At 40.6% G+C, this 72089-nt stretch overlaps 1 protein-coding gene and 1 long non-coding RNA gene across 2 annotated transcripts; both read left to right on the forward strand.

Annotated features, from left to right (window-relative positions):
- Window positions 1-846: 846 nt before the first annotated feature.
- Window positions 847-16634, forward strand: LOC149311245 (uncharacterized). Its single transcript, XR_016281612.1, has 3 exons — window positions 847-1086; window positions 6629-6803; window positions 16593-16634. It is a non-coding gene; the product is annotated as an uncharacterized LOC149311245 (long non-coding RNA).
- A 4246-nt stretch (window positions 16635-20880) lies between these two features.
- Window positions 20881-27734, forward strand: CD24 (CD24 molecule). Its single transcript, XM_089530646.1, has 2 exons — window positions 20881-21025; window positions 26213-27734. Exons 1-2 carry the CDS (start codon window positions 20951-20953, stop codon window positions 26378-26380), a joined length of 243 nt encoding a protein of 80 aa, XP_089386772.1. The 5' UTR covers window positions 20881-20950; the 3' UTR covers window positions 26381-27734.
- Window positions 27735-72089: the final 44355 nt, after the last annotated feature.

A 72089-nucleotide genomic window follows, 5' to 3' on the forward strand; every position in this document is an offset into this window, starting at 1 on the left:
CAAACTGTTTTTTCCAGCATGACAAACGGCATACTTTTATTACCATTTCCCCCAGGAAGTGAACGACATACGGACAGGTAAGCAGAAAGCTGCTTCCCTCTTGCTGTGACTTGGCATACTTTTGACATACAGTGCGCCCGCGCCATACGCGGGCGCGCCATACGTGGCCTTGAGCATATGCGCTTAAGCCGCAGCGCGCACGCGGGGCGGAAGGGGCGGCGCGTCCCATTCAATTGAATGGGCGTGCACGCCCGTTTCGCCCCACGCGCAGCCGCTCACCTGCGCCGCCGTGCACGAGCCCCATTGTTTCCAATGGGGCTCGAGCATAGGCGGAATTCGGAACGGATCCCCCGCGTAAGGCGAGGACACACTGTACAGTAAAGCTCCAAGTCATTTGTAAACATGTTGAAAAATGTTGAATGGACATAAGATATAACCCTGTGGCACCCTGCAAGTCACTTCTCCCCAGGATAAAGAGGAGCCATTGATGAGCCCCTTTTGGGTTTGGCCGGTCAACTAATTACAAATCCACCTAGAGCTGTAGCATTTTCTAGCCCACATTTTATTAGCTTGTTTGAAAGAATAATTAGCTTGGTTGCAATAATAATTTTATTTATACCTTGCCTTTCCCACAAAACCGAGACTCAGAAGAACTTACATTTTCCAGCGATGGAGGTGGAAACATCCTATAGCATTGGTTGATTCCATCTCTTGCTCCGAAATAGGCAGGAAAAACAGACTTGAAGGAGTCAATGCCACCAGAGGGAGCAGCCCTCTGTCCTGGACCACATGTGCTCCGCTGCAGTCTCCAACCCCGGGAAAGGGTCTGCGCAGTGAGATGGACATCACGAAAGGAATTGGCGCGGTGGAGGAGGGAATATTCCCTGTCCTTAACCAGAAGGCGCCACACCGCAGTCACCAGCCCCAGAAAGGGTTTGGGCGGTGAGATGGACAACCTGAGAGGCCTTGGCATGGCCAGAGGAGAGAACCACCTGTCCTTGGCCAGATTGCACCCACTGCAGACATCAAACCCAGCAACAGGTTTGGGTAGTGAGAGAGAGAGAGAGAGGAGGCAGACTTCAAGAGGTGAGTGATGATCCTACTTCTAATCCTAGGTTTGTGGGTTAAGATTTACCCCAGACGTTTGTTACTGCCTTGCATTGCCAGTTTTCAAAGAGATTTCTTTTACCTCAATAGTGTGATTAGAGAGTTTGTTTCTGACTTACATTGCCAATTTTCAAAGAGATTTCAGTTACCTCACAAGTATGATTGGAGAGTTTGTTTCTGGCTTGCATTGCCAGTTTTAAAAGAGTTTCTGGCTTGCATTGCCAGTTTAAAAGAGACCTCAGTTGCACAGAAGTGCAAATGGAGAGTTTCCCTCCAAAACCAACTGCCTCCTCCTCCTCCTCCTCTTCTTCCTCCATGATCCACTCGATCTGAAGGGATCAGAGAGGATTAACAAAAAGATTTGCCAGGTGCATCATCCCCTAGTTGGATGTTTTCAGTCACTCCTTTGGGAGAATTTGTCTATACAATTTATTTATTGTGCTTCCCTTTTTAAAAGAAGAGACAAAGCTGCAACTTAAGGTGCAGTAGCCATTTTGATTAAGGACACTTAGGGTTGCCATTAGTCAGGACCTCCAAACCGGGACAAATGTAGGACAAAATTTTCAAATGAAGGACCTTTTGGGGTCCTACATTTTAAAAAGAGCCTTGCTGAGGGGAGGATTCCTTCTGTGCTTGGGCTCCGTTCACGAAGCCCAAGCGGAGAAGGAATCCACCCCCAGGGAGGCATTCTTTTCCCCTTGGGCTCCGTTTTTGCCAATGGAGCCCAAGGGGGAAAGAATCCCTCCGCTCAGCGAGGATTCCTTCTCCGCTTGGGCTCCGTTCACAGAGCCCAAGCGGAGAAGGAATCCGCTCCCTTTCCTGGCCTCTGTGGAGGCTTGGCCTTCACAGAGACCGGGAAAGAGGGAGGAGAGCACCCGCGATCACGGCGATCGCGGCGATCGCGGGCGGCCCCCCTCCCTTTCCCGGCCTCTGTGGAGGCTTGGCCTTCACAGACAGTGTTGCCAACAAGCCTCGAAGATAATTCCCGAAAATGTTTGTCCAAAACACGCAGAATCCCCCCACATCACACGGAATATTCAGTCACAATTCCCGGAAAATTCCCATAATGTTAAAATGGCGGATGTTTTGCAAATAAACGTAAACATAATTGAATAAAAATAAATGTAACTTATTTCAACCCTCAAAATCACCATTGAACCAAACAAAGCATCTTTCAGTCTTTTTAAGATATTTATTTTGACATGAAGGGGGTCCAGGAAGCTTTGTGCCAAATAGAAATGTGTTAGGCTGCAACCGCACTGCAGAAATAAATCCAGTTTGACACCCTTTTAATTGCCATGGCTCAGTGCTATGGAATCCTGGGAATTCTAGTTTTCGGAGACATTTAACCTTCTCTCTCAGCAAACTCTGGTGTGACAACAAACTACAATTCCCAGGATTTCATAGCACTGGGCCATGGCAGTAAAAACGGTATGAAACTGGATTGTCTCTGGAGTCTGGAGTGAAGATGCAGCCTGAGTTGGGTATAATCCAGTTTGAGACTGCTTTAACTGCCCTGGCTCAGTGCTAGGGAACCCTGGGAAGTGTAGTTTTGTGAGACATTGAGCCTTCTTTATCAAAAAGAGCTGTGGTGCCACAACAAACTACAATTCCCAGGATTCCCTAGCACTGAGCCAGGAGAGTTAAAGCGGTCACAAACTGGATTATTTCTGCAGTGTTTTGGACCTTCATTATTAAAAATGCTCAAGGTCCAATCCATACTGCAGAAATAATCCAGTTTGAGACCGCTTTAACTGCCCTGGCTCAGTGCTAGGGAACCCTGGGAATTGTAATTTTGTGAGAAAGAGCTCTGGTACCACAATGAACTACAGTTCCCATGCATCTGAGGAAATACGCTTAAGTCTAGGAAAGCTCATGCTGCCAACTTTTCTTTCAGTGAGACTCAAAGGTGCTACAAGATCAGTCTCTCTATCATCATCATCACCATTATTATTATCATGATTAAATCCAAATGCAGCTGAAGAAGTGGACTTAAATTGGCAACACTGATATGCTGTAGACTCTCTCTCTGGGGCTGTGATCTGGAAGCATGGAGGCAATTCCCTTGTCAAACCAGGGAATCCTGGGAATTGTAGTTTGTTGTGACATGTTGAGACTCTGCTTTTACCGGCAGTCAGGGCTCCATGCATGAAATTCTGGGCTTGGTGGTTTGTTGTGCCCAGAATCCCATCATCGCAGGGAGCCTTGCAGTTAGAAGCAGTGCCAAACTGGATTATTTCTGCAGTATGGATGGCAATGGAAAAGAGAACGAAAAAGAGATCCACAAAACAAAATTCTTGGAAGACAGGGCAGGGATGCCAACTTACTAGGTGCTCTGCCCATGCTCAGAGGCATATTTAATCACTAACACATACACACACTCTCAGGGACATCACATTCACATGATCACACAGCAGCCACTTTGCTTTCCCCATGAGCCTGAGAATGCCTGGGGGGGGGGGGGCAATCACTGTCCTCTCTCTGATTGGCTGCAAACTGTTAGTGTGATTCCTCCAAACAGTTGGTTGGTTGGTTGGTTTGCTCTTGCTCCATCCTTGCTCTCTCAGAGGGAGTCATTGAGAGAGAGAGAGAGAGAGAGAGAGAGAGAGAGAGAGAGAGAGAGTTTTTTCTCCAGCCCTCTCTCTGATTGGCTGAAAACTGTTACACTCCAAAGGGTTGGTTGCTCTGCAGCCGTCTCAGGCTGGAGCTGAAATGGGCCAAAGTCACGGAAAATGCACTGAAATAGAGCCAGGCACGAAAATCACACGAAAAGCTCTGAAAAGTCGTGAAATTGGCAACACTGTTCACAGAGGCCAGGAAAGAGGGAGCAGAGCCAGGCCGCCTCCCTTGGCGAAGGAGGCCAAGCAGGGAACGGGCCTAGCTCATGCGAGGCTCCTTTCCCTGCCTGGCGTCCATCGCAGGGGGGGTGTCCCGGGGGCGGGGCCAAACCAGGGCGGGACCGTGCGGATCCACCCCAAACCGGGAAAGTCCCGCCCCCAGGCGGGATATGGCATCCCTAAAGACACTAAGTCAAAAGAAGAAAGACCTGCTGCTTCTGCTGCAGTCTGCCTCTCTTAAAACAAAACAAAATATTAAACGGAGTTCATTCCTCAGAAGAGGAATGTGATCTGAATATATATATATATATATATATATATATATATATATACACACACACACACACACACACACACATATATAAAAATGAGGGTCTTTCAGTGGCTCCTGAAAGCTCCTGAACTCTCTTAGACTTTTGGGGTCTGATGATCTTTTATTATTACTGTATTTGTTTTTACGGTATTATTGTATAAGACAATTAATATATTGGAGTTTAATGACACCTCGGTGCAGTTAAAGCTGGAGGATCCTGATCTTCCTCAAGGGAAGGATTTTCCTCCCCCTCCAAACCTGGCCCTTCAGCACCAAATACTCCATTTTCATACAGATTTTATGAAGGTCATAAGGCCTCCATAGCTTGTCATTGTGAGACCAAATCCAATAGCTCTGTGTGTGTGTATAGTTACAGCTCACCTCAATTTGTTATGGGAATCAACAGATCCCACTTGTGGTTGCCATAGTTTATGCTCAATGAAAGTTGTTTCTCCTGTTTTCATTTTTTCTAGAGCTGTGTGTGTCCTACAGCGCTTGTTAAAAACAAACAAACAAAAAACACTTGAGGTCAAAATAAAGTTCTGTCAGAACATTAAGAAATGGTTTAAGATAGTGGCTATTTCAGGAGACCCTAGCCTAAATGTGATTTGATACAATCCAAGACCACAACTGGTTTAGTTCCAGTACAACAGATTTGATCAAAGAAATTGACACATAGATGTCCATTACAAACAAAATCTGTCATTTGCACCTCTTACTGGGGACAAATTGTTTAGAATAAAGTCTCTTGGCTGAGACTAAGGACAACAAAAAACCTTACCATCTTTTATTTAAAAAAATTAAAATATTTTTTTTAAAACAAGTACAATAAAGTTAAAATTATACAAAGTATATAAAGGTCAACATTAAAATGGAATCAAGCTTTTCACAATATTAAAACAATTTGAAACATATACTTTTAAAAAGTTAAAATCAGTTTAAAACAGTTCAATAAAAGCAATACAAAATATTCTTTAAAACTCTCTCTTTACAAACCTTAGGTCATCTGTGAAAATTTCACCCCTTTTACTGGGCCAAGGATCTCATGTTTAGATGTCAAAACAAAAGCTTATCAACTAGCCCAGGCTTCCAGGCAATTCCCTGATTTTGGCATGAGATTTGGTGAATATCTGAGAGCCAATAAAGGAGGGATATTAGGTCTCCTCAGTAGCACCAACCAATGACATTTTACTGATAAGGTAAAGGATAATCTCTCCCGCATCCCAATCCCAAGACATTGTGTGCACAGAAGCCAACTCAACAGGTAACTGAATCTCACTTTAACACCAGTGATTGGTCATTAATCTCCACTACACTGGAAGCACAACACATGTCAAATGGACATTCTGTCCTCCAGTATCTTGTCCCTGTTCTGCACAGACCTGTAGCTATCTCACTCTGCCTAATGGTAAGAATGACCATGCTCCTCAGAATTTGTCGTTTCCCCTATTGCAACATGTAGAAGGGCTAGTGGCTTCATAAACCCATGTAGGGGAGGGAACTATTTTAGAGAAAATTTGGTGCAGAAACTTTGCAAAATTTCTTAACAACCAGTCTGGCAACAGTCACTTATTTTCCATGCATGTCTGTTTTGATAAATAAAAATCTCAGAAACACATTTTGGCCACCAGATAGCAGCACCTTCCCATGAACAGTTAGAATGATAATTAGAAGAGGCCTAAATACCCTAAAGGGATCTTGGAAGCCAAGCAGGGTCAACTCTGGTTAATTGGTTCCTCCTAATTTGAAGGAATTGGCAAAATCACCTCAGGTACTCCTTGATTAGAAGGCTCTATGCAATATGGTGATAGGTGAGTTGAAGGTTGTTTGTGTGGCCAATGACTAGCAGGTGCTATGGGCTATATTTCAGAGGAAGAAATTGGCATATCCACCTCTTAATATTCTCTGCCTTAGAAAACCCACTGAAAATCATGGAGTTGTCTTAAATTGACAGGTGACTTGGAGGCACATATACACGTACATATAACATGCATTAACAGTTCTCCATTGACTCTTGATCAAGCAAATGCCAGCAAAATTTCAGACAGATTTCTGCCTGAGCAGCTGGATCAATATTCTAGAATTCTCAGATCAGTTATTTTTATTTCAATGTTCCCTGTTGTTCCCTGTTGTTAAATGCCTCTGCCATGGGAAGGGCTGTAATACTGTGGCAGAGTTTATGCTTCCCATGCAAAAGGTCCCAGATTCAGTATTTAAAATCTCCAACTAGAGCTAGACATGTCCCTTCTCTCAGACCCTGGCAATCTACTCTCAGGAAGCATAGACAACACAGGTGAAGTTGATGTGACATAATAACCAATAATTAATTATGACTATTGCATTCATTATCATCCTTATTTCTTTATTTCAGCTCATACCAAAGGCTTCTGAGCTGTTGTTGTTGTTTTAAGGATTTATAGCCTGCCTTTCTCCCACAATGAGTTATGGAATGTTGTTGATGTAGTTGAACTATCCTGCAAAGAAATATGGAAAAAGACCATGCCAGCTTGTGGATAATGTCAGGAAGAACTGAAACAGCTATACTAGTAAGTGTGTAAATTATATAGGTAAGGGGCTCTACAGACTGTCCCTAAGAGGCGGCAGGACACCGCCCCTTTCCTGGCTGGATCGGGGCCGTGGCAACCTTATGCCACGGCCCTGATCTGGCCTTTGGATGGTGCAAAAATGAGCTGCAAAAAGCAGTTTCTTTTTGTGCCCTCTAAAGGGTCCCATAGCTGCAGCAGTGCAGCTGTATGGTGCCCCTTCAGCACTGTGTCATTTGGATACCGTGCCAGAGGCATGGCATGATGCCATGTGCCATCTGGAGCGGCACATGGCATCATGGTGCCCTGGGGGTGGATTCAGGGTGTTTATCATCAGGATGCTGCACCCTGACTCCACCCACAGGCTGGCCTTATGGGCCAGTCTGTATAAGACCTAAGTTACTATAATGAGTAAATGTGAGTTTGGCCTTAATGATTTCAAATTCTACTTATTTTTGAATTGTAGCTACATTGATCTGAACACAACATCATAAAAAGAATTCTGTTTGGTGCTGCTGTTCTAGAAATGATGCTTTCCTAGAAATGATTTTGTTCTAGCTACAGTATTTGGTAGTGGAACATACTCTCTTGGACTGTGACGGAGTTTCCTTCTTTGGAGGTTTTTAAACAGGGGCTGGATGGCCATCTGTCAGTGAAACATTGATTGTGTATTCCTGCATGGCAGGGGGTTGGACTGGATGGCCTTGGAGTCTTTTCCAGCTCCATGTTTCTATGATTCTAAGAACTTGCTTCAGAGGCTGCTGTTGAACATCATTGCTCTGAGCTCAAAGAAGGAGACTCCCTGTTATATATTAGGCACAATTCAGAAAAGTTAGCAGCAACCACAACCATGCTATTGAATCCTCCCCCCCCCCCCAAAAAAAATTAGTTCTGCTGTTTTAAGTGAAACTCATAATTCTACTTATATTTGCTGGTCAAGCATTCATAGAATGAGAATAGCAGAGTGCTTGCTCCTGCTCAACAGTGGCTGCAATCTTAAATGCACTTACTGGGGAGTAAGCCACATTGAATCCTGTGTGTACAGTTCAGACTACACATGAGGAAATCACATATTTATGTTTCCCATATTGAAAAGAGAAATCTAACATTGCAAGGGGAAAGCAACTTAAGAGGAGAACCACCGCCAGAATTGTATTCAAAGACTTCAGAGAAACAGTGTGCTATTTAAAGTGACAGAAAAATAGCAGTAAAAGAATCATAATTAAATCATGTTGGTTGTCAACAGTCCAGTCTAAAAATGGGATATGGACAGTCAAAAATGGCCCTCTGTACTGAGAGAAAATACAGCTTTGAGGTGATGGATCTAGCCACACACTGCAGAATGCGGCATATGCTCCACATCAACTAAATTACAGCTCTTTGGTTTTACTAAGGTGGCTTGAAGATGTGCCAGTTCACAGCCATGTTCAAGATTCTGAATCTCTATTCAGGAAATCATTTCTGTAAGCTGCTTTCTTAACTGAAATCAGGGTATTGTAGAAATCTGCAGTGGAGAACAGGAAGCACTAATAAAAAAAGGGCACTCCTTGATCACACTGATGCTCCTGAACCAGGAAGCCTATCTCCCTAAATAATTCAGATGAAAGAGAACCTCCTTGACCATAGGAATGTCAAAGGGAGAATGCAACACAAAACTCTTCAAATATATTTCATCAAGAAGTTCAGTTCTATCACCTGCAGCTTGAACTGGGCTAAACTGTTTTCCTTTTTCTCATGTTACTTGTATTAAATAGACTGTTGGTGCTACAATATCTCCAATGATCACTTTGTGAGTGGCCACTGTTAATAATGTAGGCATGGTACAGACTGCCCAAATGCGCCATGTTTCCAGTGATACTAGGGTTAGGGAATGTGCACCAGCTGCACATTCCCTAACCCTAGTACATGTGGGGGGTGCCATGATTGTGCAGCCCCGCCTACACATCGCACGTGTCAGCGACATTGCAGCTGCTTCACATCCCAATGGCACTGCATAGTTGCAATGTAACTGTGCCATTCTACTGCCCTTTGCTGCATCACAGCTGCGCAGCAAACATAAGTTTCTAAGCGCTTCTTTTTTGCTATGCAGAGGTACTGCGCCATTTGGTTGCTGCGGTAATGCTGCGCAGCAAAGAGAGATGGCTCCAGCCCACCTTTTGCAGTGTGTACCGGCCCGTAGTTATCACTGTCTGGTCCTTCTAGATTATACAGGATTTAAAAAATAAAATAAAAGAACTGTCTAAACTAAAGTTGTTATAGGATAGTCAAACATCTTATAATTCACTTCAAAATTGAGCAGTTGTTGACTATCAGCCACTCCAGGGCTCCACACTGTTAGAATGAACAACTAGATATCTGAGTCCATAAAATGAAAGTTTAACAAAGCAAATGTTCCTTTTTAAAATAAAAGATTGGGGAATGCTAGACAAAACTGATCTTCTTATATAGTAGAAGCCCAGGTTCATTTTTTAAACTTTTTCTCTCCATCCCGCTGCTAAGCAACTTTCACTATCCTTCAATTAAACTTGCATGCACCCAAAAGAGTAAATTACCTCTGCACCCCATGTTACTCTGCAATTTCACCTACTGGGTACTTTAAATTTCTCCAAGGACAAATTAATGCTTAGGCTGATCCTATTCCTTTGGGAATGATCCCCTATTACCACTGTTCCCAAAACATTTGGGCAAATGCTGGGATATTGCATTTGCCTAGATATGGAAATTGTGTGTGTGTGTGTGTGTGTGTGTGTGTGTGAGAGAGAGAGAGAGAGAGAGAGGGGCTATCATAGTCATGTCATCTGAATGTTGTTTTGAGACAGTATGGAGATAAGGGTTGGCAGACTGTCAGAGTATCAGGCCCACCCCAGATAATCCTGAGCTCACTGGGAAGAACAAACACAGTAAATGAAGTGTACAATGCAATTTGGTTCTCCATTTGAAAATGCAAACTGTATGCTCTTCACAGGGTATACAGTTAAGTTATATAATTTCCTGTGGTACTATGTCTAGTAGCTTAATTGAAAAAGAGTGGTTAGACAAGTTCACAGAGAATGCATGTTTCAGGCACTATTAAATATGGTAAGTTAAAGAAACCAGGTTACAGGCTGTGCAAATCAGAATTTGGAAAAGTAGGCTTTTGGACTACAACTTTTATAATCCCCAGACAGCATGGTCAGTAGGGATTATAGTCCAAAAATATTACTTTTTCAAACGCTTGAGTTTCAGATGCTGGGGACATCCATTGGCAATGGTGCAATTAAGTAATTTTAGACTATACAGTGGTACCCCGGGATACGAATGCGCCGCCTTACGAAATTTCCGGGTTACGAAAAAAATCTACTTAAAAAAACTGTTCCGCGTTACGAATGTTTTTTCGGGTTACGAAAATACTTTTGGTGCTTTTCGGCGCTATTTCGCACCAAATAGTGGCTTTTCCCCATTAGCGCCTATGGCTTTTCGGCTTGCGAAAGCCTTTCGGGTTACGAAAGCGGCGGCGGAACAAATTATTTTCGTAACCCGGGGTACCACTGTAGACCTAATGGTCTTTCAAGGGAGTGTCTCCAAATGACAATGTGTATTTTATGAGAAGACATGATTCAGTAGAAAAGATTATAATGCTGGAGAAAGTTGAAGGCAGTAGGAAAACAAGAGGAGTGTATTACAGATGGATTGACTCAATCAAGGAAGCTGCAGACGTGAGTTTGCAAGATCTGTGAGGGCTGCTGATAAAAGGGCCACTTGGAGGCCTCCCATTTATAGGGTCAACAATAATTTCTTAATTTACACATCAGTACATGGTAAGCATTTGAGGTCCTTGGGCTCGTTCTCTTGACATGTACCCCAAAGTCCTGTTCTAATGGTATGTTTGATGGAACTTTAATATATACATGTTAGCTGTTAAAGTAGGGCTGAGAATCTTTGGCCTTCCAAGTGGTTTGGATCCCAACTCTCAGAAGTCTCAGTCAGCACAGACAGTGATAAGGAACTGTGGGAGCAGGAGTGTCACTAGGGAGGTTGCTGGAAGAAACACTTGAAAGGTGTTAAGCATTATTTTGGATACAATCCTAATATTTACCTCAGAGTAAGTTTCATGGAACTCAGTGAGACTTGCTTCTGACTGGAGAGGCAGCATTGTCAGCTTGATATCAGAACTGGAAAAGTCTGGAAGAAAGAACAAGAAAGAGAAGAAAGGTGCTGTTAGATTCTATTACCCCACCACGGTCGTGGTGGATCAACATGGAGCAGCCTCCTGGAGCATTATGGCAGGAGCCATGGGGTTTTATTCTACTATTGTAGTGCAGGGTTTGAAAGTAATTTCTTAGCACTGAAAATGGTTAGATTAGCTTTATTGACAATAAGTTTATCAATATTTCTTACTGAACCACAGTTGAAATCCTATGTTCATTAATCTGGAAGAAAAGCCCATGTAATTCAACATATTTTACTTCTACATTGTCAGGCACAGGACTGCAGAATAAATTAGGTTGCTGAAAGATTATGTGAACATTACAGTTAGACTAAACTCTTTATCACATGCAACTTGTCCTTAAGGTCGAGACTGGTATTTTCTCATATGTCTCTTGTTTTCTCTCTATTTCATGGAGAGAGAATAGTCTGTTTGCAAAACTACAAACAGGTAGCAATAGCAAGCCACAACTGCTAAAATTTCATCTTTTACACAACCATGAAAGGTTCAGGAGACCACTCTGATTTTAACTGTGGCAATGTACCCAGTCTGCAGTGGCTACATTGTCCTGGCTGTTGTTTGTCAAGGGTTGGCATTATGTGGCCTTCCAGATGTTTTTGGGACTGTAACTCTCAGCATTCTTTAGCATTGCTTCTGTTAGCTAGAGCTGTTGGGAGTTGCAGTCCAATAGCATTTGGAGAACAGTGTGATTCCCTTCTCTGATTTTGGTGAATTTAAATTGTGCCCTATCACCAAGCCTAGTAAGAGGGTGGAATAACTACATACTGTGCTATAAAGCACTGGGTAAAACAGCCTTCCTCCGAAGAAGGCATATCAAAGCAACAGGAGTTATGTCAGACTATATTCTGATTCTTTATATTAGTTTGTTGTTGTACACCTTCAAGTAGCTCTGACTTATGGCGACCCTAAGGCAAATCTATTCTTCCTTGGCAAGATTTCTTCAGAGGACGATTGCTTTTGCCTCCCTCTGAGGCTGAGAGACTGTGACTTGCCCAAAATCACCCAGTGGGTATCCATGGTCAAGTGGGGATTCAAACCCTTGATTCCCAGAGTCCTAGTCCAACACTCAAACCACTAGACCACACTACACCAAGCAACATCACAGTGTGGTCAATAAGACAAAAGTTAATGAGGACAAACATGCAAGATGGGAGAGATGGCATTTGCATTTGCCTGAGCCTTCTGTGCAGGGCAAGATTTAGCCATCGTCTTTTGTTTCCTGAGCCTGAGTTAATTGGGTGAAACAATTTTTGTACTTGAAATTTATTTGCAGCAATTGAAGAAAACAGAGGATTAAGGGGGCAGGTGGGAGAGGAGATGGATATCCCAGCCTTTGGTATCTGCTGTGGTTTGGTTCCAGGACCCAGTATGGATACCCACATCTGTGGAAGCTGAAGTCCCATTATATACAATGGTGTAGGAAAAAGACATCCCTTATATTAAATTTCAAAATCAAAGTTTACTTTTCAGAGTTTTTTATTTGAATTTTTTTCAAACTGTGTTTAGTTGAATCTGTGGACGCCAAATCCATGGATACAGAGGTCCGACTGTACTAGGACATTTTAAAATCAGCTGGAAAATATGGGACAGCAGAGGATTAATTGGAAACCTTTCCTGCCAAATCAGGACAGTTGGAGGGTATGGGATTAGGCTGCATGGGTGAAATGTTATATGTTAAATGATCTTCCAAAATAGGTTCTTTTGGCAAATAAATATTTAAACAAACAAACAAACAAATTATAATGTCAGGAGAATGGGAGAGATGGGAGGTGTGTTGACTTGTCTAATGATCTTGGATAGATACAATGGAAGTTAATTTAGAGATTTTTTCAATTGAATTTTCTTTCTGTGGGGAATTCTGGGATAATCTGTCAAGAGCCACATGTTGGTACGGGACATGCCCCAAACCAGTGGTAGGTATAGAGAAAAAAGAGGCCACCCCCCTTGCCCCTTCTCCCCTTTCTTTTTTTTTTCCCCCTGTTGGTGTGACATTCCCTTCTTTCCTTCCTTGCCCAGTGGCATGGTGTAACTACTCTTTCCAGAGGTCTGACCTGATCACACTCAGAGGATTTTTGAAAGGCTGCCAATTCTGATGTACTTCCTCAGCCTCCCCATAGTTGATACTCTACCGATGTGCTGAACTACTAACAGAACATTTGGGTTGGGGGACAGGTAGTTTAACACATCTGGAGAGCACCAGTTAGGTAAAGCTCTATAAAAAGCTGCATAAAATGAGAAGCTTGAAGGCGGGTAGGCCTGAATACAATAAAATAACAGAATCACAGAATCTTAGAGTTTGAAGTGGCTGCAAAGGCCATCTACAACTCCCTGCCATTCAGGAATACACAACTAAAGCACTCCAGAAAGATTCCCATCCAGCTTGTTAAAAGACCTCCAAAGATGGAGAGTTCACCACCCTGTCCAAATGTCAAAACATTCTTAACAGCTAAAAAAAAGTTCTTCCTAATGTTTAGGTGAAATCTCTTTTCTTGTGGTCTGAATCTATTGGTCTGTTCCATCTTCTACATTGACCTTCCTTTTCTGGGAGAAAAGCATCATATAAATGAAACAAACAAACAAACAAGTATTTAAAGATAGCTATTATGTCACCACTCAGTCTTTTTCTGCTCCAGGCTAAACATATCCAGCTCCCTAAATTGTTCCACATATAGCTTGGTTTCCAAACCTTGATAATCTTGGGCTGCTTCCGCACTGTATAAATAATCTAATTTGACACCACTTTAACTGCCATGGCTCAGTGCTATGGAATTCTGGGCACTATAGTTTGTTGTGGCACGACAGCAAAGTGGTGCCAAACCGGATTATTTCTGCAGTATGGAGGCAGCTGGTCACCCTTCTCTGGTCACATTCCACATAGTCAATATCCTTCTTGAACTGAGGTGCCCAGTTCAGGAAGAGAGCCAGACACTTGCAGTCTATGTAGAAGATGGAGTAGACCAATGGATTCAGACTACAAGAAAAGAGACTTCACCTAAACATTAGGAAGAACTTTTTTTTTTTTGCAGAATGCCCTTTGTGTGTGTGTGTGTGGTGTCCTGTAGGGGAAGAGGGAACAAAAATGAAAACAGGATCCTTGTCTGTAAAGGGATTAGAAAGGGCCAGGTAGAAATAGAGATGGGGCTAATTAGGTAGCTGGGAATGGAGGAAAACTGAATTGGATTTTCGGGAGCTGAATGTGGAAGGAGTTTGGGGAGAAGTGTTATTTTGCTTTAAAGTGAGATATTACCATAAACTGTTTATGAAAATAGCCTAAGGTAGGAGTTTATTTTATTTGTTACACAGAACAAATCTGTTTTTAATGTTATAATTAAGAGTGTTATAATAGTCAAATACAACTTTTGACAACTTGGCTAATAATGAGATCCTTCAAGATGGTCACAGTATGTTCCTTGTTCCTGCTGTATTCTGGGAGGGTAAATGTAAACCTATATTCGAACATTTGCCTTGGCTGTGTGGATTTTTTTTTTTTTTTGACAGATGTTGGCCCTGGGAATAGGACTGGAACCTCTAAACTGTCACTGATTTTATGTACAAGCCAGTAAATATTTTTGCAGCCACAACATTTAAATGCACCCACTACCTTGATTATAAGATGCCCTCATCCCACTATGCATATGATCATAATATAATTTCTTTAGTCTTCTGTTTTGTAGCTAATCAAAAACAGCTAAGTCATAAGGTGAAATTGATTAGAAAATTATCCCATAATTTAGGTTTCCACATTGGCTACTCCCATTAAAATGGAAAGTATTGTCAGGAAGTATTGTCAAGTGATTACATGTTCCAGTCAGTCAAGCAACTGCATCCCAAGCACAATTATTAATGTGATTTACTTTACCTTGTTTTACTGGATGAGTTTCTTATTGGATGAAATTTGTGACCAAGAGCAGGGGTGGAGACATGCATCCTCCCAGTTAGTGTTTCTCCCTATTAGCTAGGCTGGTGAGAGCCAGTGTGGTGTAGTGGATTGAGTGCTGGACTACAGCTCTGGAGACCAGGGTTTGATTCCCTGCTTGGCCATGAAAACCCACTGGGTGATCATGGGCAAGTCATATGCTCTTAGAGGATGGTAATGACAAACCTCCTCTGAACAAATCTTGCCATGAAAACTTCATGATAGGTTTGTCTTAGTGTCATCATAAGTCAGAAATGACTTGAAGGCACATAACAACAATGTGAACTGATGGGACTTGCAGTCCAACAGCAGCTGAAATGTTGCACAATACCTATTCTGTGACTAAGAGGCATTAAGCACAAGGAGGGAGGCCAGATGGAAAAGATAAACAGCTCCTGCACCTTTTATAGTTGCAAGCAACAGGGATGGATTAGTTGAGATCTATTGGTCTCTAGAATAACTGTAATAGACCAAGCTGAGAATCATGTATTGCCGGACAGCAACTCCTCATTATTGGTTATGCTGGCAAGGTCCCACCTCTACAGGAGAGCAATGCGAGTTTTTGGTGCATTCCTAACTCAAAGATGTGCCAATTTTTAGGGAGTTCAGATTAGACACAAGCCTCTTCAGAGAACAGAAATTTCCTTTTGCTGGCAGAGATGTGACCAAGCAACCTGCCAACAGGACACCAAAAAGGGCAGAAAAGGGATGGGGCTAAGGTGGATCCAAGTTATGCAAGATCCAAACCTCCAGCAATTCAGGAATGCAACCATAATGCTATGTTAAGACAGGGCAAGATTAGTCTGAAGTGATTTTCAATGTTCCTATGCTGGGAGTGATTTAGAATTAGTACATCATCAGCTGGCTGGCGAGTTAGGATGGAATTCTCTGATTCTCAGTAATTTAAAAACGGCAATTAGCTTAGGTTTGTTTGGTTTTTTAAAAAAAATTCTGCTGGCCTAGTAGTAGTTACTTGCCTCTTAGCTTTGGTGTTTCTCCCTTGTTAATTAATTAATCAATTAATCACTTGCCTCTGAACAGGTCTCTGTGTAAGTGTACTGGCAGGTTTGGGAGCTTTTGCTGGAAACCCTGAACTTTAGTGAGTCAGATGTAAATTTCTAATTATATAGTTCATGAGATATAACTCATATTTGAATTCAGTGCACATTTTTTGTCCCAACTCAGTTGCTCCTGACAGGGATTCGTGGCAATCTCAAACTTCTAGTGTTTTGAGCAGATCCTGCAAACTTGGAGTATTCCCCATTCTGCTATTCTCTTCTGCATATATCACCCTTTATAACATCTTTAATTGATTTTAATGGTATAGTGCAGTGATTTTCATAAGATCACAGGCTGGAAGGGATTACAACTGATATCTTGCCATGCAGGATTACATAGCTAAAGCACTTCTGACTGATGCCCATCCTTCAAAGACCTCCGAAGAAGGAGACTCCACCATCTTCCAGATGTTTAAGTGGAGGTTCTACTGTCTAAAGCAGTAGGGAAAAAAGCTCACTCCATTCTTTAAATGACACCTCTTCAGATATTTAAAGACTGCTATCATGTTGCCGCTCGGTCTTTTCTTCTCCATGCTAACTCCCCTAAGCAGTTCCTTACAGGTTTCCAGACCTTTTACCATCTTGGTTTTCCTCCCCTGGACATGCTCTAGCTTGCCAGTATCCTCCTTGAACTGTGGTGCCCAGAACTGGACAGAATATTCCAGGTGAGGTTTGACCAAAGCAGAAACAGAATTCTGTTTCCTTGTTTGAAACAGAAATACACTGTTGTTTATCTGGTAGCTTTTATAATTTTTATTTTATTTTATGATTATGTACTATGTGTATTTATATTCTATGAGTTTTATGGGCACTATCTTGGGAGGACCTTGTCATAAAACATGTCCTAAGATATTTAAATAATCTAAATCAATAAACATGAAATTTGCCACCATGGCAATGCTAAACACACTTACTTGACACACTGGGATAATTTTTTCATAGTGCTTTCAGATGTTTGAATAGGCCGGGGGAGGATACTGTGAAGGAATGTTCATTTTCTATTGCAGCTGGGGGGAAAATACCATAATTATTCACCTCTACAAGTGAGGACAAAATACAGTAGTCAAGGATTTACATCCTTACTCCAAATATATATGTTGAATGTGTGCATGTATATTTATATATCACATACAATATGTTGACATTAATTCAAAAGATGGTCTCTCAATGGCCCCAGTGGAAATTATTCCAAATGAAGTGTGCATAATTTTGCACCCTTAGAAATCTAAAGACTCATCTGCCCCATTTTGGTCAGGTCTAGAATAGTATAGAGAAAAGGAAATGGACACACCAAAGCCAGTACCTAGTTCTCACTCCTGTACTATACAGTACAGTTGGCCCTCTGAACTCACAGATTCTTTATCTATGGATTCAACCACCCATGGTAAAATATTCAAAATAAATCCCAAAAACCAAACCTTGATTTTTCCATTTTATATAAGAGACACCATTTTACTACAGCACTGTATTTAATGGGATTTAAGCATCCATGGTGTTCATGGGGGATCCCCAGTGGATACCAAAGGCCCACGGTATAAGGATGCAATACCAATTAGGAGTATAGTTCTCAAAACACACACACACACACACACACATATATATATGATGGTACCTTGTAGTCTAGAGCTAACCATACCTGCTCAGCAGTAAGTCCTGCTAAGCATAACAATGGCTTTGGGACAGGAGCATATCAAAGACAAATCAGTGCAACTAGGGCTGAATCTTGTATCCATTCAGTTGGGCATAAAGCACAATGAACTGTTGGACTTGCTTCCAAAGCATTCTTCTATGAAGTCCCCTTGAACAGTGTAGGGTATCTTTCTGCAAATACACTTAAGTTGTTTCATTGTCAAACATCAGGTGCCACTATTGGTGTTATGGCAGTGAAAGAATTTTATAGAATTATTTCCGCCAGTGCCTTTTCTTTCCACTTGCTCCTGCCCATGGCCCATGTTGGAATGAAGAATGCTCATTACAGCTGTAGCTTTTAACATATGCATGCGGAAGAGCACGACTAAACATGAACAGGAATGGGCAGCTGCCATATAGAATTTGGGCTGACATTGTCAAGGGAAATGTGTGTGCGTGTGTGTGTGTGTGTGTGTAAACCACATCTGCAGCAGCAGTTAGACAGTTTTGCAAATCTAGTCTACAGATACTTTTAAGCACCCACACTGAAGCCTACAGAACAGCTGGTCCGAAAAGCTGCTCCAAATTAGTAGCTACACATGCATAGTCGCTTTCCAAGAATGTAAATTAGGCAAAGTGGTTTAACTTTAATTGTAGTTCTTTCTGTTATTGGAGACTGAAGAAGCAGAAACTATTCATTGAGGAAACTTACAGCACAATATATATTTATACAGAAAGAAGTCCTTTTCAATTCTTTGGGGCTTATTTTCAGGTATAGGATTGCAGACTTAAATACTTCTGGACTACAACCAGAAGGTGTGGCCCACATTGTAAATTTTCATTGCTTTTCATTACAGATGATCAGTTGTCATATTTAATAGTCATTTACAGTAGAAATCTGTTCCTTGCATACTCAGAAGTATGAGTATCTTTCTTTCAGTTAGTCTCAAAGGTGCTACAAGATCCTTTTGCATACCAACCAAAATATTACATCCAATTAGTAGAGAATAAAAACACAGTTCCCCAATTAAGAGATGAAGAAGGACTGTGACACTGTCTCAAATAAGTGGGTTGGCAGTCTTTGTATAGCTACCTCATGCTGGACAGGGATGGAAACAGTGGTAAATTATAAACATAGGCTTCCCATATTCAGCCATTTTAGGAGGCAGCATAAGCACAGCAAGCACATTTTCCAGTCCTCTGAGTAACCAAAAAAACCACAAGAATTACAAGACACAGTCATACGACTACTGTCATCTCAAGGAGATGCTTTTCAGGAATGGGCATTAAGAGTATGGATCATCAAGAGAGAATGAGGATTTAGCTCTTATTACTTATGCTTTTTGCAGCTGTTGTGTTGTTGTGTGCCTACAAGTCATTTCTGACTTATGTCAACCCTATGATGGAGGGTTTCTTCATAGGAAGTTTACCATTGCCATCCTCTGAGGTTGAGAGAAAGAGTGAATTGCCAAGGTCACCCAGTGGGTTTCCATAGCCAAGTGGGGATTCAAACCCTGGTCTCAAGTCACAATCCAACACTCAAACCATCAGCAGTGCTTTAAAAATAACAAGAGGTGTCAGGGATTTAGCCTAAAAGCCTATTGTGTTGATACATAGTGAATGAGAGGCACTCTGCACATGATGGATGGGTGTGTGTGGGGGGTGGGGTGGGGGGGATATAAGTGAAATTTAAAAAAATATGACTAGGGCAATAATCAACACTGCCACTGGTGCGAGAGCAGGCCCAGCGTGTCCTGAACCCACCAAAACGTAGCCCCAGATCCTGCTTTAAAAATGCCATTCTCTTAGAAAACATGTCTCTGCAAAGAAAGAAGGACATATATGAGTATATGCAGAGTGCTTTCCTGGCTTCATGTTGTTGTTGTTGTTGTTGTTGTGTGCCTTCAAGTTGTTTCATACTTATGGCGACCCTAAGGCAAACCCATCACAGGGGTTTCTTGGCAAGTTTCTTCAGAGGGGTTTGTCTTTGCCTTCCTCTGAGGCTGAGAAAGTGTGACTTGCCTAAGGCCACACAGTGGAGTTACATGACCAAGCCAGGATTTGAACTCTGCTTTCCACAGTCAAAGTCCAACGCTGAAGCAACTACACCACCACGTCCCGGCTGACTGTCCAAATAATGACCAGCCATGCTGTCCACACAAATGGATTGGACTGAAGCTGCTAGACCAGAAAAGGTGGATCTTTTCCAGGCCATCTTGATCCCCAGCACTTAGTGAGCCCTGAGAAACTACAAGTCCCCCCTCCCTAACCAGGGTGACCAGATGTCCCCCTGATCAGGCCATGTCCTACATTTCAGCCTTTTGTCCAGAAGGAATTCCACAATGTCCTCCATTTTCCGCATGACCAAGAAGCACAATGCAAATGTTGAAAGGGTCTCCTCCCCTTAATTTCAGCACAGAAGACAAATGAAAGAATAATCCAAATGTAGATTCAGTCAAGTCTTTGCTGCTGGTAAAGTGCACTTTTAAGCATTTCTGTTGCTCAGAGTTCTGTAAGTATATTCCAAGCCAGCAAAGCATTTTGACAAAGATAAATTAATCAGAAGAATGCGGTTGAGTTCGTAATAAAATACAATACATGTCTTTGAGAGCCAGTGTGGTGTTGTGGTTTGAGCATTGGGCTACAGCTCTGGAGATCAGTGTTTGAACCTTGGCTTGGCCATTTGAACTCACTGGGTGACCCTGGACAAGTCACACTCTCTCAGCCTCTGAGGACGGCAATGGCAAATCCCCTCTCAAGAAAATTGCCAAGAAGCCCCGATGGAGTTTATCACATGGGGGGAATCCAGTGCAGAAATGGGGGTTCAAATCAGGAAGAAAATCCACACAAACAGGTTGATTTTCACACAGTGTTGTTGCTGAAGTGGTGTTAATCCGAACGGAAAGTAGACTGCAAAATGGTGCCATGGCATAAAGTGGCCAAATCATGTTTGTGTTTCAGAATATCGTTTGTATATGTTCAGTACTGTGAATAGTGGTGTCCCTTGTACAAAATGGGACCTCAGAATGTTTACACGTGCTTCATATTGTAAAGGGCAAAATGAAGGTTTGCTTTGTTGTTGTTGTTGTTGTTGTTGTTCTAAGTGTGTTCTTGTCTGGCTTCCTTCTCCAGAGGCTGGGCTGGGGCTGCCCAGCAGAGGCTCCAGCCCCCGAGCCATGCATGCTGCAAGCGCTGCAGGAGGCCTAGGAGGCGGAGGGAAAGCCAAGCAGCCGCCCCCGAGGCCCCGGGGGCGGAGGAGCCGAGGGAGGCACCCCATAAAAGCCCTCGCCCGCCTCTCCTCCTCCAGGCACCAGCAGCACCGGCACCGGCATCACTGGAGATGGGGAGGGCGCTGGACGGGCGGCTGGGCATGGGGCTGCTGCTGCTGCTGCTGGCACTCCTCTTGCCCGCCCAGGTGAGCCCAGCTGCCAGCCCCCTTCTGCCCAGAGGGACTCCTCCTCACTTGGGGCAGCAGGCTTTGGGGATTTCCAGGGGGCCATGGCTGAAAAGCATGCCTTGACTATTGCTAGCAGTCTTTGCAGCTCTTCTTCTTCTCCTTCTCTCCCGCCTTTCTCCCCAGACAGGCGCAGGTCCTCCTTTTTTCTCCAGTGTCCTCCATTTGGGGGCATGATGACTGAGAACCATGGCTTTAGATTTCTAGGAGTGTCTGGAGCTGTTGTATTGGGGCAGGTCCTCCCTTTTACTTCAACATCCTCCATTTTGGGGGCATGACTAAGAAGAACTTATTTGTGTTTCTAGGGGTGTTTGGAGCTTGTATGGGGCAGGCCCTCCCTTTCTCTCCAGGGTCCTCCATTTGGGGCCATGATTGAGAAGCGTGGATTTAATATTTCTGTGACTGGGTTTTTTTAATTTTCGTGGTTAATGTCCTCTCTTTTTCGTGACCGTCCTCCATCTGGGGCATGACTGAGAAGCAAGAGTTTACATTTCTGGGGCGGGGGGTGTTTAGTTTTTCGTGGGTCATGATCTCCCTTTTCCTTGGCTGCCCTCCTTTTTGTGGGGCCCTGTCCTCCTTTAGGGTTCTTCTTGTGCCCCCTTTTTTCCCTGGTGCCCCCTCCTTCCCTCCAGATGGGGCCTGCCTCTCCCTCTGCAATGGGGCCCCAAAGAGAGCTCTGTGTGGGGAGAAACAGATCAGGGGATCCTTTTAGGGGCTCCAGCACCCTCTAATGGGGTTTCCTTGGCAAGATTTGTTCAGAGGAGGTTTGCCATGGCCATTTTTCTGAGGCTGAGAAAGTGTGACTTAACTAAGGTCAACCAGTGGGTTTCCATGGCTGAGCTGAGATTCAGACCCTGGTCTCTCCAGAGCCCTAGACTAACACTATATATATAGGCTCTACTTTTAAGCTAAGGTTATAGAAGAAAGCCAAAGGAGGACCGAGGGTAATAGCTAAGGCTAAACCACAACACCAAACTGACTAAAAAAAATGGTGAGATCTTAGAGACCCAAAAATCATCTCTCCTGGTCCACTTTAGAGCCCGGATTCTGGATCTCTAGAACTCTGCAATTGCAAGCCTTGCATCATTTTTCCTACCTAGGAGGAGTTGGCTCCTCTTGTTTGCTTTAAAGAAAGCCAGCATGGTTTACGTGTTGGACTACTAGCACTCTGGAGACCAGAGTTTGAATCCCAGCTCAACCATGAAACCCACTGGGGTGGCCTTGGGCAAGTCACACTCAGCCATGGAGGATGTCCATGGCAAACTCCTCTGAAGGAACTGGCCAAGAAAAACCTATGATAGGCTTGCCTTAGGGTCACCATAAGCCAGAAATCGAGTGCCAGGATGGCATAGTGGTTTGAGTGTTGGACGACTACTCTGGAGACCGGGGGTTCAATTTTCCATTTAGTCTGGAAACCCACTGGGTGACCGTGGGTGAGTCACACTCTCTCAGCCTCAGAGGAAAGCAGTGGCAAACCTCCTCTGAACAAATCTTGCTAAAAACGCCATGATAGGGTCGCCATAAATCGGAAACGCCTTGAAGGCACACAACAACATTGCCACTTTCTTTAAAACCAGCATTAAAAGGCACCCCTTGGTCTTCTAGATACATGGCTGTGTTGGGACTGGGTAGGTCTATTGCACTCTGCCTTTCTTTGGTTTTGGTCTGAGATCTTAGCCTAAAAGGAGAGCCAACATATATAGTAAAAAATCACTATTACTTGGAGAATCTGTAAGTGTTCCAAGTTACACAAAGTTCCTTAGTAGCAAGCAAAGTGTTTACCCATAGCCTTTAAAGTAAATTTCCAGTGATACAGTCTCTAAAAAGCTTAGGATGGATAAAAGAGGAGGTAACATAATCTTCTTGTGAGTATGACCCCCCTCTTTTTAAGCTAGTAAAAAGAAAAAGGATAAGAAAGCCCTCCTTGAAAACTTAATGTTAGGGGGTGCTGGGTTCTTTGCTTTGTTTAACTGGAGGGACATCTATTTCCTTTCTGTAGTTGGCTGAAGACACTGTTCAAAGACTTGAGCTGCTGTCTGAATATTTATTCAGAAGCCCTGCTGCATTTAATGAGACTTGGTCGCACCATAATAAATGTTCATGATTAATTCTAGGTAGTCTGGGTTTTTTAAAAAATTCAATAATTGTCTGACCCTGCTTTTTTAAATCTTGTGTAAGCAGATGGAAGAAATAGAATTTAACCTGGTGGTTAAAATAAAATAAACCAAGTTTTTCTATTTAAAGAACCTTTCGAATACACAGTAAACTGTTTAAGGGCAGCCCATTTTAGATAAAAGGATAGTGAAACACAAACTTACTTCCTGAGGACTTTCAAAAAGTGCCTGAATTTGATTTTTTAAAATAAATAAATAAATAAATCACAAAGTAGTGTTCCCCATGAACCCCACCTTGATTTGCATTGACTGCCTCCTCTTGTGTGAGTCTGAAAGAATGGGCTCACCCTTAAATCAGTCAAAATTGTGTTGGGTTAATACTTCTTCACATCGCCAGCTTCAAAAAGCCGATGATGAGTCACGCTTCTGCCTGCCTAGTGGGCTTAAGAAACATAGCTGAAATGATAGGAGAAGGCTTGATAAAGGATTAGCAAATCAGGGAGAGAACTAAGATGAGGCAACAGAGATGGTAGCCAACTTGGGCTGACTCTGATCTGAGACAGGTATTTTGGGAGCAGGCATGAACAGATCAATGGTGGTGATTTGTGCACCATATTTGCGGGATTTTCTCTTTGAAGTCCCTTTTGGATAGCACACTCACCACTGCAAAAAAAAAGTGTTATACAAATTGTCACCATAACTCCCCTTGCTTTCTGAGCCCTTGGCAAGAAAAATATCCTATAGCTTGTTCTGATATGCCACAAACCTAAGTGGTCTCTTTGGAGTAAAATACTCTCCACATAAATTATATGTATTGAATCTGAAAACAACAGGCTAACATGAGTGTTAGCAATGTCCTATGTTCTTAATGGAATGATTGGCCATAACTTGAAACAGTACCGAACAGCTTTATAAGTTTATGCACTAATCCCAGAGAACTAAGGATCAAAGTGGCAGTCCTGCAAACAGGCTATTTGGTTTAGGAAGAATATTACGTACCAGTAGGGCTGCAACAGCTGTTACTGCTTATTGTAGCACAAACTGTTTGCTTTCCCAAATCTTGTAATTCAGAATGATCTTCCAGTTTTATTAGATATTCCAAATAGTCTTCATGCATCTGCTGAAGTCTTGGCATTTTGATTTGGACAAGATTTGTATATTTCTCTTGAGAAATGTATATTTCTTTGTCTGAACTCCTGTCCGCTGAAACCTCCAATACTGATATGTGCAATTACCTTGGCAGTGTTACCAGCAAATCATATCAAAATAATTGTGGAAAAACAAATTAGTTAGAAGGAAACGAAGGTTTTACTGTGTGGGTTTTTTGTCCCACTGAACGTGGCTTGTAAAACAAAAGCCCTTGATAAAAGTTTAGTCCTGTTAAATGGAAACAGAGGATGATCATGGTATCTGACATCTGATAGTTGATTTGGGAGGGGTGTATGTACTCGTCCCACTTGTGCTACAGGCAAAACAGGTTTTTGTGATGTAGGCAGAGCGTTCCTTGTATGTTTTTTTTAAAAAACTGTTGGACCAAGCAGTGACCAACAATAATGGAATCTGTATGTCTTGGAAAGCAAAGCCCCTTTCAAACACTGGCAGCTTCATGAAAGTGCCTCATTCCTAGCCCTGCTTGGCATGCAAAAATGGAATTAAAATCTTAAGTTGGTGGTATGTTGTTGGACAGATAGGATCCTGTGGGGAAAAGATGGACCTTAAGCAGAGATGGTTAACTCTCCAGATGATGATGTACTGCATTTTCTATTATCCTTTAACATTGGATATATTGATTAGGCTGATGGGAGATGCAGTCCAACAACATCTGGGCAGCAACAAGTTATCCACCCAGTCCTCACCTGGTCCCAAACTGTTTAAGTGATTTTTAGGAACGATCAGCACTTTAGTCTAGGAATAGACTGGTAGTCAGTCAGCAAAGACTGGTTGCTATCAGAGTTTTTTAAAAAAATCTATTTTCTTGTTCTACCCTTAAGTATTTCTATTGATACTATATCAAGTAACAACATCTGTTTGTAGGGTGGCATATTTACTTCCACTGTGAGTATTGTAACCGCTGACTGTAAGATGGCATGATCCTGAGTAGGGATATAGTCAGCTTCTTTCCCATTTAGTATTAGTTCTAGCAGTTTATCACATAGGCTTTACCAGTAATTAAAATGCATTGGGGTTTTTTTTAAGCATTTGATTTGGGTGTAACTAAAGAAATTAGCACAGAAAAGATCTAGCACCAAAAAAGGTAGAACTTGCTTAATCAGAACTTGACTGATTAAAGAGGCTCTTTATTTAAATTATTTTCACTGAATATGTGTTTTGCTAATATCAGATATGTAATAAATATTTGAATTATTTGCAAATACCTTAAGTATCCATTGGTATCTAATAGCTCCTCCAGGTTTCATGGAGCCATTTCATGTGCAAGGCCATACTCATATCTGGTATGTCCCATAAAAAGGGTTATTTTATTCTGGTTTGCGTAGCTAACATTCTACTAGTCCTATACCTGCTTCCCTCAAATATAGCTTACTTGAATCATGCTATTAGGGATGTTATTGTGAAACAATAAGGAGTTGGTAGGGAAATGATCCTTTCTTCATGACTGAAGAAATAGAATAGAAATGTGTATGTTTCAGTCAGAAGTTTACCTTAAGGCACCAGATCCCTTCTGATATTGGAAGTTAATCAGGGTCAGCTCTGGTTAGTCCTTGGATAGGAGACCACCAAGGAATACCTGGTGCTGTATGCTATATTTCATAGAAAGGAAATGACAGAACCACCTCTGAGTATTCCTTGTCTGAGAAAACCTTATGAAATTCATAATGTTGTGATAAGTTGACTGGTGAATTGAAGGCACATGTACGTACACACATATGCACACGTCAGCCTGAAAAAGACAGAATATCATGCATTATTAGTTGTTTTAAGATGAAAGTTGCTTGTTTTAAGATGAGAGACATGGGAGAAAGAAAGATGGGATATTAACTGGTTGCTTTATAACCTTTCTTAATTGTATATTTAGACAGGTGGTGAAAATGGAACAACTGTATCCCCCCCAAACAGTACTTCAAGTGTGACTTCTGTGCCACTTAGCACGCTGAACATTACCACACCAGCGGGACATGGAAACTCCCTTCAATCAGCTACTGGCCTCTTCATTCTTGCCATCTTTCTTCTATATGTTTGTTAAGATATCCTGGCTGGGAAACAACCACTGTTCACTACCAAGTTCCCTGAACCATCTGAAATGGCTAGACTCCATATCCCAGCATGAAGGAAAACCACAGAATGTTTGCACCAAGCCAGTACAGTTTATGCAACTGTTCAGTTACTGGTACCAGTCTGACCAAGCCAACTTTCCCTGAAAATCAATTTGACCATGAAGAGCCAGGAGGCAATAACTGAGCTCCAGTAGTCAGTGGCTGGATCTGGATGAAAAATACAAATTGACTGGCCGTGGATAATGACTACCATGAATAATATAGGAGAGAGTTTATGAAGCTATGCAAAATAAGGACTTCTAATCTGAAAGAAAATGAAGCTTGGCCTCGAAGCTTCTAAAACCTCTAGAAAATGCAAAGGGTGCTGAAGTGGTTTCTTCTCTGTTCCATATAGGAGGATGTATCCAGCAGAAATAGTTCCATCCACAATTTCACTTTGGGATTTCCAACAAGCTTTAACTGAACAATTCCACCTTCTTTCATTTTAATGTGTGGCTGTTCTTAACTAAGCCTGTGTAGTTTAAACCCTATTGGAAATCTTACTTCTTCTGTGGTATTTCAGATTTTCTATTTTATTAAAACTACAAGTGAACCAGGCGTGCAAGCAACAACAACAACAAAAGTTTTTGGAAACCATTGTGATCAGTTTCAAATGGCCTATAATAAAACAGAACAAGGTCAGATGTTCGCCACTACACTTTTACTGTGATGCCTTCATATTCATGACAGCCTCTTCCTAAAATAAAGTCTCAGAAGTAATTTCCAAATGTTACTCTTGACCTGGTACAATTTCTAAGCTATTTTTCTTTTATTATTGAAGTAGATCACACTCAGCCAGGCTATGTTATCAAACAAAAATAATGAAGTGGTTAAGTCTTACATTTAAGAATCTTAAAAGTACATATCTCTTAGAGAATGAAAATGACATACTTGCACTCACAGTTCCTGTATAAAATGTTCTATATAATTTGGACTAAAACTGGCGCTATGATATAGATTCATTGATCTAAATGCTTGGATTTTCAGAAATATGGAGATGTTTGTTCATGGTATGATGTCCATAGAAAGTCTTGTCTGGTTACTATGTGACTGTAGCTTTAAACAAACCCCATCCTTTGACCTGATTGGGTACCAAAGATCTAACATCTGCATTGGATTGTCAAGTACTTGTATGGTGATGTCCATAAAATACCATGCTGGGGGTATGTGTGCATTCCTTCTTCTCTCTTTTGTATCAAGTACTCTGTTTGATTTTGTGACTATATGTGATTATTCTTTCATTTTAAATTGGGCAAAATGTAAATAAAAAAATCTGGTTTAAAATTTGTGTTTTCTGGCTTCTCATGTAATTAAAGACTTCAGAGTGTTCCACTGTAACTAAATTAGTGCAAACACATGACAGATGAGGAAGGACCTCTGTATGATACTTTTGAGATGGGTAAAGAAGAAAGTATGAGTAGCCTTTCCTGGCAATCTTGTCAGTCAGTAACATCCCATGTGAGAGAGGCTATCTGCTTCCTTTAAGATTTTCCAGAATAGATGACTCACAAAAGTTGTACTGTATAGGTTAATGATGCTGTGTATCCGTTAAGAGTAGTAATAATAATAATAATAATAAGAAGTTTCATCTTCTGGTTGATGGCTTCAAGACTATCAGCCAGTGGGGGCTCACGGAGTACAAGAGAGGCTCACACCAAAATATAGTTCCCCTTCAGTGCATGCTAACTTGGAAGTGGGATGCCCATGCTAACTTGGAAGAGGGAGATTAATCTAGTTTGGAATGGGCAAAGTTTGGCCTGCCAAATATTTTTGTACTGCATCTGACAGCAGCCAATGTAGAAAAATGCAGGAAGTGCTAGTCCCAACATCTGGAGAGCCATGTATCACCCTAACTCTGACATGAAGTTTTGTTTTGCCTGTAACATAATGGCTGCAGATTCTGTAATACAGTTCAGTGTGTATAAACAGCTACCTGTACCTTAAACAATCATGACCACTTATTTGCATAAGAACTGAAATGTGGTAGGCCTTCATTCACGCATGCAGTCTTATTACCAAGTGCCCTTTTTTGAAGTCACAGTGCATAGGTTTTATGAATATCATGTTTACAGAGTTTGCTTCATGGTTGCACACTTACAAGCGATGTGTGATAACATGGGGGGCAGGCAGGAGAAATGATGCAGCTTGCCAATATCCAGCAGCCCTAATGCTTAGTCAAGGATGAGGGATGTTGAGAGCTGCAATTCCACAGCATCTGGAAAACACAATTTCCACCTCTGACATAGAGGCTTTTTTTCCTCCAGTGCAAAACTTTAGGGTATAAAGGTTTAGAACATAGCAGTTCTAGTAAATGAAGTGTCATTCACAAATGATAAAACAACATGCCTAGTGACCTGACCAATTTGACATGATTCATTCTTATGACTTGATTCAATGTCTTGCTAGATTCATCACTAAAAGAAAATGGAGTCATTTGCAGGGCTGTGTCACCAAATGTACCACATTTTTTTTAAAAGGAGAGAACTATGTAGATGCTTTTTCTATTAGGAATAAAAAGCATCTACATGTGCTTGGTTTTTGGTTTTTTTTAAGGAGTTGAGGCACAGCATTGCATCTTATTGTTTTTGCTTAGTTTCTCTTTTCATCAATCTGGAAAGACAACATTGAATCAAATTATATGAAGGAGTTGTGCCTCGAACTAGAAAGCAAGGCTTCTATTCATTCAGTGTTTTGAAGGGTCTGATTCTGTGGTAAACAAATGCAGCTTGTACCACTTCCAAAAAGCCTTTACTCTCTAGTATCGAAAGTGCTCTTACTTTGGTATCATAAAGGGGGAAAGGATTATGATATTCTAAAAACAAAAGCCTTTCAGTCACACATCATGGGACTTGAGTGTAATGGAGGGTGAGACCACTTCATGCCTCTGAAAAACCACACAAAAATATGATCATGCTAACATTAGGTTTGTTTCTGTTTTGTTTTATGAAGCAAGGAAGGGGCTTACGTGTTGTTCTGCTATGGGATATCAGTTAACTAATGGTTCACACAGCTTCTGTTAAAGTCAATAAAGTGTGAACAAGAGGTTCAGGAGTTTTTTTTAGGGAAAGTACATTAGGTTTCAGGAGCACTGGGCAGAAAACACATGCCCCCTTCCATGACTTCTAACTATATTAACCTGTAATAAGTTCTATCTCCCCTGTTCATTGATTTAGAAAAAAATAATCAGGTAACCTGAGAGGTACTGCTAGTGTAATTTCATGAAAGGACAATGGAATCATTGAGGAAGAAACAAGCACATAGGAGAGAGAACAAGATGGCTTTATTAAGCCAGAGGGGGAGAAGCAAAGCAGCCTATACATTTAATACCCATTTAATCAGGGATGTCAAATAAATTGCAACATCCCCTGTACATGTAGCTTTGGATTTTATGGAGTTACCTAATGAAAATTTTATCTGGATAGGGTTATCTTGGAAGCTGTCTTTAAAACAATCCGCCTTCTGTTTGGCCATGCTTTCACCTTCCAACATAATCTAGCGGCATAGAATACTAGGTGACTGTGGGAATTGATGTGTAAAAATCCCAAGACATAGTTCTTGTTACTCTGTGCAGGTACTGACATCTTTAGTTTGCCTAGGTCAGGAATTCTAGTGAATACCTGCAGTACAATCCTATGCAACCTTTTAGTGAATACAGTACCTGCAGTACAATCCTATACTCCCTGGTGGAGTACGCTCCATCAATTCAAATGAATTTATTATTAAGTCAGCATGCATAGAATTGTTCTTTTACAGTGGAATCCTAACTTAAAGATACCCCATCTGGAAGAATTAGTATTAGGCATAAGCATCATCTTCCAACAGAAAGGCTGTTCTGCTGCCAGAAACCACTTCTCGTAGCTGATTTGAGATCCACCGACAGAGCAATCTGCTGATAGATCTGCTGCCTAGGATCTGCCATTAGAAGAATGAAAAATGGAGTAGAGAAGGAATGGTATGAGGAACATTTCTGTCAAATCCAAATCTCCTCCAGCCCAGAGATACAGCTGCACACTGGCACAAAGTAAGGGCAGGGCAAGATAACCCTAAACAATTTCCACTATTCCTAGGCTGGGAGATGTTTGGCTTTAGCACAGCTTCACTAGGCCTAGTATTGGCATAACTGATCCTTGGCCATCTATGCTGGTTAGGATGTTCTCTGAATCTGAAACCATTTAAATTAAAATCTGGCCTGCTGCTGATTTGACAGGAGGGCTGTGTCTATAATTTCCCCAAAAGAAACATTTTTAAATGTAACATCTGCCATCTCCATGTTTATGGATTTTTCCTAAGCACTAAAATTAACCCAAAATATATTTTATGTTTTCCAAAACTGTGGTATTTTACCAACTAACAAATTTATTATATAATATACTTTCATAATATGATCTTATGCTGGAATAAATTTATCAGTCTTTATATCTGAGTTTCCTTTGTTTAGCTGCAACACACTAACATGGCCACTGCTCTGGAAATAATTTATTACATATTTTGATCTGTCTTTAGATCACTTTAAAGGAAACTAGTAGTAACAGAAGTGAAATTCAATATCAAAAGGGGGGGGGGGGGAATAGAACAACATCAAAAAGGTAGAACCTCAGGAGCCACATAAATTAGCCAATAGTATGCTCCCTCTTCCCCGCCCAGCATGATGTATTGGTTTGAGTGTTGGACTGTGGCTCTGGAGACCAGGATTGGATTCCCACTCAGCCATGAAACCCACTGGGTGACCTTAGGCAAGTCATGTGCTCTCAGCCTCAGGGGAATGCAGTGGCAAACCTCCTCTGAACAAATTTTGCCAAGAAAAACCCATGGTAACCTATGATTTATGGAAATGACTTGAAGCCACACAGCAACAGCAACAACATACTGTACTTTCCCCTATCTGACAACCTGAAGACTTGGACTACATCTCAATGATACTCAGTGATAATTAGATCTATAATCTAGCACATGTGGAGCATGCTAGATTGAGCCAAACATAACTTGCCCAAGAAATGAATCAAACACAATCTGTAGAAGTAGAAGTAATGGGAAATACTGCATTGAACTCCCAGCCCAAATTTGAATTACTAGCTTAAAGTCCAAGTTGTGTTTTAGTAACCTGAATAGGCTTTCTCTATCCCTGAGATTCCCCCCCCCTCTTTTCAAACACTTTCTCATAAAAGTTGATTTGACGCTTGCTTATAAACCTAATGATTTCCGTTATTTGTCATACATTTATCAAAATCACCTCCTTCTTCGCTTCAGATTATGTAAGGTCCCCTAACAAACCTTACAATGGAGCCTTTGTGTTCAAAAGGTTCTGCATGTATTTTAACATGCATACCTTAAAAGTAATTTTTGCCAGTGTCTGCTCATTGCTTCCTTTCAGACGTCTGGTTTCAAATTTCCATATGTGGCTGAAGTTGTTATGACATAGACTACAGTCAATGACTATATTGTGATAGGAAAAACTGCCAATCTCTCTTCCTCTAACTCATATTTTGTGCAACAGAAAGCAACTTTGAAATAGTATCTCAGCTTGATTAGGCAGAATGCTTTTATAATACTGGAGCATTTAACAGACGTTACATTGGACTCCTGTGAACAGGAAGTATTATCCAGAGACCAGTTAGTTAAGTCTGCCATTTTGTCTGCAATCGTTTAAAGAGCACCTTTAGGCACTTAGCTATTTACAGTGCAATCTTAGACATGTCGACTTGGAAAGTAAGCCCCACCAGGTTCAATGGGACCTACTCCTAGGCAAGTGTATAGGATTGCCACCTTCATGTTTGAAGCCTTGTTGTTTGCATTATTATGTTGAAGCCATGAAAGGTAACTAGATCTCTTATTCAGTTATCAGCTTCTGATTAGCCAAGTGAAACTCTCAGCTTCCTGCTCATGAATGCATAATAGACTTGCTTTAGTCTTCATGCTCAGACTCTTAACAAATGATCCAGGACTATAGAGGAAATGTGATTGATTCTGTATGATTTAGCCAGTTTTCTAAGTCTTTCTTCCTTCAGAGATGACCACATTGTTCTTCAGGAACTAGTAATAACACCACTATAAAATTTGTGCTGCATATAAATGAATACACTATTTTTCCAGGTTTCTAAATGTCATCTTTTGTGTTTAGTTAGCAAGTTCCAACTTCAGATATGGAGTAATAAAAAAATTAAAAACTAGACAAGACAGCAATCTTAAGATTTGGATATAGTCTTCGTTTTAATGTGAGCCTGTGATACTAGTATTCTCTTCCATGATCTAGGAGAAAAGACTTACTTGGAAATGAATTAAAATATTAATTTTTTTCTTTCTTTAAAAACAACTAATGATTCAGATCTGAGGACATACTTCCTAGACCACAGATACTTTGGTTCTCAGGCATGTGCCAGAAATGCACTCAACATAATTCACTTCACTTTGGTTTGAACCAACCCATCTCCTGAAAAGGAATCAATTCTTTTGTTCTATTTTTTCAACTATATGGTGTTAAAATATCGATATGCCAATGTTCAATTTAAAATTTAAATCATATAGAAGAAACCTTTCAAATAAATTGAAAGATCTAACCTATAAAACAGAAATGAAATTTAGTTGAGCTAACAAAATAAGACAGAAGAAAAAAGAAATTAAAGTTCTAATGAAAAAGGGAAGTATTTTCCCATTTGCCAAGACAGGGCAGGTAGGAAGTTAAACAAATGTCTTTCAAAAGAGAGTTCCTGAACATCAAGGATGCCCTAAAGAAAGCCTTGTTCAGAGCAGTGGTGGGGAGTCTGTGGCTCTCTGGATGTAGTTAGATTACAGTTCCCATAATCTGTAGTTAGTCTACAGTTCCCACATCCAGGGGGGATAGAAACTGATATTTAACAACATTTGTTGTGGGTGCCAACCTATGATTTCCCTACTGAAATCTTGAGCACTGTCTCTTCAGAAGATATCAAGTGCTGGAGGATATGTAGGCACAATGAGTTCTACAGGAGGAGAGTTTCCTTGAGATGTTCAGGAATCAAGTCATTAGATTTTTAATAAATATGAATAATGAGAGATGGAGATGGACTGGCATCTTGTTTAAATATCTCACATCGGGGACAATAGGAAAATAGTCATTGACACCTAATATAAAAGGAGGGCACTGATACCTGCTGTACTGGCTGAAGATCCCTAACTACATTCATGACACAGTGTACCCTGTGTCATTTGTTACAGTCATGTGATATGGAAACAGCAACGTATGAAGGAAGGTAGTCTGCAGCAGATGCAGATGACTATCAATTAACAGGCGGTCGAGGTGGCAGTTGCTACCTGGAAATCCAGGTGTGATGTTGGATCAACCAATAGCCCCAGGAATTTGCTCCTTACAGAAAAGGATGACCTATCCCAGGGGTAGGCAACCTATGGCCCGCGGGCCAGATGCAGCCCAGCGAGGCCTTGGGACCGGCCCCAGCCCGGTCTTGCCGTCGATTGCCGCCGGGGTCTTTGGGGGGTAATTGTCTATAGAAGCCTCAGAAACATGCATTTATATTAAAAAAATTTCATGTGTCCTCCATTTTTTTTAAAAAAGTGTCTTCCATTTGAAAACTTTGTCCTATATTTGTCCTGGTTTATTTATATATTTAATTTTTAAAAGAAATTATTTAATTATTTATTTTTTGGCTTCGGCCCCCCAGTTGTCTGAGGGACAGCAACCCGGCCCCCGGCTCAAAAAGGTTGCCTACCCCTGACCTATCCAGACAGGCATAACCCTAATCAACTGGTCAACTGAATCTCCCACTTTCTTCAAGTTTGCATTGTCTAGGTGGAGTTTGATTCAGCCACACCTACTGGTTGCAAATACCAGTTTAGAGACCTCAGTGTCTTACCAGGATTTGACAAGAAAGTGCAACATAGCTGGCCGCAATAGTAATACCAAAGGCAATACCTTCTGATGACCCGTCTTTGGAATTTTGTGTAAATGATGGAAAGCATGTAAGATAAAATTGAGCCCTGAGACACCCTGCAGGATAGCTTCCATGGGAGTGAACAAATGTCCCAGCTTTACGTACTGAAGCCTATCCTGGAGCAAAAGGTAGAGTCACCACAGTCTTCCATTCTGAAAGGCAGCTGAGAAAGATTCCATGCTCTATCATGCTATCACTAAGGATCACTAAGATCCATAGTTTAATATATACAATTTAGGAATTCTTGAGGAAAGTATAACCTAGTTGGATTGGATGAAATGTAGGTAAACAAAAAGCAGCAGTCATGGCTGTATTAGCCAGGGAATTCTGGGAAAGTTACTTTTAGGGATTGCTCTCTGAACGTTACCATACAGAACAGATGTTTGTCTGTAAGACCTTTTGAAATTCAAGAGACAGATATCCAACCAGTAAGCAACCTAAAAGAAGGCAGGCAGTCTCCTTGAGAAAAGGATGTAACTAATGTAGATAGACATCAGTGGAAGGCTGTCATCCCAAAACTTTAATTCCATTTGATTTGTCCAGCCCTGCCTCCAGATCACTCAAAGGCCTCTGTGAATGAATACATTAGCTTGCTGGTGACTTTGGATGTGTCCCTGTGAGGTCTTTACTGTGTACAAATTGTCCTTCCTCATGCATAATTTGGGGGTGGGGAATGTTTCCAGATCACACTCCTAGGCTTCTGTCATTCATTCCTTTCTTTCTTTTTTTGTTTTTCCACAGAAAGGATGGTATCCTATTCATTAGTCCCAACTAAAATAGACCCATTCAATCAATTGTTGAATGATGCATCAACATATAGACAAATCAGACTCATTCAATTGGTCTTATCTGGCCAGGATTGACAACAGCATATAAGGTGGAGGGAAATACTTTTTTACAGGAGCTATCTAGAAAGCATTATTTTTCTTGCTGGAGTGATTTTGCCTTTTGTTGCTTGGTATGACTGGAATTAATTCTTGTAGATATAATGGATTTACTACCTTGCTGATAGTGTTTTTATTTTAATTTGGGGCTTTGACATATTTGGAGATGTTGCTGTGTTTTGTTATACTTATTATCATTCATTGACTTCCTGCCTCCCTCTGTTTTGTTGTTAGCTGCCTTAGATTTCCCACTTGAAGCAACAAATGAAAGAAAATGAAAATTCCAGAAAGTTGCTATAATGTCTGAATCTGCCTTCCTTTTAGTAGCTCCTTGCATCTTTTAATCTGGGATGTAATACCTGTGGCTTGGCTTCTTGCCTCCCTGAGGGCTATTACATTACTTACACAGTGAATTGTTCTGGGCAAGTTACTCTGTTCTCTTCAGGATCAGGCTGTAATTGGAGATGATGCTGAAGTTCTGTGACACTTCATTCTCAGGTCGCAAAGTGTTTCTTCTCTGTGTTATGTATGCAGCAAAATGTATTCCTTTGCTCAGCGATAGTATGACCAAAGAAAAGAGGAATTTGGTTGTCCAAATACTGTTGAGAGGAACCCTACAGATTCAAGTTTCTGAAGAGTTGTTTTTGACAATAGCTATTGCTATTTGTGTTTAAAGCAAGAATAAGAAGCTAGTCCAGCTTTACACTTGGGACCTGGCAACACAATCAAATCAAAATGACAAGAAAACTATAAAGGCTATAGTTATACTAGCTCAAAGCAAAGGCTTCAAAGCTTGTTTTCTTCCCTTGGTATTATTTTGAACCTGAAAGCAATAGCAAGTATATTTCTATACCACTTATCATAGAATCATAGAGTTGGAAGAGACCACAAAGGTCATCCAGTCCAACTCTCTGCCATGCAGGAACTCTCAGTCATAGCATCCCCAATGACAGATGGCCGTCCAGCCTCTGTTTAAAGACCTCCAAGGAAGGAGACTCCACTACACTCTGAGGGAGTTTGTTCCACTGTCAAACAGCCCTTACTGACAGGAAATTCCTCCTAATGTTGAGATGGAATCTCTTTTCCTGGAGCTTGCATTCATTGTTCCAGGTCCGTCTGTAACAGCAGAAAACAAGCTGCCTCCCTCCTCAATATGACTTCCCTTCAAATATTTAAACAGGGCTGTCATAATATCACCTCTTAATCTTCTCTTGTCGAGGTTAAACATCCCCAGCTCCCTGAGTCTTTCCTCATAGGGCTTTATGCTTTCCAGACCCTTCACCATTTTAGTCATTTGGACACGCTCCAGTTTCTCAATGTTCTTTTTGAATTGTGGTGCCCAGAACTGGACACAATGGCCTGTTACAGACAGCCAAAATAAAGCTGCTTCAAGTCACAGTGGAGGTATGGTGTTTCAATGATGCATGCATCCTAAGAGTCCAGAAGCCACACCAAAGCCACACTCCAATTCTTAGGGCTGGAGCGTGGCTTTGGTGCGATTTCTGGACTCTTAGAACGCATGCATCATTGAAACACCATATCTCCACTGTGACTCGAAGCAGCTTTATTTTGGCTGTCTGTAACAGGCCAATATTTCAGGTGGGGTCTGACCAAAGCAGAATAGAGTGGCACTACTACTTCCCTTGATCTCGACACTATACGTTTATTGATGCAGCCTAAAATTGCATTGGCCTTGTTAGCTGCCGCATCGCACTGTTGACTCATGTTTAATTTATTATCTACTTGGACTCCCAGATCCCTTTCACATGTAATCTCATTCAGTCAGGTGTCCCTCATCCTATATCTGTGCATTTCATTTTTCCACCCTAAGTGCAGTACCTTACATTTCTCAATGCACCGAAACACTCCCTAAGCGGATAGGAGCTGTCTTAGACATTGAATCAATTTTGAGTATAAATTCAATATCCTGGATCGATCTTTTAAGGTCCAAACTAAAATCTTGGGTGGAATCATTGCCCCACTGACAGGTAAGGGATCAGCTGCAACTGTTCCTATTTGTTTCCTTGAGGAGACCCTCCAAACCCTCTATCTGCCTCCCACTGACCTTTGCTATGGGACCTTTCATGGTGAAGTTGGCACTGAAATGACTCCCAGCTATCTCTTGTCTAGAGTTACATTTTGGTACTCTCATAATCCATCATGGCCACTGGGATTTGGAGAGCTGTAGTCTTAGGAAGACACTTTAGGAAGACACTTTCCAAGTTCTGCTTTTGACTGCAGGAATCCCCTGTTAGCTTCTCTCTTGCCTCCCCTCTGAACACTTCTGCTGGCTCCAGGGATGACTTTTTGCTCAAACCTCACTGCCACTTTTTTTCTCTGCTCCAGACTGTGACAGTTGGATGTGAAGCAAAAGTGTAGTCAACCTAATCATTCTGTTTACATTTTCTACCACCACCACCCTTCAGATATGCCTGAAGTTTCAACTGCTTCAGTAATTGTGTCATGATTCTAACGGACTTCTAATCTAAGAAAACAGGCATTAAACTCTGAGTTCCCATTTGCATTTTTTCTCTTTCATTTTTACTCATCCAACATGTATGTGAATAATTCTGAATGGGCACTTCATACCACACCATAATTTGTTCTCCTGGCTAATTTCTACCCTGCTGTTTTTGCTATCATCTTCTCACTATTATCAGTTATCTTCTCAGCTATGCTTTCTCTCAGTTGTATTACTCCATTCCCTCTGCAGCCCCCTCAAACATCTTGAGTTTTTAAAATAAGCATTTCCAAAAGCTTTTATTTTCATATCCCCCTTTCCTCTGCCTCTAGGCTCTTTAACAATGTGATCAAACCACTTTGCATCTTCCCATCTCCAGCCTTCCTTATATAGTCTCTGCATAGGATGATCTTGTTGTCATAAATGGGGCCTTTGAGAATGGCCTAACCCTGTCCCATTTTGGTCCATGATGCTTTTCTATTCCTGCCACAACAACATTTCATCGTTTCATCTCTTTCCATATAGTGAATGTCAGCGAGTGCAGATTATCACAAATGAAAGTGATGTCTGTGCACAAAAATAATATCTCCCTCACTTTTGGACATGCACAAGAGTATGAGCAATCACAAAAGGAATTGTTGGCATTTAGCAGTGTGTGTCTAAATCTAGTAAAGCACCAGTGTAGTGTTGTGGTTTGAGTGTTGAACCAGGACTCTGGGGGGTTAGGGTTCAAATCCCTGTTCAGCCACAGAAATCCACTGGGCAAGTCACACTCTCAGCCTCAGAGGGAAAACAATGGTTAACCAACTTGCCAAGAAATCCCCATGTTAGGGTCATCGTAAGTTTGTATTGACTTGGAAACACACAATAGCAGCAGCAGCAACAACAAATCTAAATCTTATGCTTCTCAGAAATAATCCGGTACTTTTGATGGCATTCACCAAATATTGGACATTTACTGCAATGTCTGTCTCTGAGATAAACATGGCTAAAGAAAATTCTTCATTTAGTTAAACTGGAAGCTCAAGAAGGATACAGTCCATCGTGACTGTATATAAATCTATCCAGCTATCAATCTGTTCTTTCTCTCCGACCTCTCTATCTCTTATTTAGCACTACAGAAGTGCCCAGGGTAGATGGCTTACAGTTTCAGTCAGGCAAACAAAAAAGATGTCCTGTTGAGGGAATAGTCAATGAAATAGGATAAGCTTAGAGCAGACAACACAGGAGAAGATGACACTACTTGTTTAGCAAAGGCTTAGTGGGATAAACAGATCTCAATGAAGGATTCAAAGGAGGAAAAATAGTTGTATCTTTTTCATTTAAAATTGTCTTATTATGATACTAAAAGGCTCAAATGCTGGCTTTTTCTGTTCCTGATCACAAATAGTATCTTTCTATATGTAACTTTTAAAATCCAATGTAAAATGGAGGCTTTAGACTCCAAAGTTCAATAAATTCTTATTTTTCTTCACCATACCTGCATTTCTATTAGCTTTGCCTTGCTCCTCTGCATTGAAGGGCGCCCATGTCTCACTGAAAATGTTGAACCTTGTGTCTCTTGAATAAATGCTTCACTTGCCGATTTCTGTGTAGATGTTGCAGAAGGCAATTCTTACTTTGGTCAAGAAGCAAAACCTCAGGAGGAGAAAGAAACATTTTTTTTAAAGTGTATAGCCCAGAGGTCTTGTTTTCCAATACCATCAATCATCCCATTCTGTTCTATGGAGCTACTCCCATGGAAAGAGAAATTATGGGAATTAACACAGTTCCAACCTTACAAAATCTGCCTCCACTATATGTTACATTATTGAAATCAGAAATATACATGGTTACTCAGAAGTAAGTTCCACTGTTCAGAAACTGGTTGAATGGGCATATTCTAGCTGGAACTAACCAATACAGTAACTGCCACAATGTGTTTATGGCTATAACTTTAATAATGACCATGGTTTCAGCCCTCCATACAATTTGAAACTTGTGCTAACCGGGAGGAATAAGTTAAGGAATAAATTAAAAGGCAGGTGGATACCAAAAATGTTAAGAGTGGAGTGATAGAGGTGAGAAGTGCTGGGGCTTTCTGACTAGCAGGGATACTTCTACTATCAGATTCTACTGCTCTCTTGGGTCACCTTATTTCCCAGGGATTTACCTGGAGAAGTTGTGTGCAGGTGCAGATTCTCAGTGGCACTAATCTAGTGAGTTCTTTCTGTTGTGTAACACCAAGTATTTTGTAAGGCCTTCAATCTGAATTGAAAATTAAAACCCATTAGATTTTACTGGCCAATACAATTGAAATTTTGGAGTTAGTGTGGTCTAGTGGTTTGAGTTTTTGACAAGGATATTGGGAGACCAGGGTTCAAATCCTTGCTTGGTCATGGAAACCCACTGAGTGACCTTGGGCAAGTCCGACTCTGTCAGCCTCACAGAAAGGTAAGGCCAAACCCCCTCTGAACAAATTCTGCCAAGAAAACCCCATGATAGTTTCACCTTAAGAGTTGCTATAATTCAGAAATGACCTGAAAGCACACAACAACAACAACAACAACAACAACAACAACAACAACAACAAGACTTTACAAAAAATCTGCTCCTGGTGGAGATGGATTCTGTCAGAACTAGTTTGTTCATGTGGATAAATGCAGCTGCTAGCATTTTTGGATCCACTTTAGAGGTACTGAGAATGTTTTGATAAGTGACATCACTTCAACATGTTTTGTTACACCATTGAATACATAACAGTTATTTTGGATATCCAGTTTGCACATAGATAGCACTAATTCCAACTTCTAACTGAACGCAGTTAAAATGGTAACACAAAGAATGGGAGCATTGTTATTCTGATTATTTTTCACTTCATCATATCCTTAAACATTGGTGACCTACATGTTTAGACTAATCCCATGAATTATCATTATAGATCTACATTACCAAGATGTGATGTAAACCTCTTAATACATAGAAAAATTATACAGTCTGCCTAAACAAAAACCATAGTGCATATTTTTATTTCAATAGTTGGCCCTGTAATTTCCATGGATGGAGCCTTTGGAAATGTAAGAAGGATTTTAAAAATTGAAGATGTTAGTCATGGACCTGCATTTTGCTGTTTTTGCTCTTAGTTCAGATGGTATGGAGGGGCATATCTTGAAGGCTGGCAAAATGCAGGCCTGTGACTAACATCTTCAGTTCTTCCCACCTGTATAATTTTTAACACCTTGCCTGGTGAAGAAGCCCGTGCAGTTTTGAAAGCTTGCGACATGTATATTGTGCATTTTGGTTGGTCCAATAAAGGTATCATTATTTGGTGGATTAATGTTATTGGATTTGCTTCAATGTAGTCATTTTGGCTTCTAAGAGGAGTTTAGGCTTGACTTGCTTTAAGAACCATTTATTTGTCTTTTTCGCACTCCACTATATCCTCAGAACTCTTCTCAGATTTGTTGATTTTTCTTCCAGTCAACTTTCTTCAATGTCCAACTCTTACATTGATACATAGTGATGAGAAATACAATGCATTCCCTTTAATCTATCCAGTGTTAGACTCTCTTGTAGAATACAAAACTATGATGTTGTGGAGAAATACAAAATAAAATAAAATATTAGATTTGTTAATCTTAGCTCATGCTCTGAAAAATACTCAGGTCTTGGGCTTGTCTGGTTATGCAAGTGAGAGAACAATAACGATGGTTGACTAGCCAAAACATCTTTCAAATCATAATGCAGATCTTGAGACAGGAAGGAACATAGAAATCTCATGCTTGGTTTCCAACAGACTATTTTTTAAAAAATGAGAGCATACCTATATATGTTCTGTGATAAACTTGTGTTCCAATCCTGATCTGATATTCAGCATTTTTCATACATGGCCAGCAGTTTAAAAGAGAGAGAGAGAGAGAGAACGAACATAGTGATCTCTTGACAGGACTGGGAGACAAGTTGTATTAATGGACGTACACAGATTCTATCTGATGTGGAATGTTGGCAGGTTTTTTCCCCTAGTCTGAAGGACTTGCATCATAGTTGTGCATTGACTACAAATATATCTTTCTTTCCTGAAAATTATTCAGGGACCGATAGCCCGTGGACCAGCACAGGTCCAAAGACCACCACTTGAGTACACTGGTCCACAGGACAAAAAGAATCAGTCTATGGAAGATTCTGGGGAGAGAAGGTAGCTAATCAAGGCATAGATTGCTAATCGGTGATACACTGCATATGCCTATGCCGTTCAAGAGATGTTTTGTTTGCTTAACCTCCACAATTGTCCCCTTGCCCTGTCGTTATGTTGAGTGAAGTAGCTTCCTCAAACAGCAGGCTGGGGTATAAAGGAAGACAAAAATTGCCATTTGCTTAGTTCCTTATTTTTATGCTTTGTTTCCAGGTGGAGAAAAGTGTGCTTATGGCATTTCTTTGCCTAAGCTTTAGATATTGTGCCCCTTTATTTGGATGGGTGGTAGGCAACATCTGCTGTCCTGTCTCCAGCCACAAAAACTCTTGATCTGGCCCTCCAGAAGTGAATATCAGGTTACAAAGCAGTGGCAGGATTTTTAAAAAAGTCTAATGGGGAAGAGACACTCTTTGGGTACCCCCATTACTATCAGCATCTTCAGAGAATGGAGATGCCAGCCACAGCTGCTGGTGAAACATCAGGAATAAACTCTTCCAGAACATGGCCTCATAGCCTGAAAAACCCACAAAAAATATGGATGCTAGCCAAGAAAGCCTTGGACTTCACATATCTCCAAGTTGTGTATCTTGAACACAACTCATGTTACTCCACTGATAAAATGCACTTTAAACCAGTAAAGACACTTTTGGTGGAACAAAGAGGCTGTTTCCTTTAACACCTCAAAAATCTGAGTGTCTCATAACATATGGAAAGTGGCAACAATAGGGGCAGGGCTGGTGCTATAGTTAAAATCATAGAGTTGGAAGAGACCGCAAGGGCCATCCAGTCCAACCCCCTGCCATGCAGGAAATCTAAATCAAAGCATCCCCGACAAATGGTCATCCAGCCTCTGTTTAAAGACTTCCAAGGAAGGAGACTTGTGTTCCACTGTCAAACAGCCCTTACTGTCAGGAAGTTCCTCTTAATCTTGAGGTGGAATCTCTGTTCCTGGAGCTTGCATCCATTGTTCCAGATTCTGTTCTCTGGAAAAGGAGGATGTGTCTGGCCACCCTTTTGCTAGGGGAGCTAGGCAGCTGCCTAGGGCACAGACCTCAGAAGGGCACAGCGTCAACCTTTGGAGGACAGAGTTTTATACAGGTTAGGTTTTTTAACCCTTGTATAAATGCAACTGACAGTTTATATTTTTTTTAATTTTTAAGATAAATACCATAACAGTGCTATGAAACATAATTAATTATAAAGTCTTATGAAAATATAGATATTCTGGTTTTATTTGTCCTTTTAATATATTTTTTTACTTTCTGAAATTTATTGATATTTTTAACTACGTAAGTGGGAAAAGTCTCTTTCTTTTTAGCTGGAAGCACAAGGTGTTTATAATAGTATGTATGATGCTTTAATAGAGATCTTTGATGATACATGTCTAACAGGTTTGTCTGGAAATACTTCCTGAATTAAGCTGGAATAATTCAAAATGGTTTGTGTGCAAAAACAGTTTCTGTTGTATTTGAGAAACATAATCAAAGATGATTGTATAGCTTATTCATACAATTTGCAATTAGTAGTTTCAACACTGGGTTTTTTATTTTTTTCTACAAGACATCTATTTTTGAAAAGTGAAGTTAGCATTTTGGAGGGGATGCAAGTAGTTAGCCTTGACTATAGCACAAAGTAGTCTGGTACAGACACTGCACAGACAGAAAATCATGGAAAATTTCCTCCCTTGTGGATGGATATCAGTTGGATACAATCCTAAAAAAAAGTTAGAGACAACCCTTAAAGGTACAGGGTTAAAAATGCCAGAATGTGAAACAAAAGTAATATGGTTTCTGGCCATTTCGATCAGTGTTGCTTTCATCTGAGTATTATACTGTGAGCACAGGAAAAGAGAACATATTTTGTGTGTCTTTAAAAATGTGTTTAAGTCTGAAATCTTGTCAGAGGTGATGCTTATACTCTTGAATTTGTGTAGATTGTTCTCTGTTGCAGCCAACTGACCAAAACATTGCTCAATCTGGTGACATTTATAAACCAGCAAAGAATAAGGAAATCACTTGCTTGTTAACAGTATCCCATCATAAATTTGAAGGAGGATTAAACCAGGAAAACTCTGCCCAGTATGGGAGCTGGGATGACTCTTTGTGATGTCCTTTTTCATCTTGTTAGTTTAATGACAAAGCTCTTCCCCGTTGTCCACATCATTACATAACTGGGATGCCTAGAACTCAATGTGATACTTCAGATATGTTCTCATCAGTGCTGAACACACTCCCTTGGAGTGTAGTGGAATCTCCTTCCTTGGAGGTCTTTAAACAGAGGCTGGATGGCTATCTGTCAGGGATCCTTTGATTGAGAGTTGGTGTTGTGATAGCTTTCCAGGTACTGGAAATTATGGTATGTCTGACACAAGTCAAAAGGGAACTATCAATTTCATAGAATCATACAGTTGGAAGAGACCACAAGGGCCATCGAGTCTCCTCCTTCTGCCATGCAGGAACTCTCAATCAAAGCATCCTTGACAGATGGCCATCCAACCTCTGTTTAAAGACCTCCAAGGAAGGAGACTCTACTACACTCCAAGGAAGGAGTGTGTTTCATGGTCAAACAGCTCTTACTGTCAGGAAGTTCCTCTAACAGACACTTCACAGGCTTGGAAAAATTACTTAAGAAGGTATAAGATGAAAGTGCAAAGGCAGGCTTGTAGCTGAACATAAAGAAAGCAAAAATAATGACCATGGAAGAAATACCGTATATACTCAACTATAAGTCGAGCTCATGTATAAACCAAGGGCAAAACTTAGCAGCATGTACCAAAGGATGTAAAGGATGAAGCAAAGGGAAATGATACTAAAGATCTTTAAAATTTTTGACAGGCATAACTGTTTGTGCTCACCCTAAAGGCTGGATGGATGAAATAGTGGAGGGGGTTGATGCTTCTTTTAGGTGCTCCGAGAAGATATTAAGGCCTCACTTTTCACCAGAGCATGGGTCCCTTTTTTATAAGAATTTAAGTCCATGGATTGATAATATTCAAAACAAATATAAATTCCAAATAACAAACCTTGATTTAATTTTATATATTTTATTAATATATTTTACATATTATATTTATACTATATATACACACACACATTTTATATAAGGGACACCATTTTGCTATGCCATTATATTTAATGAGACTTGAGCATTCAAGGATTTTGTTATCCATGGGGGTCCTGGAACCAAACCCCAGAGGATAACAAGGACCTACTGTATCTGTATACAGCTTTTCCAGAGATGGTTTGCTTCCTAGGGATCATTCTAATACCCAAACGGTAATAGAGCCACAACAGTAAGAGTTTTACTGCTTATAAGCATTCAATTTCCATAAAATGGTTGGCACCATCTTCTGTCACTACCATCTTCCCTATACTGCAGTTTAAGGCCCAGTTAATGGTGGGCCTGCCATGGAAACTCTGGCGCAGATTATACACAAAATTCCCAAGCGAGATGGAGGAAGAGAAAACATTTTACTTTTCTTCTTTAAAAAAAAAAAGGAAACCGTGGGAAAAAAAATTCACCTCACCTTGATTAATTTTGGTAGGGCCATCAGAAGCCAGATAAACTTGCTTTCAGGAATCTGAATTTATGTTGTGGGTTTGCCTCTTCTTTCCAAACAAGGAAATGTTAAGAATTATTTCTTTTCCTCTTGGAGGTACTGAAACAATGTAGCCTTTTAAGTTTCTCAAAAAGGTAACAGCTTTCCTCTACTACACCATCTTATTACACAAATTGTTTTCTGTTTCATAGGTCTTGAATCTGTAGATAATAAAATGACACTGTTTTGAAACAACCCATTGCCCAGCACTTTAAAATAAGACACGGTTATCTTGCAACGTTGGATATTAGAAGCTGGGAAGCAATTTTGTTTTGTTTGTAGCCCTGTTCGTCTTGGATATCACCTGAATCAAATCACTGTAATACAAAACCCAAGAAGACCTGCATGCCACATTACCTCACTGGGAAATCATTACAGTGGCAGCAGCTGAAACAAAGACTGCCAGCCGAGAGCCAAATTCACCTGTGTGGAAAAATGCATTTAGGTGATACAACATGCAGGCACACTCTAAGAACATCAGGTTTGTTTATTTCATTATGCATTCTATTACAGAAGTCAAGCACACTTCCTTTGAGTCACACAATTGTTTTCGAAATTATCTGTGGCAGAATTCAGATGCAGTGGGTTTGTGCAGATTCCAAAGCTGATAGAGAGCATGTTAAGGCTAACCAAAGCTCACACAATAGCCAAGGCATTATGAAGGGATGGAGGAGACATGGCTCACAGGTTTCCACAATTCATCCTGCTTAATTCAGCAGCAGTCGGGGATGGCTTTAGGGACTGGCTAAACTGGGCAGTCTCTCTGACTGCCAAGATGATGTGGGTGCTGATGGGTATTCTGGGGCATAATGGTTGTTGAGTACATTGCTTGTATTGTAATAAGCTAAAGGGGTGGGTGGGTCTTGAATCTTTTATTTTAAAAGTTTTGCAGATTGGTACTTACTACAAAAATGAGCTTTCTGCTCATACAGTAAATGCCTATCAATTAGCCTTAAGGTGTGTTTTGGTTTTTATTTCGATTTATTCATTATCCATTTAAGAACAGTAGCATTCTGCCCTTCATTGTCCCCAGCATACTCGACTATTGATCATGCTGCCTGTGGCTTTTGGGAGTCAGTCACAAACATCTGGAGAAGCAAAAGCTGAAAGCCACTGCTCAAGGTGAAAACCAAGAGGACATGGCTTTACTTTAAGGCAATATCATGAAAAAAATATAAACACTATAAACATATCTTGGCCACACTGTAGTGTGTGTACACATGGGCACATAACTCAGGATATTACTCCCTTCCTATGTATAGTTTCACCACAACCTACCAAGATACTGTGCAAGAAACCAGAATTTTGCTTCTTGAAAAAGGAAAGGTTCGGTATTATGGCAGCAGATTGTGCATTAAAACCCGTTTCCCCCTGTTCCAGCCCAATCCCGTCCAATGCATGGGTTAGGCTGGAAAATGCATGAGATAAACTCCCTCCTATCCCTTTGTCCCCACTCCCCCTTGCTATTCCCAAGAAGGCTGTTTTCCTACTTTTTCTTTTAAAAAGTACAGTATTCTATTTGCTTTTTTTCTTTTTAAAAAAATCCTATTAGGATACCTCTGAAATTGTTTTAAAAATGATACTAATTTTTTCTTAAAACCCTGAAAGGCTTGCTGGGTAAGGCAAAGGGCAGGAAGGCAGGGTTAGGGAGGAGTGTGCAAGAAAGTGTGATGGCCTAGTTACATTATTGAAGAGAGACGGGATAGGAATGCTCCCAAACTAGCATGTATAAGATTCATTTTACTAACACAACTGCTGCAAGAATGGGACTTGTGTCATAAACCCCTTAGTGTGATTCAGAGAGAGTTTTTTTCTGTTCATTTTTCCTGCTCCATCCATGTGAAGCAGGTTGTTAGACTTATTTGCATTGTGAGTTCTATTCAGTCCCTTCATAATTAATTTTGCTAAATAATTTCATTTGGCCACTCCCATTATGATGCCTGATGTGACATTTTACATAATGAAATTTCCAGATGGGGAAATTCCCTCTTTTTTCTTCACATCTCTTCCTCAATTTGTACTGGATCATGGAAAAGGTCATATACAGAACTAAACCCCACTGTCCTAATCAGTACCATTGTTTCTTGAAAATACGTAAGAGATCTTAATCTGTATGAAAGTGGTTTTAAAAAATCATTCTCACTTTAGTCTTTCAGTTAGGTATTGTCATTTTTTTAAATGCTAAATAAAGCATATTTAGCAAAAATGTTTCTCCAGTTTGTTCACCTGAAGCCATGGATACAAATCTGTTTAACTGCTATCTGTCACTTGCATAATACTAGTATGTGTTTTATCTCTACAGCTACATTGCTGTAAGATTTTAAGAACACATACAATGGATTATTCACCTGGAATATGAGCCCGACTTGGGAATTCATATCACATGCACATATTCCAGCAAGTTTATTGCTATGTATTCTGAGTCCTGACATCATACATTTGGCAAACTATTCTTCATTATTTTGTTATAAATGTATATTTGTTCATACCTGTATTGGGAAAAATAAACCAAATGTTTTAAAAATAATCACTTTGCTCCTGGGAGATAGGGACAGTATCTTGGGGATGTTACATCTGTCAGCCAATAGGTAACTTCTAGGATGATATTTTCACTGAGTCAAACAATAAATATTGCATAGCTAGTTTTTCAGAGCCTACCCTGAAGAAAAAATGTGTATGTTTATACTGAGCATTGTGAATCCACTTTCAAAACGTACCCCTCTAAATATCTTAGTGTACCTTTATCTAAAGTTGTGCTGAAGTACATAGTTATTCAGTCTTAGTCTTAGTACATGTTTTCAGTATATGAAATCCTTGTTATTCTGCTTCTTCTGAGGCTAAAGACTATGTAGGGTGGGGGTGGTGGAGGACAGAACTTGCTTTGAACAAACTATGATAATCATCAACATTTCTGCAATGAGTTTCAGTGAAACCTTTTTATTTTCCCCAAAGGTAAACTGCTGCAGTTTCCTTCCTTGTCTCAAGGCAATAGCTATAATAGCAGTGCTAATGCAAAAGCACCAACACTTAAACAAAAGGTTTCTGTCTCCTGGAGCTTGGCATATAAACCGGCATTCAATTGAAGCCATATACTCGATTTATTCTAATTAAAAAGGCTCTGAGAAAAGAGTATGGTTACATTCTTGAGTTTTATTTAAGATGAAGCACATAATTGCTGCCAAGTTAGGGTACATTGGTAACCTTGATATGGGTTGTTCTGAGGTCCCTAGCAGATCTGGGTGCTAGCATGTCTGCTTTTGTTGTTGTTACTGCCAGTTTTTCACCACTGGTTCCTTGATATCATATGAACAGGAAATATGAAGCTTTATCAGACTATGAGGGCTGCCAGCCATAAATAGCTTCTTGGATAGCATTTATAACTATTTATTTTAAGTTATTTATTAAAATATTTATGTCCCACCCTGTATCATATGATACCGATAAAATGAGTTTTAAGTCTAATCTGCACAGCATAGTTAATGTAGTCTGACACCACTTTAACTGCCCTGGCTCAGCTCTATGAAATTCTGGAATTTGTAGTCTTGTGAGATATTTATCGTTCTTTGTCAAAGAGCTCTGGTGCCACAGAAAACTACAAATCCCAGGATTTCATAGGATGGCGCCTTAACTGTTAAAATCATGCCAAACTGCATTATTTCCGCCATGCAGATTAGACCTAAGACAGTTTAGAACAATGTGAATTTAAAACATCAAGAAATAATTTAAATGATCTAAAGTGAACTGTTTAATATTAAGCAGCTTAACAATGAAAACATGTTAAGCCTTTTAATAGTTAAAGCAGACCACAACAGTTTAAAAGCCGTATAGATCTAGCAAAAGTATTACACCTCAAAGGCTCTGATAACAAGCCATGCTTTAATCTGATGTCAGAAAGAAGCTAATGTTAGTGTCAAACTGAACTTTCAAGGAAAGGGTGTTCCTGGGGTGCCACAGCCGAAAAGGCTCTCTCCTAAGTCTTTCCACAGTGTACTGTTTCCACTGTTTCCACATCAGTCCTCAAATGCATATAAGGAAAAGTACTCCTTTGAATATTGTGGTCTCACACTGCATGAGCACCTTATATTCAGACCGGAAACATGTCGGCAGATAGTAAAATTCCTTTAACACTGGTGCTACATGGTATTATACAGCTTCTGTAAGACATTAGGCTCAGAAATCTAGTTGCTAGTTTTACATTAGCTGCAATTTCCAAGTTATTTTTAATAAAAGTGAAGAATGCAGGGAATACTCAGTTTGTTAGATGCTTTTTTTCTTGTGTAAAGTGAAAACAGCTTGTACAAGTTTTTTCAGTCCTTATTGTTTGATCTGCCAAATGCCAAACAAATTGAAAGGAATTTGCAGTTGACTGAGGTCCAAAACACAATGCAGAAATAATCCAGTTTGAGACCGCTATAACTGCCCTGGCTCAGAGCTAGGGAATCCTGGGAATTGTAGTTTATTATGACACCAGATCTCTCTGGCAGAGAAGGCTAAATATTTCCCCAAACTACAGTTCTCAGAATTCCCTAGCATTGAGCCAGGATAGTTAAAGAGGTCTCAAACTGTTTTGGATTTGAGTGTGCACTCTCATGAAGGTTTGTTTCCATTTAGTATGCAGGTGGGAATCCTGTGGCCTCCAGAGGTTGCTACCTTCAGCTCTAGCATTCCTCACCATTGGCTTTGCTAGCTAAGGCTGCTGTTGCAGTCTAACATCACCTGGCTAAGCTTTGCAGTTTTGGTTCATGAAAGGGGATCAGTACTGGGAAGGAACAGCTCTAACATGATGAGTCAGAGTGAAGCAGTCAGTTCTGGTATCAGATGCTGAGAAACTGCAGCAAGTTCTTGGAAAGGTATGCTGCGTATCACATGGCCTGCCTGGTTATCTGGTTGGTGTTGCTGTGTGTCGTCAAGTTGTTCCCGACTTATGGCAACCCTTAGGTGAAACTATCTCAGGATTTTCTGAGGATGAGTGTGTGTGACTTGCCCAGTGGGTTTCCATGGCCAAGCGGAGATTTGAACCCTGGCAGTCCAAAGCTCAAAGCACTACATCATGCTAGCTCCTATGTCCTACCTACATCCCATAAAATAGCCTGCTGCCTTTAAAGGCAGTTCAGAGCATATCCCATTACCATTGTTGAATAGGCATTAAGCCACCATCCCAGCCAGTTTTTGTTGAATAAAAAGAAAGGGACCCTCATGTTGTTTTTTTGCCTCAGGAAGAATAAATGTTTTAGGTTGACTGGCTTATGCTCAGACTGAGATGATTTCTGTGCCATGGGGGCAATGAATCCACTTCATGTTTTAATCTGAGTGGAGATCCAGAGGGCTTATTTCTGAGCAGATAATGTGTAAGATTGCATTTCTGGTGCACAAGATAAACCTATGGAGAGACAAAATATTCCACACTGATACACTGCTTGGTGTGAGAGAGCCCATCATCCCCCCCCCCCCCCCCGAATTTTGCTGCTCCCTTCCAAGAGACAAATGACTATGACTATTTAGTATTCTGGATTCAATATTGAAGTAAAATAAGAGTAAAAAAAACTGTGGTAGTGAGTCTGGTCCAAAAATGCAGAGCTTTGCCTTATGCCAGGCTACACTTCAATTTTGTACATTTCTCTCTGCTGCAGTTGATGAGAATGCCAAACTGTAAATCAGACTCCTAATGTTTTAAATTTTTTGGCATAAGAATGCAACAGAACCCTAGTTATAGCCAGGAAAATTGCACTTAGGCTTCATTCCTTTGTATATTTACCTTGGAACAATACACTTGAATACTTAAGAAATTACTTCTGAGTAGACATGCATAGAATGGCCTTGCTAAGCATCTATCTTCTTATTTTTCCCTATGTATTTTTCTCAATAAAAAACAAAACATGAACGCTATTCAGTGGTGGCTGGAGGTTTCCTTGTTGGTGAAAGCATAAATCTGCTGTAGGTTTTCATCTAGGTGTACCTTGGCTAGTTCCTTAAAGTTTTCAGCTGAAACCAAGATGGACTTCATGGACCCACAGAGATGGAAGCCACCAGACACCACTGGAACCATAATGTAAAACACATAAACAGGAAAGTTTATTAAACAGGGTCATTATTGTGTTCATCATTAATAAGCTAAAATAAATTTCTAATTCAATTTCAATAAAAAAGTGTGTGTGTGTGTGGGGAAATCAGCTATGAGGTTTTTGTGTTTAAGTTAAAAGCCTGTAGTAGAGCCCTTTCAGAAGAAAAATGCCATCAACAATTTAGCTTAAGCCCACCAACCCACTCCCCAGGTATTTTTGTTGAGCCTGGGAGAGAAGGAGAAAGCTGCATAAATGTTTAAAAACCTCATTTCCCATCCATCATCCTACCAAAAATCCTACCAAAAGGACAGATAAGGAAAGTCTGTGTGACATGTGATGTAAAATAGTACTACTCAAAGTGGCAGTCTGTTGACCTTTGTTGATTCTTGAGACACTGGCTACTGGTCTGCAGCAGGTTTCCAGAAAAGAAAGAAACAGTTGTAGCAAATAGCACATTGGCACATATTCCACATCAGATTGCTTTAGAAAATTGAAGGACCAATAGATTGTTCCTGCCTTGCAAGCTGTCTTTACCACTTATAAAGTCTTTTAACCTTGGAATTAAACGTATCAGATTCTAATTATAAACAAAAAATAAAGCAAGAATTCTATAGCAGTTTCCATTTATTGAATGACTAACTGGGAAATGTAAAATTTGTGCATTTTCAGTATAGTATCTTATTAATTAATAAATAATTTAATTAATAACTTAATTCTGGAATTAAGTTAATAGTGAAAATTCAACATAAGTAAATCAATTACATTATAGTCAGTCTCCGTATCCACAGATTCCTTATCCACAGATTCAACTATCCACAGCTTGAAATATATATATATATATATATATATATATATTAGATTCAGGAAGGACTCGTCCCGCGCTTTGTACAAGCGCGTTGGTGACTAAAAAGGCCAATCCAGGACAAACAGGTCCGGTTGCAGAAAGCACAGCGGAAAGTCTCCTTGGGTGATGTTTCCGGGTTGTGGTTCTTTCTGCGTTGTCGTTTCTCTTCGAGACTCATTCAGCGTGAGTTTTCGAAAAAGGCTGCAGCATCGTGGATAGTGCGTCTCCTGAATCTTCGTTCGCAAAGCAAAGCCATATATATATATATATATATATATATATATCCCAAAAAGCAAACCTTGATTTTGCCATTTTATATAAGGGACACCATTTTACTATGCTATTTTATTTAGATTTTATTTAGTGGGACTTGAGCATCCATGGATTTTGATATCCATAGAGGTCCTGGAAACAAACACTAGGGGATATCAAGGCCCCATTGTAAAATTGTAATGTAAATTTCCTTTTATGACCCTTTTTGGTTAGAACATTTCTAATTTGGTTGATAATTGATTTTAATTAATTAGTTCCTATCATTTGTGGGGATTGTCTTTTGAGGCGCATAGATTAGTTCACACATTCTTCCTTTTTCAATTATTGTAACATGAAGTGGTGAGTTATATGAGTGAAATAGCCATTACAGATGAATCAGAGGTGGATAAGAAATGCCCTGACTGGTTTAGCATGGAGAATGGCCAAGATGCTGCCTTTGGGAAGCCCACAAGCAGAATATCCCAGCAAGTGATATTCAAAGGCATATTGCCTCTGACATTGGAGAGATTGTATTACTTGACATTATTTGAAACACTGTATTTTCAATAATGGCAAATTATTTTTTAAACCACAAGTCACCAAATGGTGGAAACACTTAATGGCATACCAACATAGATGGGTAGATTAGCCCTTTAGCTATTTTCAACAGCTAAATTCTGTTCTTGCATTTCCTGGATATGCATAAAACCACATTGGCTGATGAATCACATACTTTTTATTTTGCCTTAATAACAGCAGCCTTTACAGAGTGTTCTGCATCAGCAGAGGTTCCTATTCCAAGTGTCTATGGGTGCATCTACACTGTAGAAATAATGCAGTTTGATACCATTTTAACTGCCACAGTGCCATTCTACAGGATCTTGGGAGTGGTCATTTTGTAAATAAATTCTCTACATTTTTGGCAGAGAAAGCTAAAGATGTTGTAAAGCTACAAATCCCAAGATTCTATACGCTAGAGTGAACAGCTCCTAAGGTGGAGCCAAAAGGCATTATTTCTAACATCCTATGCCTGATTAACCAGAATTCTCCACTGCTGGTTTGCCATAAAGACTGTGACAAGGACCTTGTATGCGTGTTTATCCATAAGTTAGGTACAGTGTGTCGAGTCGAGATTATTTATACTTAAGTGTGCAAATCCCAAACTTGCAGATCATAAACTCTGATTTAAATAGGGCTTACCTCCTCGCAGATGAGTGCAGATAGCATTGCAACCTTAAGTTTCAGTCATATATGGAGTTAGGTGGAATAAACAACACTGATCACAGTGGGATTTGTTCCCATGTCAATATGCATTGGATTGGTTGGTTAACCCATGAATTGACTATATAAATTGGGAAATCAGCTCTTATATAATATTTAGAGATTTATTACAGAGCAGAATAGAAGAGGCATGCTTAAATTTTGCTGAAATAATAAATGATTAAGATAGGACTAAAAGTCTTCTCTTTAATGTTCAGTGGGCGTGCACGTATGCACACGGACACACACACTTTCAGACACTATGCAGCATGACTGTTGTGTTTTTGAGAGCCCACTTTCCCAACTGTTACAAAAATGGTAAATAGAGACAGGATAAATCATTGAGTATTTATTGCTTTATATTGCCAGCAAACAGATGCCAGGGTCAGCAAATATTTATTCTTCCTCATTTTATTGTGAGAAGATAATTGGCTTATTGGAAACAAAGTGTGACCTTGAATGATTAAGCGAGAACAAGCCTGATAGAGAAGGAAGGTTACTTTCCACTCTTGTCATTTCCTTGTCTCTGGTGGATTCTTTTACAAACAAAAAGAACATTAATCCACATTCTGGGAGAGGAGCAGGGGACCTTGGAGGCAGGGGCAACACTAAGGGAGTGCAAGGAGTGTGGACTGCACTGGGTGATACCCGAAGCGGGGGGGTGATAGCACTGCTTCCTAAATATCTGCCTTTGTGCAGAAATGGACTGTGCCATTCATCTGCATCCCATTAAAACCCTGGAGCTCACTAGAAGAGAAGATGCAAGTGAGGTGAGGCACAGTGGGCAGAGGAAGGAGAGGCCTCAGTTGTTGTTGTTTTTAATTACTCTTTAAACTTTCTTTTGAAACATCACATCTTAACAAATTTTCACTTTAACCACATGAAACTATGTACAGTGTGCCTGCCTCATGCACAAGTGCGCTTTATGCGGCTTTCAGCATACTCTGAAAGCTCAGTGGGGAGGAAGGGGCAGTGCATCCCATAGGGACAAATGGGGCACATGCCCATGGCGTGTATGTGCACCACCGCTGCGCCACCACGTGCATGAGCCCCATTCATTTAAATGGAACTTGAGCATAGGCAGTATTTGTTTTACGCGGGGGAGTCTGGAATGGATCCCCGCGTAAACAAAGGGCAAACTGTAAATGTAAACTAATGTAGGCTGTACATATGATATTGTAATTTAAAGGTAAATTTTTAATTTTGATAGTTGTTTATGTCACAACTATTGCATTATGTTCAGTGATATAGGGGAATTATGATTTATGACTAACATTATGCCATACAAAAAATTACTAAGGATTCTGTATGGTGTGGCATGAGAGGATCTCAGTGAGGTGTGTGACACTTTGGACCTTACTGCACAGGCTCCAGCATGGGACGAGAATGGTCCAAAAGGGTCTGGGAAGGGAACGGAACAAGTGTTCTGAACAGTTCTCAAAAATCGCATCCTCTGCGATGGATTGGGAACGGAAGGGAAGGGAATGGAACGGGGACTTCTGTGTGCAGTAAAATGTGTCCCGCACTCATTCCGTTCCCTTCCTGGCCCCTTTTGTTCCTGTTCTCGTCCCATGCCCCTGTGCGGTAAGGTCCTCTGAGTTACTGCACTGGGTGATACCAACCTTAGTGATTGGATCAACTCCACTGCCAGAGGATTGAGGTGGGTTACAATCACAAAATACATTAGTAACAATAATAATATAACATGTTGCATGGTTCAATGCTTATGACCCCCTGCCAGAATGAACTTAACCATGCTGATGATGGATGGTTCCAGAAATGGCAGTTGGCTGTTGATGACTGATTTATAGCTTCTTAAGAACGATCTTTGGCGGCTCCAGTCTATCCTTTTCCAGCATGTGCAAGGGAGCAATTCTGAGTGATGTTGACTGAGATAGTAGTGTGAAGTGTGTCTCCTTACCCAAAACTGTTCAACTGGGCCCAAATAATCTGCTCCATCAGATTGTGACCCTACCTGTTTGAGCCTCCAGCTATAGTCTAGATTCTAATATATACTGTCCTAAGCCATACATAACATATTTAATGGCTAAGACACTTGTATGCACACATAGGGAAATTTTTTGGCCCCACTTACAGGCACAGTGGACTCCTATTTGTGGTGGCTGTGACAGTCAAGTGCTCATCAGTGTCATTCGAAACTGCCATATCAAGAGCTGCTTGTTTTGGGAATCTTTGAGATGGCCTGTACCCGCCCCTTTCCCCGACGGATCGGGGCCTCAGCTGCCACAGCAGCAGCCCTGAGGCCCTGATCCGCCACTTTTCCAGGCCATGGGAAGCAGCAAAAGACCGCTTCCCGCAGCCTGGAAAGGGGTGTCCATGGGGCTTCAAGACCCAAGGACACCCCAACAGCAGCAGGGAAAGGAGAAAGGGGCCACTCAGCCCCTTTCTCTTTTATGACACTGGCACAGCTGTGTAAAGGCTGCGCCAGCACCACAAACCCAGGAAGGAGCTCCATTTCGGAGCTCATTCCTGCGCCACAGAAAGAGCGCCAGAGGCGCCCTTCCACAGCACCTGGATGTCACGTCTGTGCCGCCCCGTTTGGAGGTGGCGTGGTCGTGACGTCCTAATGGCCATTCTTTTTCGCCTTCTCTCTTCATTCCTTCCTCTATTCCATTCTTTATTGTTTGGGCCACAGAGTGGGAAAAGAGCTATGAGAAATATTGTAAAGGTGGAGGAGCATTCTAGAAGCTTAATCTCAGAAGCTTTCTTTTTTTTTAAATCTCCAGGGGTGCACAATGTTGAGCCAACATACTGTCCAGACTTAACCAACTGTAATGGATTTTCATGTTAATAATTAAATAGTCTAATGTGTGTGTCATACACTGAGAACACTGTTATTCCCTTGTTTCTCACCATAGAGAACGTTCTCCCCCTGAAAGATCAAAAGCCAATACCAAGTAACAAGTATTGCTAGCCTAGGATTACAAAAAGAATTATTTCTTAAATTAATTTCCTTTCCCAGTATTTGACTAAGATGAACCCTTCAGCATCTTCTTGTTCACTGCAATTTTTCATCAGTTTCAGAATTAGTGTAATATACCTGTTTGATCTGGCTTTTGATTTTAAAAAGTTTTATTGTATTTGCTGCTGCAGCATCTTTAAACTGTATTGCATTTTTAAAGTTTTGTTTTAAATTGGCTTCTTCTTTAGGTTTTTTTTTATAACTTGGCAATATTAAATTTTATGCTGTTATGTTGTAAACCATCTTAAGAAGCCGCTCCGATTGCCTGAGTGCAGATGGGGCGGGATAATAATAATAATAATAATAATAATAATAATAATAATTAGAAGTAGGTGGTCCTACAAGATGACTAAGAAATATGTTAAAGAAATACAGTAAATCAAATATTCATCACTTTCTACTCTACTAGTTTAAAAGGAAGATTAGTCTGGATGGCTTCAAGTCAAAAGGGGGAAGACAGTAGAAGGCTTACAGTACAATCCTGTGCAAGTCTACTCAGAATTAAGTCCTATGCTATTTCATAGGATTTATTTCAAGGTAACAGCTTACAGTATTGAAATCTTAAACCTCATCAATCTTAAACAACATCCTTCATCATCTGGGTGGAATGTAAATTTCCACCAGTCCGAACTCTGCTTTGTCTCCTCTTCCAACCCAGAGAACTTCCCTTCCTCCTGCAATCTCCTCCTCCGATATGATAGTTTAGTGACCAGGGGAGGGCTGGAGTGTCCAAGGCATGTCCAGCTATGTTTCTACAGCTGGACCCATGATGACAAAGGCATTCTCCAGGAGTGCTGGGGGTCCTCCCTGGAGGATGATGTTGTCATCTTCTCAGAGGAGGAAAAGTGCTCTGTATGAGCAGGTATTGCACGGTAATGAATACCTCCTTTTCCAATCACTGCAGAAGGACATACAGAGTCATAATTAGATATTATTCTAGTTTATGTCACCAGCAGAATTTCAGTATATACCTTCTTCAGAGGCCAATAGTCAGGGAACCCAGCTATCTTGCCACAGTTATCAACTGTTTGACAACATCCAAACTGAATTACTGCAACAGGTTTATCCCTGGGACAGTCCATAAAAATCTGTTAACTGTGGCCTGGTACAGACTGGTGTTATGCGCCAGCCTGGGGCCGAAATTAGGGCTCAGCAGAGCAGAGCATCCACACGCTCTCAAGCCCTACCACACTGTCTGGGCACCATATTGGCACGTGTGCTCATTCAGATGGCACACACACCGATGACATGCCTTGTCCAAACAGCATGGCGCACGAGGGGTGTCGTCATGACGCATGAGCATGCCAATGGCTCCCATTCTGCAGCACAAAAAGAAGCCCCCTTTTTGGGCTCCTTTTTTTTGCCGTGCACAGACCGCACTGTGTGGCTGCCACAGCCTGCTTCCGGGACAGAAAGGGGTGGTGTGAATCTTTCTGGGATTCACAGAATAATAATAATGGCCAAAATCCAATTGTGAGTCCAACTACGTAGAATAGATTCATTCAGTCAATGGTAATTTGGTAAGTCAACACTTTTATAAATTTCAGTGTTTCAATAGATTTATTCTTGTTGGGGCCAACAAATGGATGTAAGTCAATGAGTATGGTTAAAGCGTAGAAGAGAAATTTGGTATTTTCCTCTCCCACTGAGGTCTTGAGGAAGATCCTTACATTGGTAGCACATTTTTCATTGGCATCAAGAGACAATTCCTCTCACAAGCTATTATTACCAGTTTCAGAAGAGGGATTTTCCTGAGAAATTCAGTGCAGGAGGGGGAGAAAGAAGGGAATAGAGTCTCCACCCATATACTCTCTCTTCCCATTAATTTTGAGCCCTCTAGGAGTGATAGAAACTAATTAAAATCAATTAGGTTTTTTAATTAAGTCAAGGAGCCCTGTTAAATTAATTGCTGGATGGTAAATCAAGACTTAAGTTGCATTTAATAGGTCCAACTCTAAGTGAAACTAGCAATTGATATAAAGAAACCTCCTGTATTACTAAAATTCAGTTTCACAAAAAGAATTTTAGGATCTACCAGTGTCAAAGTAAATATTCACTGAGTTGTGCTTCTTTGAACCAACCAAGGTCTGTTTAATCTTTGTAACTCTGCAAAATGAAAATGAGAGAGTCACTACAAACTACACTACAAACTATAAAAATATGGTTATAGAAGTGATTTTGAAGTTTTTTTATTTCATGCAAAATAAAAATGTAGTTAGAGTATTGGACCAGGACTTAGGAGAATCCTGGTGCCACAACAAACTAAAACTCCCAGGACTATGTAGGATGGAACCATGGCTGTTAAAGTGGTGTCAAACTGGATTATTTCTGTGGTGCGGATGCAGCCTAGGATAGCCCTAAGAATTTTGAGAGATGTGGTTGGTTGTACACCTGAGCTCTTTCTCTGTGCATGGAGTGAGCAAAGGCCCATGATGTGTTTCTGTCTGGTATCAAAGCAAGTGGAGGTAAGAACCCATATGAATGTCAATCCAACTACACATTTGTGGAATCCTGTTCCAACTGAAATACATATATGCACAGAGCCGGAGAAACACAGGCCTTCCTAGCTATCCTTTAAATTTAAATCACTGAAGTTGTTGTTCTGTTATATATACTCATTCTAGGGCATCTTAATTATTGACCCAATGTGTAAATAATTGATAGTGCACAAAGGGATCACTATAACAGCTTTGGAAAGAGTGATATCACTTTGCTCAGAACGTGACAGGGTCAGGGTTTTTCTCAAGAATAACTATCAGGGTTCTCCCTCAGCCCAGCTCCTTGTGTTACACACACACACACACACACAGAGAGAGAGAGAGAGAGAGAGAGAGAGAGAGAGACATTTTTCTATCAACAACAACAACTAAAGATATTTGGCCACAGATAACTGGCCTGAAGCAATATACATGACTGCTCCTCCATCTACATGCAACCATTATTACTTTCTTTAGTGACGTTTTTAGTTTATGTAGGTTTAGACATAACTGGGATCTACTGCTAGGCCCTGGTAATTCTAGCCTTGGAGTATATGTTGTGCTTTGCTGTATCTGCTTCATATACTTTTTTAAAATGGTATTTATAGAAAACATGGACAGAGAGCCAGTGTGGTGTAGTGGTTTGGGCACTGGATGATTCTGGAGATGAGGGCTTGACTTCCGCCCACTGGGTGACAAGATTTGTTCAGAAGAGATTTTTCATTGCCATCCTGAGGTTGAGAGCCTGTGACTTGCCCAAGGTCACTTAGCAGGTTTCCATGGCTGAATGAGGAATTGAACCCTGGTCTCCAGAGTTGCAGAATTCCAATAAACAGTGGGAGTAGAAAAAATCCCTAGGTTCAAAGGTGTTTTTGTTTTTTAAAATCATGTAAATTCTACCCAAACAGTGAGAGCCAGAAAATACAGGGACAGACCAATTTAATCCTTTGTCACCCCACTTTTTCAGCTGCTTTTAAAATATCCCAGTTTCTTCCTCTTCCTCACACTTCCCCCTTGGTTACTTAGCTAAGTACTTAGCTTACTTCAACTGCTGCAAATTGAGTTTAAAGTAAAAAAAAGTAGTTTGCACTCAATTAACTCTGGGGGGCGGGGAATAGGCTGCAGCCTTTCCTAGCCTCCTAATTTATAACTTTTGCTATGTGGACTACACTCTGATATTGCTTAACCACACATGTCCTGGTTTTCTTTTGTGAAATGCTGGAGGTATGTTGGCATGGATCCAGTGTTGTCACTAAGATTGGCATCACCCAGTGTGGGAACTCATGGTATCCTCCCCACATTGACCTCCTCCCATACCACACCAACTAGTAATGTTTTTTGTAATAATGTTACCCATGAATCATAATTCCCATATATCACTGAATCTAACGGTACTAGTTGTGACATAAACAATTAGCAAAGTTAAAGTTAAAATTACAATATCACACACATGGCCTAAATGTATTTACATGGACATAGTTTCATGTGGTTAAAATGGAAATTTGGTAAGATGAGATGTTTTTAAAGAAAATTTAAAAACAATTTAACATTTTATTTTTTTAAAGTTAGAATATTATGTTTTAATTTTAAATTTTAAAAATTATGTTTTTTAAAAAGTAGGGCCTCTCTTTTCTCCTCCCAGTGAGCCTTGCCCCACTATCACCATCTCTTCAGTGTTTTATAGAGACTCTGGTGAAAGGCAAATGTTTGGGGAACAGTGATGTCACCCCCTTTAGAGTGTTACCTGATCAGCTCCGCACCTCCTGCACCCACCAAATGATGCCCTTGCATAGGTCCAGCAAGTGCACTGGCAGAATGTTTCTCTCTAGGACACAAGAGCAGCCAGGGCCCTCCTAGGCATGTCTCCATTTTCCTTATCACTGATCAACAGGGCTGCATTCAGGGCATATTCAGACTACAATGAACACCTTCCACAGAAAGAACAGTCTCCATTCCCAGAATAAGGCCTCTTCTCCTCTTCAGGGACTTGTGAGCTGCCAGAATACATTTGGACACAACCCCATATAGGCAAAATGGTAAAGGAAACAGGTGTATTGTTCACATATCTTGAAAGTCACATTCAGTTTGGTCCTGATTAATACATATCTGTTTTCAGCTTCTATCGAGTCAGGAAGCAAAGAAGCATGGCTATAACACAAACTGGAGGAAAGAGTTCAAGTTAATGGAAGGTTCATTATGCAAATATTATTGGTAGATCTTGACCTTGACTAATGGTCACAGTGGAAAATCCTCACTCAGGTTAATGGAACAAGGACAAGAATGAAGCATAAAGTGTTGCAGTTCATTTATTCTAGTCAGGAAGCTGCTTATGCTACACCTTTGCTGTTCTGTATTTAAAATCCTGCCTCTATTGCACAGTATTGATAAATTCATTGAACAAAAGCCACATCTCTTTTGTTGCAAGCAAGCACCGTGCCAAGTGTAAAAAAAAAAGAAGCTTGTAGGCTGGTAAGGCATTGCTGGAATACCGAGACTTTGGTAGACTGATAATGGATTTCATAGCAATGCAGCTGAAGAGGTGTATAGTATGAAACTTTGAAATTATTTCCCTTCGGAGAGCAAATGTGTTTGTGTGTGCTGGGAGTTAATTTATATCTGGATCCACTAGCATTGGGGCAGAAAATCAAGGCTAGGTAAGGCTAAGAGAGAACCAGTGCAGTGGAATGGTTTGAGCATTGGACTATGACTCTGGATGCCAGACTATCAATCCCCACTCAGCCATGGCAAGTCACACTCTGAGCCTCAGAGGGAAGCAAAGGTCCCTTTGAACAAATCTTACCAAGAAATCCCTGTGATATGTTCACCTTAGGGTTGCCATAAATTGGAAATGACTGGAAGGCACACAACAACACAACTGAGAGTGTGTATGGGAGTCATCCAGAGAATGGACTCTTATTATTGATGGAGATTTCCCATAAACCCTGAGCAGCTGCAGGAGATGCAACCATAAAACAGAGAGTAGATTTTTCCATTGCTATGCCAATGGATTCACTAGTCACCCTGGGAGCTACTCTGTTTTTCTCATCTGTCTGGTTGTCATCTGGATCTCTTTCACACCACACATTTACAGGTTTACAACAGTTAACAAAGTATATGTGTCCCTGGGGATTACTTCTTTAACAGAATGTTTGGTACCAGAGGCATAAATAACATGGATTGGCTCCTGCACCACCAAAAAGAGGAGCAGTTCAAAATGTGTCAACAAATTTTTATTCAAAATAAACAATATGTACATATGAAATGAAAAAAAATCAGGTATGCCTTGCATAAGCAAATAAAAACATCTTGAATTGTCTGAAGACCACGTGAAAGCTTATTCCAAAAGACATCCAGGGATTTGTTTTTCTTTCACCACCTTCTTGCTGGACAGAGGGCAAGGAGGAAATTGGGACTGAGTTGTGTGCTTTTTTAAAAAAAGACTTCACCCAAACTAGACACCTTAAGATCTTATAAGAAGTAATCAGTAAAGGTGGAATTATAGCACTATGGCTATGTAGTGTGAAAGAGATCCTTGTTTGTGAATAGCTGGGGAAGAGGGGGAGAGCTCCAAATTCCCACCATTTCCCCCTTCTTGCATGTATGCACTTGTAATGAGTTAGTCTAGGATATTTGAATGTTTGCCTAAAACACACAAATCTCTGGATACCAGAGATTTTCTTCTCAATGAGATTATCATTGGGAAGATAATCACTGGTATTCATTATATTTGCTCCATTGTACGTAGCTTATTCTTATTTTGTTCTGGTAACTCATCTTTCCTCTAAGGAGCTCCAGGCCCTGGCTGCTGTTCTTTCCCTCCTCATTTTACCATTGCAAATTTCACTCCAGGTAGTTATCTTTATGCACTTGAAATTCCTAAAGATCACATTGAAACCTTTGACCCGTTTCAATGTTTTGCCATCAGCACTGCTAGAAGGAAAATCCTTAGAAATTCCTTATACACAATGTTTTGGTTCTGCCAGTCAAGCATGATTGAAACGGTTGATCATGTTCTGCTGTATTGCTTGCTGTATAAGGATACTTGTTCCCAGTTTATGGAGCCAGTCTTGGAAAGTTCCCAGGGAGGTCTGATCACTTTTATACCTCCCTTATTTTAGATTCCTCTAATGACTCTGTGTTGAAATTTGCAAGATCTGTATGCTAGTGTGCTCCACTAGGAGTAGGTTAGTCAAATCCCATCATGTATTTGACGTATGAGGAGCAGCTTAGGGAGCTAGGAATGTTTAGTCTAATGAAAAGAAGGTTAGAGGGAACATGAAAGTCATGTTTAAATATTTGAAGGGATGTCACATCGAAGAGGGAACAGGCTTGTTTTTCTTAGTTCCAGTGATCAGGACAAGGAGCAATGGATGCAATCTATAGGAAAAGAGATTCCACATAAATCTCAGGAGGGACTTCCTGACAGTCAGAGCTGTTTGACAGTGCATGATACTCTCTCAGAGAGTAGTGGAGTCTCCTTCTTTGGAGGCTTTAAAAGAGAGGCTGGATGGCCATCTGTCAGGGCTGCTTTGATTGTGTATTCCAGCGTGGCAGGGGGTTGGACTAGATAGCCTTTGAGGTCTCCTCCAACTCTATGATTCTATAGCTCACCCTAACCCTAGTGAATGCTAAATGCTATCTGGTATGGATTTAGACACTGGTGGTATGTGTATATGTACATATACAGACATTCCTGTGCTTGGGAGCTGTTATTTTATTTTATTTTCCACTATGTTCTGTTTTTGTTCTTTAATGATTGTTCTTGTTGGAAGGGGGAGTCAGATTGAGAGAGACTACATGGTCACATAACTAAGGTGGTCATGTCTTACTGAATTCTGGTCTTATATCCCATCTCTTGGACCTGTAATCTCCTTGCCACCATCACACACCCATCCAACAGTTTACAATATTGGTTAAATATACAAGTGCACAAAAAATTGGTGGTTATACTACTTGACGTAATGCTAATAATTTTGAAATGTCTGCTTTGAAATTCATTATTGGTCACAGGGTGGCACCATGGATGGCACTTGCATCATTATGACTCAGATGTGGAGTGGATTTGCCATTCCCCTGACATGGAAACTACCAACCTCCTGTATTATGGTTCAAACAGAGCCTCCTTTTCATACCTTTACACCATATGAATTCTTCTTCTGGCTTACTTCAGGTTCCATGGACACTTGTATTTCCTGTTACACTGAGTGCAAATCTCTAGTGGACAGAACAGAAGTTGGAAGCTGGTATATTAATGAAGCTTCAGTAATTTCTAATTTCATTCCCCCCCCCCCCTTCTTGACAAAATAGGGAACATTTACCCCCCTGACCAAACAGGGACCAGTTTTAATCTCACATCATTTCGAGCATTTGAAGTTCATTCTCAGGTATTTGTTTTCACTGTTAATACACAGCATCAGTTGAATGTCATCACCCGTGGCTTGTTTTTATGGCTGCTTTGGGGTCAATATCTTGTGTTGATGTTCAGTTAATAATGTAATGCTTTTAGTCAACAGATAAGTGCTGCATTAAACTTGATGGTCTGTGGCCATATAACAAAGACTAAAACATGGCATATTTGCGGTACTGATTTCAGTTCTGCTTGTGTCTGTGTTCTGTAAACAACAAGAGCCTTTTACGTTTGAGTCCAAAAAGCAGGGCTAGTTAAGCTGTTACTTCATCTATGCTACAAAAATGTTAGTCATTCAATTTAGAGGTTCTGCAATTGTGAATAATCCACAAAGTCACCTCTTCATAACTGTTGCTCACCAGAATGGTAAATGAGGCCATTAAACAAGAGACAGGTACCAAGACAATCAGGATGGCTTGCAAAGTACATTTGATTAATTAAGTTGAAAAAGAACAGAGGAATGTGTGGGATGGTGAAAGAAACTTTAGTTGAGTATGGTTTTTTTAACAATAAGAAATCATTTAGTGGTAAAGACACACTCAGTGGTGTCTCAGTGGTGTGTTCTGCGTGTGCAAAGTCCCAAATTCAGTCACGGTTAAAGGATTTATTATGTTTTTTATTGGATCTCAAAATGGGACTCACAGTGGCTCACAGTAATAATAAAACAAAGAAGAATGCAGTTAAACTGAAGATAAGATAAATGTTTCCCCAAGATTCTTTTGTTCTCTAGGCTACTGCCAATGGTGGCTAGTGATGGTAGGAGTTATGGTCCAATATATTTGAAAGACACCAGGTTGGGGAATGCCATGTAATATGTTGGATGGAATATCCCCCCACTGCTTCCTAGGAGCTGATGTACTTCATTCAGATTCCTAGGCAGAATTTTCATGTCTCAGGGCCTGGACCCTTTTCTTCAGTCCTCAGGAAGAAGGGGAAGAATCTCAGGGTAACAGTGCTGCCCTCAAAAGTGTGTGTAGAAATATTTTCCTCAGTTATTAGTCTTGGTATTTCTGATTTGAATGTCATACTCTGCACATCTGAGGTTCATGCTGAAGGTATTGTGCTCAAAGAAATCCCCAAGGATCACCCCCGTGACATCACAAAGGGATTTTGGGCTTTGAAATCTTGGGGCCTGGGATAGTATTGACCTGGCAAACTTTTGATCAGTGGTGACAGCAGATGGTTTTTAGTTCCATTTGCCTATGAGATGCTTTTGCAAATGTTATGATGTTTTTCTTGGCAGGTGTTTTTCCAGTTTTAGTTTCAGTTGGGGGAGTCTCAGACAATGGTCTGACTGAGTGTTCTTGGCAGAAATATTTCCTTTTGCCTTTTCCTGGTACGTGCAACTCAAGTGTAACAGGGAAAGGAAGACCAAATGTGCTCATTCTTCCATGGGGGTAACCAGGAGCAGGGGCAATGCCTGATAAAAAATTTAATAACAGCCTTTGGAAGAAGGGATGAGCCCAAGTCTGAGTCCAGGGGCCCTTTCATATTCTGCCAAGAAAGCCCCATGATATAGCACTATGATCCCACTTTAACTGCCATAACAACTCCCTAGAGTTTATAGTTTGGTGAATCATTACAGCTCTCTGGCTCAGAGTTTTAAAGATCCCCCCCTAAGCGGCAAATCCCATGATTCCATAGGATGCTGCTATGACAGCTAAAATGGAAGCATAGTTCTATAATTGTGTGGTGTGAATGAGCCCCTAGGCTACATAGCTAATGTAACTATTTCGTCAACTGTGACATTTTTTTACTAAAACTTGGTAAAGGTATGTTGCTGGAGTTCAGATTCCAGTATCTCCAACCTTGTCCCCAATGATTTGTCTCCCTTTATTGTCACAACAATATTCTTTCTCACTCATGAGGTATACAATCAGCCCTCCATATCAATGGATTTTTTATCCCTGGATTCAGACATCCACAGCTTGAAAATGTTTTTAAAATATATGAATTCCAAAATGCAAATCTTGATTTGGCCATTTTATATAAGGGATATCATTTTACTATGCAATTGTAGTTAATGGGACTTGAGCATCTATGGATTTTGAAATCCATAGGGGGTCTTGGAATCATAACCTAGTATATACCAAGGCCCACTTGTATAAGGCTAATAGTTGTAACTGTCCAGTGAGGTTCCAGGCTATTTGGTACCATATCATTATGTTGTAAGAGACTTTGGGAGCTGGGAGGGGAAAGTGTTCATGGAGCCTGCCAGACTGCTGGAAACCTCCTTAATGGCCAGAATGGCAAATTACCAGGTAAATATTTTGTTTGGAAAATTACAGGTCAATGGCCTAAGAGATAGCAGGAGACAACTTTGAAAAATGAGAGCTATATCTGTAAAAGTGTACCTCCCTACCCTCCAGCTACAGATGATGTCATCCTAATATGTGCATTTGTCTTGGCAGAACAAAGGAAATTGGTTAAAGTTAGCAAATTCTGGGGAGACACAAGGGGAGAATCTCTCTTTAATCTCTGGGAAGCACCTTTTCAGAGTTGTCGGGGTCACCTTTCTGTGAAGATTTAATAGGAAACAGAATTTTCTCTGTTTGCCTCAACCCAGGTCCATAAATTTGCAAATAAGTTGACAAGATTGCAATTAACCTCCAGTGACCTGCTTCATAGGCAAGGTAAGCAATGCACTCCTAGAATTTATCACAGTTTCCAGAGCAAGCTTGGCTGGACCAAGAGATTTTGTTGCCTGCTGTAAAGGACAAGATGGTGTGTTCTCTTCTCTATTCCTTTTTAAAAAGCTGACTGAGTGGGAAGTTGAAAATTACTTCATGGCTGCCAGTGGGGTAAGGTTTTTCTTTGAAGGTGGACAGGAGGCTGTTTAAGAGATGCAGGTCAAGCAATATGGCACACACCATTTCTGAGAGAGATTATCTCTCTTCCAGTAACTCATTCACAGTGCAAACAAGACTGGATTAAGGGCACAGTGAGTAGTATCTGGAAGCTAACTCTTCAATCATATTCTTGTCAAGAATGTATCCTGGATGATTCCATTCTGTCTGGGATCTGAGTCAGGTCTGCAATGAAGAGTCATGCTTATTGAGTTTTTCTAGTGCTGTTCCTGTACAGTTCTTCTCACCACTGTTTTCTAGTCTAGGCCTTCATCTGAACTCACTTCATTAGTACTCTTCCTCATATTTTCTGAGCAGTATGTTAGAACAACAGCCTTGCTTTGATGCTATAGAACCTAGCCAGAGTCTGCCATTTAGGATGCCATTATTGACAATGTCTGGAATTCTACAAGTGCTTTGCAACTAATCACTCACAAATCGAGCTGTTTCAAATACTGCTGAAATGTACTTCTGATGTTTCTTTTTTATAAGGACAAAGACATATAATTGGAAGCCTGGTTTGGGGGGTAACAATAATGACTCAACAAATGATGAAAAAATGCTGGCCAGTGAGGTATAGTGGTTTGAGTGTTGGACTACAACTCTGGAGACCAGGGTTCAAATCTCCACTTGGCCATGGAAACCCACTGGGTGACCTTAGGCAAGTCACATTCTTTTCTCAGCCTCAGAAGAAAGCAAAGACAAATCCCCTCTGAATAAATTTTTGCCAAGAAACCCCCATGGTAAGGTCACCTTAAAAAGGTAAAGGTAGTCCCTTGACATGAATGTCTAGTCACAACCAACTGCATGCTTTTGAATTGCTAGGTTGGCAGAAGGTGAGACTAGTGACAGGAGCTCACCCCATCATGCAGCACCCGGGCATCGAGCTGCCAGCCTGCCGATCTTGCAATCAACAGAGTCAGCGTCTTAACCACTGCTTAGCATCACCATAAGTTGAAAGTAACTTGAAGGCACACAGCAATAATATTTGTTATGATATGGAGACAAAGGTGAGTTGAAGTCAGCCTTTACTCATGTGAAAACACACAAATACATACTCTGTGGTGAATCCTGCTTCTTGTGAACATTTTTGAATTGCTGAACTCATGAGTCTCTAAAACTGATACTCTTGTGTTGGACTGTTGCTTCCATCATTCCCGTCAGTATGGGTTTTGTAGTCCAGCATCAGTAGGCTACAAAGTTAAGGAAAGCTGTCCTGAGAGATTCCTTTTTTTCAGGTTCAAGCTCCTACTTCCGTTCCCTATAGGGAAACAAATTCAAAATTTATTTACATAATTATTGCAGCACTATGAAAACCAAACAGCATGCCCATAAATGCTGATTATTACTGTTATTGACTGAAAGTGGATTTCTAAGTCCTTTTAAAGCTAATAAAAGTTATGCATCTTAAAGCCCAATCACTGGGCTTGAACAGAACTGCAGATTTGGCTGGCTGCTTAGGGCACAATTGTGGATTTGTTCCTGGAACATTAGCATGATGACTCTACAGATTCATTTCCACATCCTTCCTGGCAGAAGTAAAATATGTTTGATTAGAAGATCAGAAGTATCCAGAATTCTATGTAAAACTTCATGCATCTGATGAAGTGGGATGTAGGTGCTACAACTTATACCTTAATAAATGGGGTGCCACAAAGCTCCTTTTTTCTTTTTGTTTCTCTAGGGAGAAGTTATCTCATATTGGCCCTGGGGGGGTGTTGTATAATGGGAGCAATGATTAATTAGATCATTAGTACTCTATCTCTATCCTTTGGGGAATCTTTTACTCCGGGGTCAAAAGACAAGTTATTTTTCCTCTAATTAATACAAAGGTGGGGACATTTGTACTAAATCCCAAGGGCCAAATTCAGTTTCAGAGAAGCTGGTGGTGCATGTATATAAGGGTGAAAGGCAAAAATAGTCAGGGAGAGGCAAGAACACCAGAGTATTTTAATGTATAGCTCTTGCTGCCAGTTAATTAAGACTTAGGAGAAGCATTTCAATATTTTGGTTCTAGATTAAATGAGAATATCACTTGGATTCAGCCTCAGGAGCTGAAGTTCAGAGCCCTACTGTAACATTTGCTCGAATGACTAATCAGGGAATAGGGGTAAAAGCTTATTAGGCCTCTTGGGCCTGAATGACATGCTCGCCCACCCCTGCAGCAATTGTCTCCTGCTGCTGCCTGTGATAAAAGAAGGTTTTGTCATCTCCTGGCTCAAGGAAAGTGACTGCGATTTTAGCTTCTATGGACTGTGATTTTATCAGATATAATTCACACAGGGGGGGAAATGAAATAATAGAGGGAAATGTTCCAGAACAAGAAATAAGCCTCCTTCAGATATACAGTACCTGCCTGAATTATCTTAAGATCTTTCTGAGAATGTTTAGGAAGTTTTCTTCAACTTGCTTACTCTCATTTCCTCTCATGTGGGCTGCGATGTGATCTGTCCCACAGAATATGGCAAAATCTGCTCTCACTCCCACATCCCATTTTGGGTTGAAATGATGCTGAATTTGAAGTCTGAGCCAAGTGACCATGAACTAGCCTCTAGGAGGCCAACTCAAATGTAGCATTTGCTCATCTGAAATAATACTTGTTTGCACAGATTTCTCCTTCTCCACTCTGTCCCCACAAAGTGCACAGAAGAAAGAACAGAGTCAGTCTTTTCATTAAGCATGAAGCAAATGCTGTAGGAGAAGATGCTGAAGGTCAGTAAATGCACCTCCTGGGTGTTCTTCCTGAAATCTCTGTCTGTCCCCCTCTACATAAGAAAAGAGCTATACATGTAACTACAACCTGTCCTGGGCCCACTGCTGCTGCCAAAATACACTAAAGGCATACTGGAAGCTAAACAGGATCAACCCTGGTTAGTATTTGGATGGGAGACCACCAATGAATATCAGGTAATGTAGGCTATCGTTTAGAGGAGGGAATTGGCAAAACCGCTACTACTGCTTGCCTAAGAAAATTCTATGAAATGCAAGGGCTGCCCATAAGTCAACAATCAACTTGAAGGCATGTACACACAGATGTATGAAGGATAGCATTCAGTTGCAAGTAGATTTAGCTGTCGGTCCAGGCAGCTTCTTGTATGTGGAATGATGAGGGGCTGCCCTCTTGTCTTTCCTTCCAGGTAGCCAAATGGCTTAGGAAGGTTTTGAGAGGGAGTTTAAGTTTTCAGTGGATTATGTCAACAGTAATACAGACAGATATGCCTTTGCAAGTGTATTGGAAGAGAATCCTCCCTATCCGATTTTCTCTCCAGAGCTGGTTGCTCTACAGAAGATAACTGGCACTTTTTCAAATGTAATGTTTCTAGACAAGATCCTAAAGAGTAAAGATATACACCTGAGTACTAAAATTAAAATCATCCAACCCATTGTATTCCCCATCACCATGTGTGGATGTGAGAGCTGGACAATTAAGAAAGTGGATAAAAAGAAAATCAACTCATTTGAGATGAGGTGCTGGAGAACAGTGCTGAGGACATTGTAGACAGCCAAAAAGACAAACAAATGGGCCCTTGAACAGATAAGGCCTGAAATACACCTAGAAGCCAAGATAATATAATTGAGGCTGTCATAGGAGTTTATTACACTGGGGCTAATTTTGGCATTAAAGAGAGATTAAAGCACATTTAAAGCATCTTGCAAATAAAACAAAAATGGTGAGTAACTGTGCAAATGATTAGCACATGCAATTGCTCAAATAAAATGATATCAGAAATGAATTGTCGCTGAAATCCCGAAAGTAAAAAGATATGCATTAATGCTTCTTTGTGACCACTTTAATGGCTGGTTTTGTGTGACATCATGTGAAATCGTTTTGCGTAATTACGTGATTTTTCTGGTCATAGCATATGACTAGACTCAATTAGGGAGGTCACAGGCCTGAATTTACAGGAACTAGGCAGAACAGTGGAGCACATGGGAGTGTGGAGATATGTCACTCACAGAGTCACAATTAGTCCAAGTCAACTTAAAGGCAGCTAATAACAATTTAAAAGATGATGAGGATAAAGATGAGGCTGTTTTAACAGCCATTAATGGGAACTGCTTGTGTGTCCTTCTGACTCACATAGGGAAATAACTTAACTGGAACCACCTTGACTTTATGTGGTGGAGTACGAAATATGAAAAAACAGCAGTGAAAGTACTTCAGAAGTTCTTTCCTGGTTGTCCAGTATTAGCCTTACAGTGTTAGGTCCAGGAAAACGGTTATATAAATGCTTTATGCTAAAAATGCAAGCAATCATTGAGTAGATGGAGACTAACTATCCCCTGGAGTAGCAGCAAAATATTAACTTGGGGCCAGCCAAGTGAGAAAGAGGGAACAAAAACATAAATCTCAGCAGAAGACCCATCTGTCTTAGACTCTTCTATCAATAGTTCTAATATGTTCATGCTTTATTCAGAAGCCTTTTGGCAGGTAGGCAAGATGGTGAGGCTTAGATGAGGAGGATGTCTCC

The sequence above is a fragment of the Sceloporus occidentalis genome, unplaced genomic scaffold, assembly GCF_023333645.1.
Source record: "Sceloporus occidentalis isolate IW3139 unplaced genomic scaffold, rSceOcc1.0.p SCAF_6, whole genome shotgun sequence".
NCBI lineage: Eukaryota > Metazoa > Chordata > Lepidosauria > Squamata > Phrynosomatidae > Sceloporus > Sceloporus occidentalis.

Excerpts from the sequence above, each read along its gene's own strand:
- CD24 (XM_089530646.1), top strand. The coding sequence starts at position 20,951 with ATGGGGAGGGCGCTGGACGGGCGGCTGGGCATGGGGCTGCTGCTGCTG. Across the intron at positions 21,026-26,212 it reads CACTCCTCTTGCCCGCCCAG|ACAGGTGGTGAAAATGGAAC; the intron begins GTGAGCCCAGCT and ends TTGTATATTTAG.